Below are 72089 nucleotides of genomic sequence, written 5' to 3'. Positions count from 1 at the left end.
ATAGAGATGCATGCAACCGACCTGCTCCTTTGAGGAGAGTGTGATTCTGGGCTGGGTGATGCAACGCGAGACTCACGCGAGATACACGTGAAGAATAGAGATGAGCGAACCGGTCCCGGTTCGGCTCGAGGCGGTTCGCCGAACGGGGGGTCTGGCTCGAGTTCGGCTCGTCGAACGTTCGACGAACCGAACTCGAGCCCATAGGAAACAATGGCAGGCAATCACAAACACAGTAAAACACCTAGAAAACACCCTGAAAGGTGTCCAAAAGGTGACAAACAACTCACAACATAACACAAACACATGGGAAAGTGACAAGGACATATACTCATGTGAAAACAAAACAGCTGGACAAGGAAAAAGAGGGAGACACACAGATATATGAGTATATGCAAAGAAACATCGATTCCATTATTGTGCAACTTGAGCCCTGCTCATTTTAGGCTTCCAATCTGGATAAATTGCCTGAGCTCGCCACGTACGCCTTGAGGATCTTGTCGTGTCCTGCAGCCAGCGTTCTCTCGGAACCTGTCTTCAGTGCTGCTGGGGGTCTGCTGGCAGATAAGCACACGTGTCTGTCCACTGACAATGTGGACCTGGCTCTCAGAGGACTTTTCTTCCCCTGGGTCAGCCAGGGGAGGCGAAAGGCACGCGTATTTTTGAGAGTGCTTCATGCAAAGCATCTTTTTCTTTGTCAAAAGGGGGGCTCAACCGATGCCAGTCAAGTGGGGTGTGTGTGGCCCAGTTAGTGGCAACGAGGGAGACTGTGGTTGGAGTCCCCTCGCTGTGTCTCTAAAAGAACCAAGATGAACAAGTCATGGCTCTCAGAGGACTTTTCTTCCCCTGGGTCAGCCAGGGGACGGGAAAGGCACGCGTATTTTTGAGAGTGCTTCATGCAAAGCATCTTTTTCTTTTTCAAAAGGGGGCTCAACCGATGCCAGTCAAGTGGGGTGTGTGTGGCCCAGTTAGTGGCAACGAGGGAGACTGTGGTTGGAGTCCCCTCGCTGTGTCTCTAAAAGAACCAAGATGAACAAGTCATGGCTCTCAGAGGACTTTTCTTCCCCTGGGTCAGCCAGGGGACGGGAAAGGCACGCGTATTTTTGAGAGTGCTTCATGCAAAGCATCTTTTTCTTTGTCAAAAGGGGGGGTCAACCGATGCCAGTCAAGTGGGGTGTGTGTGGCCCAGTTAGTGGCAACGAGGGAGACTGTGGTTGGAGTCCCCTCGCTGTGTCTCTAAAAGAACCAAGATGAACAAGTCATGGCTCTCAGAGGACTTTTCTTCCCCTGGGTCAGCCAGGGGACGGGAAAGGCACGCGTATTTTTGAGAGTGCTTCATGCAAAGCATCTTTTTCTTTGTCAAAAGGGGGGGTCAACCGATGCCAGTCAAGTGGGGTGTGTGTGGCCCAGTTAGTGGCAACGAGGGAGACTGTGGTTGGAGTCCCCTCGCTGTGTCTCTAAAAGAACCAAGATGAACAAGTCATGGCTCTCAGAGGACTTTTCTTCCCCTGGGTCAGCCAGGGGACGGGAAAGGCACGCGTATTTTTGAGAGTGCTTCATGCAAAGCATCTTTTTCTTTTTCAAAAGGGGGCTCAACCGATGCCAGTCAAGTGGGGTGTGTGTGGCCCAGTTAGTGGCAACGAGGGAGACTGTGGTTGGAGTCCCCTCGCTGTGTCTCTAAAAGAACCAAGATGAACAAGTCATGGCTCTCAGAGGACTTTTCTTCCCCTGGGTCAGCCAGGGGACGGGAAAGGCACGCGTATTTTTGAGAGTGCTTCATGAAAAGCATCTTTTTCTTTGTCAAAAGGGGGGGTCAACCGATGCCAGTCAAGTGGGGTGTGTGTGGCCCAGTTAGTGGCAACGAGGGAGACTGTGGTTGGAGTCCCCTCGCTGTGTCTCTAAAAGAACCAAGATGAACAAGTCATGGCTCTCAGAGGACTTTTCTTCCCCTGGGTCAGCCAGGGGACGGGAAAGGCACGCGTATTTTTGAGAGTGCTTCATGCAAAGCATCTTTTTCTTTGTCAAAAGGGGGGCTCAACCGATGCCAGTCAAGTGGGGTGTGTGTGGCCCAGTTAGTGGCAACGAGGGAGACTGTGGTTGGAGTCCCCTCGCTGTGTCTCTAAAAGAACCAAGATGAACAAGTCATGGCTCTCAGAGGACTTTTCTTCCCCTGGGTCAGCCAGGGGACGGGAAAGGCACGCGTATTTTTGAGAGTGCTTCATGCAAAGCATCTTTTTCTTTTTCAAAAGGGGGCTCAACCGATGCCAGTCAAGTGGGGTGTGTGTGGCCCAGTTAGTGGCAACGAGGGAGACTGTGGTTGGAGTCCCCTCGCTGTGTCTCTAAAAGAACCAAGATGAACAAGTCATGGCTCTCAGAGGACTTTTCTTCCCCTGGGTCAGCCAGGGGACGGGAAAGGCACGCGTATTTTTGAGAGTGCTTCATGCAAAGCATCTTTTTCTTTGTCAAAAGGGGGGGTCAACCGATGCCAGTCAAGTGGGGTGTGTGTGGCCCAGTTAGTGGCAACGAGGGAGACTGTGGTTGGAGTCCCCTCGCTGTGTCTCTAAAAGAACCAAGATGAACAAGTCATGGCTCTCAGAGGACTTTTCTTCCCCTGGGTCAGCCAGGGGACGGGAAAGGCACGCGTATTTTTGAGAGTGCTTCATGCAAAGCATCTTTTTCTTTGTCAATAGGGGGGGTCAACCGATGCCAGTCAAGTGGGGTGTGTGTGGCCCAGTTAGTGGCAACGAGGGAGACTGTGGTTGGAGTCCCCTCGCTGTGTCTCTAAAAGAACCAAGATGAACAAGTCATGGCTCTCAGAGGACTTTTCTTCCCCTGGGTCAGCCAGGGGACGGGAAAGGCACGCGTATTTTTGAGAGTGCTTCATGCAAAGCATCTTTTTCTTTTTCAAAAGGGGGCTCAACCGATGCCAGTCAAGTGGGGTGTGTGTGGCCCAGTTAGTGGCAACGAGGGAGACTGTGGTTGGAGTCCCCTCGCTGTGTCTCTAAAAGAACCAAGATGAACAAGTCATGGCTCTCAGAGGACTTTTCTTCCCCTGGGTCAGCCAGGGGACGGGAAAGGCACGCGTATTTTTGAGAGTGCTTCATGAAAAGCATCTTTTTCTTTGTCAAAAGGGGGGGTCAACCGATGCCAGTCAAGTGGGGTGTGTGTGGCCCAGTTAGTGGCAACGAGGGAGACTGTGGTTGGAGTCCCCTCGCTGTGTCTCTAAAAGAACCAAGATGAACAAGTCATGGCTCTCAGAGGACTTTTCTTCCCCTGGGTCAGCCAGGGGACGGGAAAGGCACGCGTATTTTTGAGAGTGCTTCATGCAAAGCATCTTTTTCTTTTTCAAAAGGGGGCTCAACCGATGCCAGTCAAGTGGGGTGTGTGTGGCCCAGTTAGTGGCAACGAGGGAGACTGTGGTTGGAGTCCCCTCGCTGTGTCTCTAAAAGAACCAAGATGAACAAGTCATGGCTCTCAGAGGACTTTTCTTCCCCTGGGTCAGCCAGGGGACGGGAAAGGCACGCGTATTTTTGAGAGTGCTTCATGCAAAGCATCTTTTTCTTTGTCAAAAGGGGGGGTCAACCGATGCCAGTCAAGTGGGGTGTGTGTGGCCCAGTTAGTGGCAACGAGGGAGACTGTGGTTGGAGTCCCCTCGCTGTGTCTCTAAAAGAACCAAGATGAACAAGTCATGGCTCTCAGAGGACTTTTCTTCCCCTGGGTCAGCCAGGGGACGGGAAAGGCACGCGTATTTTTGAGAGTGCTTCATGCAAAGCATCTTTTTCTTTTTCAAAAGGGGGCTCAACCGATGCCAGTCAAGTGGGGTGTGTGTGGCCCAGTTAGTGGCAACGAGGGAGACTGTGGTTGGAGTCCCCTCGCTGTGTTTTACATGCTTTTAGAAGGGCATGAAATGGCTTGGAGGTTGACTTTCATCATATGCAAACTGTTGGCTACCAAAATGCTGCCTTTCCAACAACTGTGGTTATAGGCAATGAGGAACATACTGATGAAGATGAGACGCAGATACCCGATTGGGATGACAACTTAAATATTCGGTCAGGGCAAGAAGAAACTCGGTCTGAGGGGTAGGGGAGTGCAAACACAACAATTGATGATTAAGTTCTAGATCACACCTACTGTCAACCCACAGTCAGACACTCGAGGAGGTCAACAGAGGCGGTGGAGGAGGATGCAACCGACGTCGAAGTAACCTGGCGCCTTCCTGGACACAGTCGGAGCACTGGTAGCACGTCTACAACTGCATCCTCAGCCACCACTCTGCCTCTGAGCATTATTCGGGGTGGATCAACAGGTCGCATGGCCTCTAAGCCTTGCCTAGCCAGGTCCTTTTTTGACATAGAAAAAGATCGCCCAAATTATGTGATCTGTAAAATTTGTCATGGTTCTCTTAGTAGAGGTCAAAACCTCAGCAGTTTGACAACTTCTTCCATGAATCGTCACATGAATAAATATCATATGGCCCGATGGGAAGCTCACCGTGCTGCAATGCGGCCTAGCGGAGCGAACCATCCACCGCCTGCCCCTTCCAGTGCATCCGCGTGCTCGTCATCTTCTAGGACTGTGGGGACAGCTGTCACACCTGTTTTTCCACCCACAACTTCCACCACTGTAACCGCAACAGGCAGTTTGCTTGGTAGGTCGTCAGTTGGTTTGGAAGGGGAAACAAGTGAGTGTGTACAGCTCTCTCAGACATCGATAGCACCAACTTTGGATGAAGGCAACATCATGTCTCCGCCTGCACTTTCCTCACAAAGCTGCATTTTTCCAGGGACACCCGACTCAACACCGTCTACACACAGCAGCCAGATCTCTGTCCCTCAGATGTGGTCAAATAAAAGGCCACTTCCTGCGACCCATGACAAAGCGAAGAGGTTGACTCTATCCCTCTGTAAGCTGTTGACTACAGAAATGCTGCCTTTCCGCCTAGTGGACACACAGGATTTTAGAGACCTTATGTCTGTCGCTGTGCCCCAGTACCAGATGCCTAGTCGCCACTACTTCTCTAAGAAAGGTGTGCCCGCGCTACACCAGCATGTCGCACACAACATCACCGCTTCCTTGAGAAACTCTGTGTGTGAACGGGTGCATTTCACCACCGATACTTGGACCAGTAAGCATGGACAGGGACGTTACATGTCGCTGACTGGCCACTGGGTAACTATGGTGATAGATGGTGAAGGGTCTGCTGCACAAGTCTTGCCGTCCCCACGACTTGTGTGTCAATCCTCTGTCTGTCCAAGTTCCGCCACTGCTTCTGCATCCTCCACCTCATCTGGGTCCTCCACCTCCGCCCCAAGCCTGCCTGGTCAGGCCACCAGCGTTCTCACTGCGCAGAAGGAATCACGCACCCCTCATTACTATGCTGGTAGCAGAGCGCAACGGCATCAGGCGGTCTTTAGCTTGACATGTCTTTGAAATAGGAGTCACACAGCGACTGAGTTGTGGGCAGCTCTGGAGACTGATTTTGATAAATGGTTGTCTCCACTCAACCTGCAGCCTGGTAAGGCCGTGTGCGACAATGCTGCAAACCTGGGTGCGGCCCTTCGCCTGGGCAAGGTGACACACGTGCCTTGTATGGCTCACGTGTTTAACCTTGTTGTCCAGCAATTTTTAACACACTATCCCGGCCTAGATGGCCTTCTGACCAGGGCACGGAAACTGTCTGCAGTGCTCACTTCCGCCGTTCAACCGCCGCACCTGAGCGACTTGCATCGCTCCAGAAGTCTTTCGGCCTGCCGGTTCATCGCCTGAAATGCGATGTGGCGACACGCTGGAATTCAACTCTCCACATGTTACAGCGACTGTGGCAGCAGCGGCGAGCCCTGGTGCAATACGTCATGATGTATAGCCTGGGCCAACGAGATGCAGAAGTGGGGCAGATCACCCTGATGGAGTGATCTCAGATCAAGGACCTATGCACCCTTCTGCACAGTTTCGACATGGCGACGAATATGTTTAGCGCTGACAATGCCATTATCAGCATGACGATTACAGTCATTTACATGCTGGAGCACACGCTAAACACTATTCGTAGTCAGGGGGTGGGACAACAGGAAGGGGAGGAACTACAGGAGGATTCATATGCGCAAGACACAACAACATCACCAAGGTCCAGACGTTCATCATCACCAACGCGGCAGGCATGGGACCATGGGGGACAGGGATCAACAAGGGCGCATGGTAGCAGGTGAGATGTTGAGGAAGGTGCAGGAGGACATGAAGATATGGAGGACGAACTGTCCATGGACATGGAAGACTCAGCAGATGAGGGGGACCTTGGTCAAATTTCAGTTGAAAGAGGTTGGGGGGAGATGACAGAGGAAGAAAGAACGGTTAGCACCTCTATGCCACAAACACAGCGTGGACTTGGTGCGCATGGCTGCGCAAGACACATGAGTGCCTTCTTGTTGCACTACCTCCAACATGACCCTCGTATTGTCAAAATTAGAAGTGATGATGACTACTGGCTTGCCACACTATTAGATCCCCGGGACAAGTCCAAATTTTGTGACATAATTCCACCCATAGAAAGGGACGCACGTATGCAGGAGTATCAGCAGAAGCTGTTACTCGATCTTAGCTCGGCTTTTCCACCAAACAACCGTGCAGGTGAAGGGAGTGATTCTCCCAGTTGTAACTTGACAAACATGGGACGGCCTCGTCATCTTCAACAGTCTACCCGTACCAGTAGGACCGTATCTGGTGCTGGTAACAGCAATTTTATGGAATCTTTTCATAATTTTTTTAGACCCTCCTTTGCAAGGCCACCAGAGACAACAAGTCTGACACATAGTCAACGGATGGAGAGGATGATACAGGAGTATCTCCAAATGAACATCGATGCAATGACTTTGCAAATGGAGCCTTGCTCCTTTTGTGCTTCAAATCTAGAAAAATGTCAAGAGCTCTCCAGTTACGCCTCGAAGATTTTGTCGTGTCCAGCTGCCAGCGTTGTCTCTGAACGTGTCTTCAGTGCTGCTGGGTGTGTGCTGACAGATAAGCGCACGCGTCTGTCCAGTGACAATGTGGACAGACTGACGTTCATCAAAATGAACAAGTCATGGATCCAGAAGGAATTTACTACCCCTGTGTCATCCTGGGGAGAGTAAATGCTTGTGGATTTGGAATGTGCTTGATGCAAATCAAAACATCCTGTTTGCAACTAGGGCACAAGTGCTGCCACTGATAAGGTGTCTGTGTGGGGCCCAATTTTTGGAAAAAAAGGGAGACTCCGCTTGGAGTAACCCTTGCTTGCTGTGTTTTTTAAAAATGATACAAGATGAACAGATCTGAAGGCAAGATGAAGCCAACATCATGTCTCCGCCTGCACTTTTCTCACAAACCTGCATTTTTCCAGGGACACCCTACTCAACACCGTCTACAGACAGCAGCCAGATCTCTGTCCCTCAGATGTGGTCAAATAAAAGGCCACTTACTGCGACCCATGACAAAGCTAAGTGGTTGACTCTATCCCTCTGTAAGCTGTTGGCTACCGAAATGCTGCCTTTACGCGTAGTGGACACACAGGATTTTACAGACCTTATGTCTGTCGCTGTGCCCCAGTACCAGATGCCCAATCACCACTGCTTCTCCAAGAAAAGCATGCCCGCGCTACACCGGCATGTCGCACACAACATCACCACTTCCTTGAGAAAATCTGTGTGCGACAGGGTGCATTTCAACACAGATACTTGGACCAGTAAGCATAGACAGGGTCATTACATGTCACTGACTGGGCACTGGCAAACTATGGTGAGAGATGGAGAAGGGTCTGCTGTACAAGTCTTGCCGTCCCCACGAGTTGTTTCAATCCTTGTTCTGTATGTAGAAGTTAATACACTGCTTCTGCCTCTTCAACCTCGTGTGGGTCCTCTACCTTTGCGCAAACCCTGTGTGGTCAGGCCACCCTTCCTTGCAACTGCGCACAAGGACTACCACACACCTCCTTACTATGCTGGCAGCAGAGCTCAATGCCATCAGGCGGTCAAAGTTTTACTTTGAAATGTATGGGAAATGTGAGTCACACCGCTATTACAGAGAATAGTAGTCAGGCAGGGTCAAAACATTAATTGAGGAACAGGAACAGAATGGGACGGCCAGGACTTAATCAGAAAACAAGCAGAGGTGAAATGCGTATCGGCCAACAAGGTACATAAACAGCAAGCAGGAAAAGTAGTCAGGTAACAAGCACACAAAATCATAAAACTGAACTGGGGGTAAAATTAACCAGAGGTTCATAGCTATGTCTGGCAGTGGTCTGCAGACAGGATGGGCATAAAAAAGGGTGTGGTGTCTTCCCATTGGTTGTAGCTGAATGATGGTATTTCATCTGTGAGATACCCACCAGCTACATTCAGCCAGAGATTCTGCATCTGTCAAGGTAATGCAGCCCAGTGGGTGAGCATAACCTGCGTCCACCTGCGCCGCTGGCATCGACTACTCTCCCATCATCAGCACTATTCATGAAAGGAACACGTTGTCACCTGGCGACCGGAGTACAAATTGACGGAGCGGACTCCGTTGGTGACTTAACAGCCGTGTGCGGCAATGATGCAAACCTGGCTGCGGGCCATCCTCAGGGCAATGTGACACACGTGCCTTTTATGGCTCACGTGTTGATCCGAATTCTCCAGCAATTTTTAAAACACCATCACGGCCTACATGGCCTTGTGCAGCGGGCACGCTCGCTATGTGCTCACTTCCATCGTGCGCACACAGCAGCTCAACAACTTTCATCACTCCGGAAGTCTTAGGGTCTGGCAGTTAAACGCCGGAAATGCGATGTTCCGACACGCAGGAATTGGAATCTGCACATGTTGCAGCGTGTGTGGCAGCACCGCAGAGCCCTGCTGAAATACGGTAAGACATATAGCCTGGGATAAGTTGATCCAGAGGTGGTGCAGATCACGCTGCTGGAGTGGTGTCAGATCAAGGACCTATGCACCCTGCTACACAGTTTTGAAATGTCGACGAAGATGTTTAGCACTGGCAATGTCATTCTCAGCGTGACAATTCTGGTCATCTACATGATGGAGCACACTGTAATTATTATTCGGAGTCAGGTGTTGGGACAAGAGGAAGGGGAGGAAGTACAGGAGGAGTCATATGCGGAAGGGATAACAAGATCTACGAGGTCCAGATGGTCAGCGGCACCTATGCGGCAGTCATGGTGAGGGAGAGGGATTAACAAGGGCGCATAGTATCAGCAAAAAGTGTTGATGAAAGTGCAGGAGCCCATGAAGAAATGGAGGACGAACTGGCGATGGGCATGGAAGACTCAGCAGATGAGTGAGAGCTTGCTCACATTTCGGTTGTGCGAGGTTGTGGGTAGAGGGCAGAGGAAGGATGCACGATTCTCACCTCTCTGCCACCAACACACCAAGGACTTGGTCCTCCTGGATGCACAAGACACATGAGCGCCTTCTTGCTGCACTACCTACATGACCCTCGGATTGTATGAATTTGAAGTAATCCTGAATACTGGGTTGCCACACTGTTAGATCCCCGGTACAAGACAAAATTTGGCGAACTAATTCCTGCCATAGAAATAGACGCACGTATACAGGAGTATCTGCAGAATGTGGTACGCAATCTTAGATCTACTTTTCCACTAAACACCAGTGCTGCACAGAGTGAATCTCAACACTTTGTCATGGATAGGAGGAAATGGTCTTTTACTTGTCCACATCGGAGGGACCGAGGGATGGCTGCTGTGCTGAGATGGCGTTGAGTACGGTGTCCCTGCACAGTTGCACTTTTGGTCATATCCCAAAATGAGTTGAAAAAGGACAGATGCTGTTGGAAAGGGGAACAGGTGTGTTGGAAAGGGGAAAAAAATTTTGGTCCGTGGATTTGGTGGTTAAACAACTGTAACATTTGCTGAAGAAACAACATCTGTTACAGTGGGACTGGCAGATTTGGATAAAGTGGTATATAATCTGTGACCGCTATATAACAAAAATTAATAAGAAAAGAAAGAGAAAGGTATATATCACCTTCAGCAGTCAGTGTCCACCGTGCTCCCAGTTGGAAAAGGAGAGGTTGGCAACTTGAAGGTTTGGTGGAGGATACAGAGCTGTGTGGCTATGAAACTAATAGTAGCCTGAACCGAGTTAGACGCCATTCGGATCTGGAGACTGTGAGCCCTGTTAGCGTCACAGGGTCCACATGCCCACCCAGCCCAGGAACTCCCTGTTAACAACACAGGGGCCATTGAGTACGCTGACCGTGTGCGTAGGGGCCACACCTGTGGACAGCAGGCGCATCAGCAGCAGCAGGCCTGTTAATGCCACTGGGCTGCACAAGCAGGACTGTTAGGACAGGAGCTGGTCTTAACCGTTCTGCGTTACCAACTGTGGTGGTGGCCTGCATCCACCACCCTATCCCTGCCTACCTCTGGCCTAAAGCCGCAATGGGTTCAACACATGGAGGTGTGCTCTTTCGGAGCATAATAGAAGACTGCGCACCTCCTTGTTGGCTCCAGCCCCTTTTATAACCTGGGTCCGCCCCAAACCAGGGTGAACCACAATGCACCTCCTGGAGACAAAAGCAGAGTGACACGTCATGAGTGGCATAACTAGCGTCCTATTTGGAAACGCAACTTCAATGATGACCTCATGGCTGCCATGACCCAAACACCTCACCAGTCATCGTCTGACCATCAATAATGCGGTGACAAGTCATAGGTGTGGGCCTCTGCAAGCCATTTGGGAGGACACCTGATGCCCTGTGGTCTATATGGGACCCCCACATCAGGGCCAGGGCCAAAGAGTTCATTACCGGACCTAGTCTCTGATGCAGGAAGTGCCTGAGCATGCTCAGTAGCATGAAATACAGTCTCTGAAAAAAGACTATCAGCTTTAGCATGGTGTCTAGGCACAAAACAGGACTTAGACCCGGCACAGAATGCAAGCACCTGTGCAAAGAGGCTTTTCACACTTAGTGTGGGAGCATGCGCTGTATCCCGAAATGAAGACTTAGCGTCAGGAATGGCACAGTCAGGCTGAGCATACTCACTAGGCGAAACACTGTAATTATGCTGCAGCTGGGGTACATCGGCACACGCATGCGCACTAGCTGCCTCTCCACACTTAGACGTGGAGGGGAAATTTGTCTTGGAGATGCTGTCTATGAACAGAAGGAAAAGCTAAAGGAAGCCTGACTTTCTATCCCTCCGAATTATGAAATGCAGCAATGAATTCCATGAGTTTGCTATAACATTAGCGTAGCTAAATGTGCATGAGGGTGTGATGTAGAGGTGCTAGAAATAGCTTGTCACCAGTGGGGCACTAATGGAATACAACAGCCAGTTCTATGATGCCACAAAATGGCAGTATTTTGTGCTATCATTATAGCTTATTAAAAACAGAGCACGAGGTTGTCATGCAGAGGTGCTGCACATAGATTTGCAGTAGTGTGAATAGACAAAAGTACAATAGCCACGTTTAGGATACAACTAGGTACAGTGAGTGTTTGCTAGTATAATGGCTGAGTTTAAAAAAGTTTGAGTGTGCAATGCAGGCAGATGTCCTGCAAATATCGTTCCAATACTGTGAATTGACAAAAGTACAATAGCCACGTTTAGGATACAACTAGGTACAGTGAGTGTTTGCTAGTATAATGGCTGAGTTTAAAAAAGTTTGAGTGTGCAATGCAGGCAGACGTGCTGCAAATAACGTTCCAATACTGTGAATAGACAAAAGTACAATAGCCACGTTTAGGATACAACTAGGTACACTGAGTGTTTGCTACTATAAATGGCTGAGTTTAAAAAAGTTTGAGTGTGCAATGCAGGCAGACGTGCTGCAAATAACGTTCCAATACTGTGAATTGACAAAAGTACAATAGCCACGTTTAGGATACAACTAGGTACAGTGAGTGTTTGCTAGTATAATGGCTGAGTTTAAAAAAGTTTGAGTGTGCAATGCAGGCAGACGTGCTGCAAATAACGTTCCAATACTGTGAATTGACAAAAGTACAATAGCCACGTTTAGGATACAACTAGGTACAGTGAGTGTTTGCTAGTATAATGGCTGAGTTTAAAAAAGTTTGAGTGTGCAATGCAGGCAGACGTGCTGCAAATAACGTTCCAATACTGTGAATTGACAAAAGTACAATAGCCACGTTTAGGATACAACTAGGTACAGTGAGTGTTTGCTAGTATAATGGCTGAGTTTAAAAAAGTTTGAGTGTGCAATGCAGGCAGACGTGCTGCAAATAACGTTCCAATACTGTGAATTGACAAAAGTACAATAGCCACGTTTAGGATACAACTAGGTACAGTGAGTGTTTGCTAGTATAATGGCTGAGTTTAAAAAAGTTAGAGTGTGCAATGCAGGCAGACGTGCTGCAAATAACGTTCCAATACTGTGAATAGACAAAAGTACAATAGCCACGTTTAGGATACAACTAGGTACACTGAGTGTTTGCTACTATAAATGGCTGAGTTTAAAAAAGTTTGAGTGTGCAATGCAGGCAGACGTGCTGCAAATAACGTTCCAATACTGTGAATTGACAAAAGTACAATAGCCACGTTTAGGATACAACTAGGTACACTGAGTGTTTGCTACTATAAATGGCTGAGTTTAAAAAAGTTTGAGTGTGCAATGCAGGCAGACGTGCTGCAAATAACGTTCCAATACTGTGAATTGACAAAAGTACAATAGCCACGTTTAGGATACAACTAGGTACAGTGAGTGTTTGCTAGTATAATGGCTGAGTTTAAAAAAGTTAGAGTGTGCAATGCAGGCAGACGTGCTGCAAATATCGTTCCAATACTGTGAATAGACAAAAGTAAAATAGCCACGTTTAGGATACAACTAGGTACACTGAGTGTTTGCTAGTATAATGGCTGAGTTTAAAAAAGTTAGAGTGTGCAATGCAGGCAGACGTGCTGCAAATAACGTTCCAATACTGTGAATAGACAAAAGTACAATAGCCACGTTTAGGATACAACTAGGTACACTGAGTGTTTGCTACTATAAATGGCTGAGTTTAAAAAAGTTTGAGTGTGCAATGCAGGCAGACGTGCTGCAAATAACGTTCCAATACTGTGAATTGACAAAAGTACAATAGCCACGTTTAGGATACAACTAGGTACAGTGAGTGTTTGCTAGTATAATGGCTGAGTTTAAAAAAGTTTGAGTGTGCAATGCAGGCAGACGTGCTGCAAATAACGTTCCAATACTGTGAATTGACAAAAGTACAATAGCCACGTTTAGGATACAACTAGGTACAGTGAGTGTTTGCTAGTATAATGGCTGAGTTTAAAAAAGTTTGAGTGTGCAATGCAGGCAGACGTGCTGCAAATAACGTTCCAATACTGTGAATTGACAAAAGTACAATAGCCACGTTTAGGATACAACTAGGTACAGTGAGTGTTTGCTAGTATAATGGCTGAGTTTAAAAAAGTTAGAGTGTGCAATGCAGGCAGACGTGCTGCAAATATCGTTCCAATACTGTGAATAGACAAAAGTAAAATAGCCACGTTTAGGATACAACTAGGTACACTGAGTGTTTGCTAGTATAATGGCTGAGTTTAAAAAAGTTAGAGTGTGCAATGCAGGCAGACGTGCTGCAAATAACGTTCCAATACTGTGAATAGACAAAAGTACAATAGCCACGTTTAGGATACAACTAGGTACACTGAGTGTTTGCTACTATAAATGGCTGAGTTTAAAAAAGTTTGAGTGTGCAATGCAGGCAGACGTGCTGCAAATAACGTTCCAATACTGTGAATTGACAAAAGTACAATAGCCACGTTTAGGATACAACTAGGTACACTGAGTGTTTGCTACTATAAATGGCTGAGTTTAAAAAAGTTTGAGTGTGCAATGCAGGCAGACGTGCTGCAAATAACGTTCCAATACTGTGAATTGACAAAAGTACAATAGCCACGTTTAGGATACAACTAGGTACACTGAGTGTTTGCTAGTATAATGGCTGAGTTTAAAAAAGTTAGAGTGTGCAATGCAGGCAGACGTGCTGCAAATATCGTTCCAATACTGTGAATAGACAAAAGTACAATAGCCACGTTTAGGATACAACTAGGTACACTGAGTGTTTGCTACTATAAATGGCTGAGTTTAAAAAAGTTAGAGTGTGCAATGCAGGCAGACGTGCTGCAAATATCGTTCCAATACTGTGAATAGACAAAAGTACAATAGCCACGTTTAGGATACAACTAGGTACACTGAGTGTTTGCTAGTATAATGGCTTAGTAACAATGAGTTGTAGTGTGCAATGCAGGCAGACGTGCTCTGCAAATGTCTTTGCACTAGTGGGACTATAGCAAAGTCCAATAGCCACGTTTAGGATGCCACTAGGTACACTGAGTGTTTGCTAGTAAAATTGCTTAGTTTAAAAAAGTTGGAGTGTGCAATGCAGGCAGATGTGCTCTGCTAATATCTTTGCACTAGTGGGACTATAGCAAAGTCCAATAGCCACGTATAGGATGCCACTAGGTACACTGAGTGTTTGCTAGTATAATGGCTTAGTTAAAATGAGTTTGAGTGTGCAATGCAGGCAGACGCGCTATGCAAATGTCTTTGCACTAGTGGGACTATAGCAAAGTCCAATAGCCACGTATAGGATGCCACTAGGTACACTGAGTGTTTGCTAGTATAATGGCTTGGTTTTAATGAGTTGGAGTGTGCAATGCAGGCAGACGCGCTCTGCAAATGTCTTTGCACTAGTGGGACTATAGCAAAGTCCAATAGCCACGTATAGGATGCCACTAGGTACACTGAGTGTTTGCTAGTATAATGGCTTGGTTAGAATGAGTTGTAGTGTGCAATGCAGGCAGATGTGCTCTGCTAATGTCTTTGCACTAGTGGGACTATAGCAAAGTCCAATAGCCACGTATAGGATGCCACTAGGTACACTGAGTGTTTGCTAGTATAATGGCTGAGTTAAAATGAGTTTGAGTGTGCAATGCAGGCAGACGCGCTATGCAAATGTCTTTGCACTAGTGGGACTATAGCAAAGTCCAATAGCCACGTATAGGATGCCACTAGGTACACTGAGTGTTTGCTAGTATAATGGCTTGGTTAGAATGAGTTGTAGTGTGCAATGCAGGCAGATGTGCTCTGCTAATGTCTTTGCACTAGTGGGACTATAGCAAAGTCCAATAGCCACGTATAGGATGCCACTAGGTACACTGAGTGTTTGCTAGTATAATGGCTTAGTTAAAATGAGTTTGAGTGTGCAATGCCGGCAGACGCGCTATGCAAATGTCTTTGCACTAGTGGGACTATAGCAAAGTCCAATAGCCACGTATAGGATGCCACTAGGTACACTGAGTGTTTGCTAGTATAATGGCTTGGTTTTAATGAGTTGGAGTGTGCAATGCAGGCAGACGCGCTCTGCAAATGTCTTTGCACTAGTGGGACTATAGCAAAGTCCAATAGCCACGTATAGGATGCCACTAGGTACACTGAGTGTTTGCTAGTATAATGGCTTGGTTAGAATGAGTTGTAGTGTGCAATGCAGGCAGACGCGCTCTGCAAATGTCTTTGCACTAGTGGGACTATAGCAAAGTCCAATAGCCACGTATAGGATGCCACTAGGTACACTGAGTGTTTGCTAGTATAATGGCTTGGTTAGAATGAGTTGTAGTGTGCAATGCAGGCAGACGCGCTCTGCAAATGTCTTTGCACTAGTGGGACTATAGCAAAGTCCAATAGCCACGTATAGGATGCCACTAGGTACACTGAGTGTTTGCTAGTATAATGGCTTAGTTATCAGTTGGAGTGTGCAGAGGACAAGAGGGTACAGTGGCAGGATTGTGGTGCTCTGGGTAGAGGAATGGAAGCCTGCCTTTCTATTCCCTCCTAATGGTGAAATGCAGGTAGGAAATCCCTGACCTGGGCTACACAGACGCTGTTGCTGTTTGCAGGACCTGTCACCTATGGCTCTCTGACCCTGCCGGTTGGAGCCCTTAAAAGGACTGCTATAAAGTGCTCTCCCTAAGCTGTCTAACGCTGTGTATGCAGCGCATACAGCTGTATCGGCTATAGGACTCAGGAAGACGGAGCTGCGACAGTGATGTCTGACACCAAAGACGCAGAAGGCAGATAATGGCGTCCGTGAAGAAAATGTCCGGTTTTATAATGCAGGGACATGTGACATGCAGATCCTATCACACATGCCGTTGCTTCTCTGGCTCAAAGTCCACTTAGCTGTGTGTGTGTCTGGGATTGGCTGACATGCTGGCCCGCCCCACAAGACGCGCGCGCTTAGGGAAGGAAGACAAGAAAAAAAAAAAAAAAAAATGGCGATCGCCATTATAGAAACAGCAGTGATCTGAAGGCGCTGTTCACGCACACTATACACTGAAATGTGATAATAGTTTGATTCACAGAGTGACTTACACTATTACAGCAGAAACCAAGCTATGATTTAGCTGTTTTTTGGCTGCTAGAACCGTTCTCGAACGTTTCTAGAACTACCGAGCTTTTGCAAAAAGCTCGAGTTCTAGTTCGATCTAGAACATGCCCCAAAATCACTCGAGCCGCGAACTGGAGAACCACGAACCACGAACCGCGCTCAACTCTAGTGAAGAACTCTCAAGTGTTATACCGGCCTTAGGCCAGTTTCAGGCGTCCTTGTTTAATCAGGTACAAGTCACATGCATGGTTATGGTCATACATATGTCATACGTGTGTCACAAGTGTGTCACGTGTATGTCACATGTGTGACATCTGTGTTTTCATATGTGTGACAGGTACCGGAGTAAACACGGGTCTGTGAAATTAAAATATTTTACATATTCACCTGTTTCCAGTGCTGTTTGCTCTGCTGCCTCCCGCTTCTGATTGCCGCTCATTATATTCATTGATTATTCACTGCACTGAGAATCTGGAAGCCAGAGCATCGCGAGGACAGTGCTGGGTACAGCACCGCCAACGACAACATTGCGGGGACAGGTGAGTATTCACAAAGCAGTGAGTGTGCAGTGATGTCTATGAGGTCACTGCAGTTCCTAATGAACTCTGATGACATCCTGATGACACCCCCGCGACACCCGTGCTACAGCTTCACGGGTTCATCAGAGTTCATTGGGAGCTCTGATGAGTCCTCACTGCTGTCTCTTTGATGTTCTGGCTTCCAGGTCCTCACCACACACACACACACTCTCTCTCTCTCTCTGCCGAATACTCACCTGTCACCGGCGATGGTGATGCTGTCCTCTGGGATTCTGTCCCTAGCAATGCTCCGGCTTCCAGGTTCTCACCACACATACGCACACAACACACACATGTATACACTGAGAACATATACACACATATGTATGCACAAGTAGCAGACACACATGGATACACCGAGCACATACACACACAGCGCATATGCATGTATACACTGAACACAGACACACACATATGTCTTCACACACATCACACATACACTGTTATATACTCACCTGTGCCCAGCAATGCTGTCCCCGGCACTGAAGTCTCCGCAATGCTCCGGCTTACAGCTCCAAGGTGCAGTGACAATTCAATGAATATAATGAGCGTGGGTCAGAGCAGGAGGCAGAAGAGCAGGAAAACAGCACTGGATACAGGTGAATATAGAAAATCTTTTTATTTAAAAGACCCGTGTTTTCTCCGGTACATGTCACACTGATGTCACATCAGTGTGTGATCCGTGCGACACCCGTGCTGCCGGATAAAAAAAATGGATATCTCTTCATGTGTGCGTGCGGGGCCACGAGGGGTCACACTGTCTGTGTGAAAACACGACCATATAAAGTAAGAGTATGGAATAAAATGAGTATGTGTGGCATCCGTGTTAAAAACGGATGTCACACGTACCTGAAAACACGGAGATCTGAAACCAGCCTTAGACTGTACAGAAAGAAAACACATATTAAATAGCACTTGTGATAGGACACACAGTGAATAAGGGAGGATGAAATATAGTTAGGAAAAAAATGATAAATTGTGGAAGTTTCTCAGTATAAACCTGATTAGACTCTCAAATGAGAAATGAAAAAAATTCCCATCCTGGCCAGAAGGTCCGAAAAGATTGCATGCTCAAAACAATAAAAGTATAATTGCATATGTTTCCCATGCCCAATGAGATTACGACTAGAGATGAGCGAACCGGTCGCGGTTCGGCTCGAGGTTGGTTCGCCGAACGGACCTCCCGTTCGAGTTCGGTTCGTCGAACGTTCGACGAACCGAACTCGAACTGCATAGGAAACAATGGCAGGCAATCACAAACACAGAAAAACACCTAGAAAACACCCTCAAAGGTGTCCTAAAGGTGACAAACAACTCAAACACATTGGAAAGTGACAAGGACATATACTCATGCGAAAACAAAACAGCTGGACAAGGAAAAAGAGGAGGACACACAGATATAGGCATGGCACGCCCTTCTAAAATCATGTAAAACACCGCAAGGTGACTCCAAGCGGAGTCTCCCTTTTTTCCAAAAATTGGGCCACACACACACCCACCCCTTCAGTGGCAGCACTTGTGCCCTAGTTGCAAACAGGATGTTTTGATTTGCATCAAGCACATTCAAAAATACGCCATTCTTATCCGTCCCCAGGATGACACCGGGGTAGGTAGCAAAGTCTTTCCTGATCCCAGCTCTGTTCATCTTGGCTTCTTTTAAAAACACAGCAAGCAAGGGTTACTCCAAGCGGAGTCTCCCTTTTTTCCAAAAATTGGGCCCACACACACCCACCCCTTCAGTGGCAGCAGTTGTGCCCCAGTTGTACACTTCACAGCTAGATTTGCATCAAGCACATTCAAAAATACGCCATTCTTATCCGTCCCCAGGATGACACCGGGGTAGGTAGCAAAGTCTTTCCTGATCCCAGCTCTGTTCATCTTGGCTTCTTTTAAAAACACAGCAAGCAAGGGTTACTCAAAGCGGAGTCTCCCTTTTTTCCAAAAATTGGGCCACACAGACACCCACCCCATCAGTGGCAGCACTTGGGCCCTAGTTGCAAACAGGATGTTTTGATTTGCATCAAGCACATTCAAAAATACGCCATTCTTATCCGTCCCCAGGATGACACCGGGGTACGTAGATAAAGTCTTTGCTGATCCATGACTTGTTCATCTTGGCTTCTTTTAAAAACAATGTAAGCAAGGGTTACTCCAAGCGGAGTCTCCCTTTTTTTCCAAAAATTGGGCCACACAGACACCCACCCCATCAGTGGCAGCACTTGGGCCCTAGTTGCAAACAGGATGTTTTGATTTGCATCAAGCACATTCAAAAATACGCCATTCTTATCCGTCCCCAGGATGACACCGGGGTAGGTAGCAAAGTCTTTCCTGATCCCAGCTCTGTTCATCTTGGCTTCTTTTAAAAACACAGCAAGCAAGGGTTACTCCAAGCGGAGTCTCCCTTTTTTCCTAAAATTGGGCCACACAGACACCCACCCCATCAGTGGCAGCACTTGGGCCCTAGTTGCAAACAGGATGTTTTGATTTGCATCAAGCACATTCAAAAATACGCCATTCTTATCCGTCCCCAGGATGACACCGGGGTACGTAGATAAAGTCTTTGCTGATCCATGACTTGTTCATCTTGGCTTCTTTTAAAAACAATGTAAGCAAGGGTTACTCCAAGCGGAGTCTCCCTTTTTTTCCAAAAATTGGGCCACACAGACACCCACCCCATCAGTGGCAGCACTTGGGCCCTAGTTGCAAACAGGATGTTTTGATTTGCATCAAGCACATTCAAAAATACGCCATTCTTATCCGTCCCCAGGATGACACCGGGGTAGGTAGCAAAGTCTTTCCTGATCCCAGGTCTGTTCATCTTGGCTTCTTTTAAAAACACAGCAAGCAAGGGTTACTCCAAGCGGAGTCTCCCTTTTTTCCAAAAATTGGGCCCACACACACCCACCCCTTCAGTGGCAGCAGTTGTGCCCCAGTTGTACACTTCACAGCTAGATTTGCATCAAGCACATTCAAAAATACGCCATTCTTATCCGTCCCCAGGATGACACCGGGGTAGGTAGCAAAGTCTTTCCTGATCCCAGCTCTGTTCATCTTGGCTTCTTTTAAAAACACAGCAAGCAAGGGTTACTCAAAGCGGAGTCTCCCTTTTTTCCAAAAATTGGGCCACACAGACACCCACCCCATCAGTGGCAGCACTTGGGCCCTAGTTGCAAACAGGATGTTTTGATTTGCATCAAGCACATTCAAAAATATGCCATTCTTATCCGTCCCCAGGATGACACCGGGGTACGTAGATAAAGTCTTTGCTGATCCATGACTTGTTCATCTTGGCTTCTTTTAAAAACAATGTAAGCAAGGGTTACTCCAAGCGGAGTCTCCCTTTTTTTCCAAAAATTGGGCCACACAGACACCCACCCCATCAGTGGCAGCACTTGGGCCCTAGTTGCAAACAGGATGTTTTGATTTGCATCAAGCACATTCAAAAATACGCCATTCTTATCCGTCCCCAGGATGACACCGGGGTAGGTAGCAAAGTCTTTCCTGATCCCAGCTCTGTTCATCTTGGCTTCTTTTAAAAACACAGCAAGCAAGGGTTACTCCAAGCGGAGTCTCCCTTTTTTCCAAAAATTGGGCCACACAGACACCCACCCCATCAGTGGCAGCACTTGGGCCCTAGTTGCAAACAGGATGTTTTGATTTGCATCAAGCACATTCAAAAATACGCCATTCTTATCCGTCCCCAGGATGACACCGGGGTACGTAGATAAAGTCTTTGCTGATCCATGACTTGTTCATCTTGGCTTCTTTTAAAAACAATGTAAGCAAGGGTTACTCCAAGCGGAGTCTCCCTTTTTTTCCAAAAATTGGGCCACACAGACACCCACCCCATCAGTGGCAGCACTTGGGCCCTAGTTGCAAACAGGATGTTTTGATTTGCATCAAGCACATTCAAAAATACGCCATTCTTATCCGTCCCCAGGATGACACCGGGGTAGGTAGCAAAGTCTTTCCTGATCCCAGCTCTGTTCATCTTGGCTTCTTTTAAAAACACAGCAAGCAAGGGTTACTCCAAGCGGAGTCTCCCTTTTTTCCAAAAATTGGGCCCACACACACCCACCCCTTCAGTGGCAGCAGTTGTGCCCCAGTTGTACACTTCACAGCTAGATTTGCATCAAGCACATTCAAAAATACGCCATTCTTATCCGTCCCCAGGATGACACCGGGGTAGGTAGCAAAGTCTTTCCTGATCCCAGCTCTGTTCATCTTGGCTTCTTTTAAAAACACAGCAAGCAAGGGTTACTCCAAGCGGAGTCTCCCTTTTTTCCAAAAATTGGGCCCACACACACCCTCCCCTTCAGTGGCAGCAGTTGTGCCCCAGTTGTACACTTCACAGCTAGATTTGCATCAAGCACATTCAAAAATACGCCATTCTTATCCGTCCCCAGGATGACACCGGGGTAGGTAGCAAAGTCTTTCCTGATCCCAGCTCTGTTCATCTTGGCTTCTTTTAAAAACACAGCAAGCAAGGGTTACTCCAAGCGGAGTCTCCCTTTTTTCCAAAAATTGGGCCACACAGACACCCACCCCATCAGTGGCAGCACTTGGGCCCTAGTTGCAAACAGGATGTTTTGATTTGCATCAAGCACATTCCAAATCCACAAGCATTTACTCTCCCCAGGATGACACAGGGGTAGTAAATTCCTTCTGGATCCATGACTTGTTCATTTTGATGAACGTCAGTCTGTCCACATTGTCACTGGACAGACGCGTGCGCTTATCTGTCAGCACACACCCAGCAGCACTGAATACACGTTCAGAGACAACGCTGGCAGCTGGACACGACAAAATCTCCAAGGCGTAACTGGAGAGCTCTGGCCATTTTTCTATGTTTGAAGCCCAAAAGGAGCAAGGCTCCAGTTGCACAGTCATGGCATCGATGTTCATTTGGAGATACTCCTGTATCATCCTCTCCAGCCGTTGAGTATGTGTCAGACTTGTTGTCTCTGGTGGCCTTGCAAAAGAGGGTTAAAAAAAATTATGAAAAGATTCCATAAAATTGCTGTTACCGGCACCAGATACGGTCCTACTGGTACGGGTAGACTGGTGAAGATGACGAGACCGTCCCATGTTTGTCAAGTTACAACTGGGAGATTCCCTCCCTGCACCTGCACGGTTGTTTAGTGGAAAAGCCGAGCTAAGATCGAGTAACAGCTTCTGCTGATACTCCTGCATACGTGCGTCCCTTTCTATGGCTGGAATTATGTCACAAAATTTGGACTTGTACCGGGGATCTAATAGTGTGGCAATCCAGTAGTCATCATCACTTCTAATTTTGACAATACGACTGTCATGTTGGAGGTAGTGCAACAAGAAGGCACTCATGTGTCTTGCGCAGCCATGCGGACCAAGTCCACGCTGTGTTTGTGGCATAGAGGTGCTAACCGTTCTTTCTTCCTCTGACATCTCCCCCCAACCTCTTTCAACTGAAATTTGACCAAGGTCTCCCTCATCCGCTGAGTCTTCCATGTCCATGGACAGTTCGTCCTCCATTTCTTCATGTTCTCCTGCACCTTGCTCAACATTTCGCCTGCTACTATGCGCCCTTGTCGATCCCTGTTCCCCATGGTCCCATGCCTGCTGCGTTGGTGATGATGAACGTCTGGATCTTGGTGATGTTGTTGTCCCTTGCACATATGAATCCTCCTGTAGTTCCTCCCCTTCATGTTGTCCCACCCCCTGACTCCGAATAGTGTTTAGCGTGTGCTCCAGCATGTAAATGACTGGAATCGTCATGCTGATAATGGCATTGTCAGAGCTAAACATATTCGTCGCCATGTCGAAACTGTGCAGAAGGGTGCATAGGTCCTTGATCTGAGACCACTCCATCAGGGTGATCTGCCCCACCTCTGCATCTCGTTGGCCCAGGCTATACGTCATGACGTATTGCACCAGGGCTCTGCGGTGCTGCCACAGTCGCTGTAACATGTGTAGAGTTGAATTCCAGCGTGTCGCCACATCGCATTTCAGGCGATGAACCGGCAGGCCGAAAGACTTCTGGAGCGATGCAAGTCGCTCAGCTGCGGCGCTTGAACGCCGGAAGTGAGCAGACAGTTTTCGTGCCCTGTTCAGAAGGCCATCTAGGCCGGGATAGTGTGTTAAAAATTGCTGCACGACAAGGTTCAACACGTGAGCCATACAAGGTACGTGTGTCACCTTGCCCAGGCGAAGGGCCGCACCCAGGTTTGCAGCATTGTCGCACACGGCCTTACCAGGCTGCAGGTTGAGTGGAGACAACCATTTATTAAACTCGGACCGCAGAGCTGACCACAACTCCTCAGCTGTGTGACTCTTATTACCAAGACATGTCAAGCTAAAGACCGCCTGATGCCGTTGCGCTCGGCTGCCAGCATAGTAATGAGGCGTGCGTGATTCCTTCTGCGCAGTGAGAACGCTGGTGGCCTGACCAGGCAGGCTTGGGGCGGAGGTGGAGGACCCAGATGAGGTGGAGGATGCAGAAGCTGTGGCGGAACTTGGACAGACAGAGGATTGACACACAAGTCGTGGGGACGGCAAGACTTGTGCAGCAGACCCTTCACCATCTATCACCATAGTTACCCAGTGCCCAGTCAGCGACATGTAACGTCCCTGTCCATGCTTACTGGTCCAAGTATCGGTGGTGAAATGCACCCGTTCACACACAGAGTTTCTCAAGGAAGCGGTGATGTTGTGTGCGACATGCTGGTGTAGCGCGGGCACACCTTTCTTAGAGAAGTAGTGGCGACTAGGCATCTGGTACTGGGGCACAGCGACAGACATAAGGTCTCTAAAATCCTGTGTGTCCACTAGGCGGAAAGGCAGCATTTCGGTAGCCAACAGCTTACAGAGGGATAGAGTCAACCTCTTAGCTTTGTCATGGGTCGGAGGAAGTGGCCTTTTATTTGACCACATCTGAGGGACAGAGATCTGGCTGCTGTGTGTAGACGGTGTTGAGTAGGGTGTCCCTGGAAAAATGCAGGTTTGTGAGGAAAGTGCAGGCGGAGACATGATGTTGCCTTCATCCAACGTTGGTGCTATCGATGTCTGAGAGAGCTGTACACACTCACTTGTTTCCCCTTCCAAACCAACTGACGACCTTACAAGCAAACTGCCTGTTGCGGTTACAGTGGTGGAAGTTTTGCGTGGAAAAACAGGTGTGACAGCTGTCCCCACAGTCCTAGAAGATGAAGAGCGCGCGGATGCACTGGAAGGGGCGGGCGGTGGATGGTTCGCTCCGCTAGCCGGCATTGCAGCACGGTGAGCTTCCCACCGGGACTTATGATATTTATTCATGTGACGATTCATGGAAGAAGTTGTCAAACTGTTGAGGTTTTGACCTCTACTAACAGAATCATGACAAATGTTACATATCACATGAGTTGGGCGATCTTTTTCGATGTGAAAAAAGGCCCAGGCTAGGCAAGGCTTAGAGGCCATGCGACCTGTTGATCCACCCCGAATAATGCTCATAGGCAGAGTGGTGGCTGAGGATGCAGTTGTAGACGTGCTACCAGTGCTCCGACTCTGTCCAGGAAGGCGCAAGGTAACTTCGTCGTCGGTTGCATCCTCCTCCACCGCCTCTGTTGACCTCCTCGAGTGCCTGACTGGGGGTTGACAGTAGGTGGGATCTAGAACGTCATCATCAATTGTTGTGTTTGCACTCCCCTCCCCCTCAGACCGAGCCTCTTCTTGCCCTGACCGAATATTTAAGTTGTCATCCCAATCGGGTATCTGCGTCTCATCTTCATCAGTATGTTCCTCATTGTCTATAACCACAGGTGTTACAGTTTGTGACAAAGGGTCAACATTATGCTCAGAAACTTGGTCCTCACGGCCTGAATCTGAGTCACAAAGGTTCTGGGCATCACTGCAGACCATTTCCTGTTCTGTACTCACTGTAGCTTGGGAGCAGACCTCTGATTCCCAGGCTATAGTGTGACTGAACAGCTCTGCAGACTCAGCCATCTCAGTTCCACCATACTGTGCAGGGCTGATGGAGACTTCAGAGCTGGGAGAAATCAAGTGTGATTGGGATGACAACTCAGAGGAATGGTGTTTTTTGGATGCGGTACTTGAAGTGGCTGAGAGGGCACTTGTTGGACCACTTGAGATCCATTCAAGCATTTTCCTTTTTTGCCCATCATCTACCTTTGTTCCTCTTGTTCGTGTCCGTAAAAAAGGGAGCACATCGGATTGTCCACAATAAGTAGTAGACATCTTACTTTTGCTAGTAGATGGTCTATCTTCAGCAGATGATAATGGAGCTTTGCCACCTTCCCCACTGACAAAACATTTTTTGCCTTTTCCACCACGCCTCTTTCCCTTTCCACCAGCATCTGTCATTTTGCCACTCATGTTGATTGCGACAAGATTGTGGACTGAAAATGTGGTAGTAAAAATTGAGAGGTGGTGAAGATTGCAGTGGTGGTCTAGCTTTATTAACAGCAGAATAATAAAGAATAAATATCCCTGACAATGTAACTTAGTTATAATTCGTTGGAGTGTGCAACGCAGGCAGACGTGCTGCAAATGTCTTGGCACTAGTGGGACTATAGCAAAGTCCAATAGCCACGTATAGGATGCCACTAGGTACACTGAGTGTTTGCTAGTATAATGGCTTCGTTATAATTTGTTGTAGTGTGCAACGCAGGCAGATGCGCTCTGCAAATGTCTTGGCACTAGTGGGACTATAGCAAAGTCCAATAGCCACGTATAGGATGCCACTAGGTACACTGAGTGTGTGCTAGTATAATGGCTTCGTTATAATTAGTTGGAGTGTGCAACGCAGGCAGATGCGCTCTGCAAATGTCTTGGCACTAGTGGGACTATAGCAAAGTCCAATAGCCACGTATAGGATGCCACTAGGTACACTGAGTGTTTGCTAGTATAATGGCTGAGTTTAAAAAACTTGGAGTGTGCAATGCAGGCAGATGTGCTCTGCTAATGTCTTTGCACTAGTGGGACTATAGCAAAGTCCAATAGCCACGTATAGGATGCCACTAGGTACACTGAGTGTTTGCTAGTAAAATTGCTTAGTTTAAAAAACTTGGAGTGTGCAATGCAGGCAGATGTGCTCTGCAAATGTCTTGGCCCTAGTGGGACTATAGCAAAGTCCAATAGCCACGTATAGGATGCCACTAGGTACACTGAGTGTGTGCTAGTATAATGGCTTCGTTATAATTAGTTGGAGTGTGCAACGCAGGCAGATGCGCTCTGCAAATGTCTTGGCACTAGTGGGACTATAGCAAAGTCCAATAGCCACGTATAGGATGCCACTAGGTACACTGAGTGTGTGCTAGTATAATGGCTTCGTTATAATTAGTTGGAGTGTGCAACGCAGGCAGATGCGCTCTGCAAATGTCTTGGCACTAGTGGGACTATAGCAAAGTCCAATAGCCACGTATAGGATGCCACTAGGTACACTGAGTGTTTGCTAGTATAATGGCTTCGTTATAATTAGTTGGAGTGTGCAACGCAGGCAGATGCGCTCTGCAAATGTCTTGGCACTAGTGGGACTATAGCAAAGTCCAATAGCCACGTATAGGATGCCACTAGGTACACTGAGTGTTTGCTAGTATAATGGCTTCGTTATAATTTGTTGGAGTGTGCAACGCAGGCAGATGCGCTCTGCAAATGTCTTGGCACTAGTGGGACTATAGCAAAGTCCAATAGCCACGTATAGGATGCCACTAGGTACACTGAGTGTTTGCTAGTATAATGGCTGAGTTTAAAAAACTTGGAGTGTGCAATGCAGGCAGATGTGCTCTGCTAATGTCTTTGCACTAGTGGGACTATAGCAAAGTCCAATAGCCACGTATAGGATGCCACTAGGTACACTGAGTGTTTGCTAGTAAAATTGCTTAGTTTAAAAAACTTGGAGTGTGCAATGCAGGCAGATGTGCTCTGCAAATGTCTTGGCCCTAGTGGGACTATAGCAAAGTCCAATAGCCACGTATAGGATGCCACTAGGTACACTGAGTGTGTGCTAGTATAATGGCTTCGTTATAATTAGTTGGAGTGTGCAACGCAGGCAGATGCGCTCTGCAAATGTCTTGGCACTAGTGGGACTATAGCAAAGTCCAATAGCCACGTATAGGATGCCACTAGGTACACTGAGTGTGTGCTAGTATAATGGCTTCGTTATAATTAGTTGGAGTGTGCAACGCAGGCAGATGCGCTCTGCAAATGTCTTGGCACTAGTGGGACTATAGCAAAGTCCAATAGCCACGTATAGGATGCCACTAGGTACACTGAGTGTTTGCTAGTATAATGGCTTCGTTATAATTAGTTGGAGTGTGCAACGCAGGCAGATGCGCTCTGCAAATGTCTTGGCACTAGTGGGACTATAGCAAAGTCCAATAGCCACGTATAGGATGCCACTAGGTACACTGAGTGTTTGCTAGTATAATGGCTTCGTTATAATTTGTTGGAGTGTGCAACGCAGGCAGATGCGCTCTGCAAATGTCTTGGCACTAGTGGGACTATAGCAAAGTCCAATAGCCACGTATAGGATGCCACTAGGTACACTGAGTGTTTGCTAGTATAATGGCTGAGTTTAAAAAACTTGGAGTGTGCAATGCAGGCAGATGTGCTCTGCTAATGTCTTTGCACTAGTGGGACTATAGCAAAGTCCAATAGCCACGTATAGGATGCCACTAGGTACACTGAGTGTTTGCTAGTAAAATTGCTTAGTTTAAAAAACTTGGAGTGTGCAATGCAGGCAGATGTGCTCTGCAAATGTCTTGGCCCTAGTGGGACTATAGCAAAGTCCAATAGCCACGTATAGGATGCCACTAGGTACACTGAGTGTGTGCTAGTATAATGGCTTCGTTATAATTAGTTGGAGTGTGCAACGCAGGCAGATGCGCTCTGCAAATGTCTTGGCACTAGTGGGACTATAGCAAAGTCCAATAGCCACGTATAGGATGCCACTAGGTACACTGAGTGTTTGCTAGTATAATGGCTTCGTTATAATTTGTTGTAGTGTGCAACGCAGGCAGATGCGCTCTGCAAATGTCTTGGCACTAGTGGGACTATAGCAAAGTCCAATAGCCACGTATAGGATGCCACTAGGTACACTGAGTGTGTGCTAGTATAATGGCTTCGTTATAATTAGTTGGAGTGTGCAACGCAGGCAGATGCGCTCTGCAAATGTCTTGGCACTAGTGGGACTATAGCAAAGTCCAATAGCCACGTATAAGATGCCACTAGGTACACTGAGTGTTTGCTAGTATAATGGCTTCGTTATAATTAGTTGGAGTGTGCAACGCAGGCAGATGCGCTCTGCAAATGTCTTGGCACTAGTGGGACTATAGCAAAGTCCAATAGCCACGTATAGGATGCCACTAGGTACACTGTGTGTTTGCTAGTATAATGGCTGAGTTTAAAAAACTTGGAGTGTGCAATGCAGGCAGATGTGCTCTGCTAATGTCTTTGCACTAGTGGGACTATAGCAAAGTCCAATAGCCACGTATAGGATGCCACTAGGTACACTGAGTGTTTGCTAGTAAAATTGCTTAGTTTAAAAAACTTGGAGTGTGCAATGCAGGCAGATGTGCTCTGCAAATGTCTTGGCCCTAGTGGGACTATAGCAAAGTCCAATAGCCACGTATAGGATGCCACTAGGTACACTGAGTGTGTGCTAGTATAATGGCTTCGTTATAATTAGTTGGAGTGTGCAACGCAGGCAGATGCGCTCTGCAAATGTCTTGGCACTAGTGGGACTATAGCAAAGTCCAATAGCCACGTATAGGATGCCACTAGGTACACTGAGTGTTTGCTAGTATAATGGCTTCGTTATAATTTGTTGTAGTGTGCAACGCAGGCAGATGCGCTCTGCAAATGTCTTGGCACTAGTGGGACTATAGCAAAGTCCAATAGCCACGTATAGGATGCCACTAGGTACACTGAGTGTTTGCTAGTATAATGGCTTCGTTATAATTAGTTGGAGTGTGCAACGCAGGCAGATGCGCTCTGCAAATGTCTTGGCACTAGTGGGACTATAGCAAAGTCCAATAGCCACGTATAGGATGCCACTAGGTACACTGTGTGTTTGCTAGTATAATGGCTGAGTTTAAAAAACTTGGAGTGTGCAATGCAGGCAGATGTGCTCTGCTAATGTCTTTGCACTAGTGGGACTATAGCAAAGTCCAATAGCCACGTATAGGATGCCACTAGGTACACTGAGTGTTTGCTAGTAAAATTGCTTAGTTTAAAAAACTTGCAGTGTGCAATGCAGGCAGATGTGCTCTGCAAATGTCTTGGCACTAGTGGGACTATAGCAAAGTCCAATAGCCACGTATAGGATGCCACTAGGTACACTGAGTGTTTGCTAGTATAATGGCTTCGTTATAATTTGTTGGAGTGTGCAACGCAGGCAGATGCGCTCTGCAAATGTCTTGGCCCTAGTGGGACTACAGCAAAGTCCAATAGCCACGTATAGGATGCCACTAGGTACACTGAGTGTTTGCTAGTATAATGGCTTCGTTATAATTAGTTGGAGTGTGCAACGCAGGCAGATGCGCTCTGCAAATGTCTTGGCACTAGTGGGACTATAGCAAAGTCCAATAGCCACGTATAGGATGCCACTAGGTACACTGTGTGTTTGCTAGTATAATGGCTGAGTTTAAAAAACTTGGAGTGTGCAATGCAGGCAGATGTGCTCTGCTAATGTCTTTGCACTAGTGGGACTATAGCAAAGTCCAATAGCCACGTATAGGATGCCACTAGGTACACTGAGTGTTTGCTAGTAAAATTGCTTAGTTTAAAAAACTTGGAGTGTGCAATGCAGGCAGATGTGCTCTGCAAATGTCTTGGCCCTAGTGGGACTATAGCAAAGTCCAATAGCCACGTATAGGATGCCACTAGGTACACTGAGTGTGTGCTAGTATAATGGCTTCGTTATAATTAGTTGGAGTGTGCAACGCAGGCAGATGCGCTCTGCAAATGTCTTGGCACTAGTGGGACTATAGCAAAGTCCAATAGCCACGTATAGGATGCCACTAGGTACACTGAGTGTTTGCTAGTATAATGGCTTAGTTAGAATGAGTTGGAGTGTGCAGAGGACAAGAGGGTACAGTGGCAGGATTGTGGTGCTCTGGGTAGAGGAATGGAAGCCTGCCTTTCTATTCTCTCCTAATGGTGAAATGCAGGGAGGAAATCCCTGACCTGGGCTACACAGACGCTGTTGCTGTTTGCAGGACCTGTCACCTATGGCTCTCTGACCCTGCCGGTACGAGCCCTTAAAAGGACTGCTAGAATGTGCTCTCCCTAAGCTGTCTAACGCTGTGTATGCAGCGCATACAGCTGTATCGGCGATAGGACAAAGGACGGAACTGCGACAGTGATGTCTGACACCAAAGACGCAGAAGGCAGATAATGGCGATCGTGAAGAAAATGTCCGGTTTTATAATGCAGGGACATGTGACATGCAGATCCTATCACACATGCCGTTGCTTCTCTGCCTCAAAGTCCACTTAGGTGTGTGTGTGTCTGTGATTGGCTGACATGCTGGCCAGCCCCACAAGACGCGCGCGCTTAGGGAAGGAAGACAAGAAAAAAAAAAAAAAAATGGCGATCGCCATTATAGAAACAGCAGTGATCTGAAGGCGCTGTTCACGCACACTATACACTGAAATGTGATAATAGTTTGATTCACAGAGTGACTTACACTATTACAGCAGAAACCAAGCTAAGATTTAGCTGTTTTTTGGCTGCTAGAACCGTTCTCGAACGTTTCTAGAACTATCGAGCTTTTGCAAAAAGCTCGAGTTCTAGTTCGATCTAGAACATGTCCCAAAATCACTCGAGCCTAGAACTGGAGAACCACGAACCACGAACCGCGCTCAACTCTAATTACGACACCTCAGAGTTACCTCTTCTTTGGCACATATGCACCTTGGGCTCTGAAACTACTCCGGCCCATGGCATTGATTACTGGGCAGCCACAGTCTCCAATTGGATAATTATGTAAGCAACCCGGCATACTGCCCAGTACACAAGCGTGATTTCAGCCAAAAGGCAGAGAAGTTAAAAAGTCTATGGAATGACCTAGACATATCAATCACTAAAGATAAGCGGATCGATTGATACAGGATTGATTTTGAGTAAAATTTCATGAAATTCAACACTCCTCGTGAATTCAAACAATTCGTAATATAATTTGCAAGGATAACAAAAAAACAAAGAATAAACTTGAATGGCCCCAATTTATACACTGTAGATATTTTCTACAGCTGCGTGTGCTTCCCTATAATGCCTTTCAGTTTTGACATCACATGGTCCATTCCATTCAATCCAGTGCATTGTCATACAGTACTTGTGAAACCTTGTGATTAGGGCTGAGCGGATCTGGACTGTAAAAGTCCAGATCCGCGCAGTTACAAAGATGCCTGGGTGCCAGACCCGGGTCCAGGATTCCGGGTGCACGATCCGGTTCCAGCAATGGGGAAAATAAGTGAAAAATAAAGAAAAACAGAATTAAAACAGCGTTTCATACTTACCGAGACTCGGTGTCATGGCAGCACACTGGTTCTGGGTCGCGCATTCACTTCCTGTGCTGCGCTAAAGGCTCATCGCATACACACAGCTCTCCGTGCTTTCCCAGCCCACCAGCCATCCTGTCATCTGTGATTAGTTGCAGGAATACGCGCTCCCAGCCTATGACAGTGTCTGCCTGAAGTCAACGCTCATCACGGCTCAGTCATAGGCTACACTCACAGCTGGCAGTTGTTCTCTATGGCTGCTAGCTGTGAGATGTATATGTGTCATTGTGGATGTGGATGTGTCATTGTGGGACCTCGTATGGATTACGCTGGAACTGCAGGGTGTTAGGGGTTAATAAATTGGTGAAGGAGGATGCGTTTTAGCATTTTATTCCAAATAAAGGATTTTTTTTCTCTGTGTTTGTACTTATTTACTTTCATGTACAGATTAATGATGGAGGTATCTCATATATGCCTGTGCCATCATTAACCTAGGACTTAGTAGCAGCTGTGCGCTGTTATTAACCCCTTATTACTCCAATTGCCACCGCATCAGGGCCCCGGGAAGAGCCGGTATAGCACTGGGATTGTCCAATCTAATAGATGCGGCCATGCTGTGCAGCTCCGGGCTGAGAATACCAGCCCCCAGCCAGCTTTATCATGGCTGGAGATGAAAATTGGGGGGACCGCACATCAGTTTTTTTTTAAGTAACAAAAAAATGCGAATTTGGTGCTGAAATCTAGGGCAGATGATTTCAGTACCAAATGTGCACCTCCTAGCATAAAACCACATTAAAAATAGCAGCAAAAATCTGGAACAGAAACCGCAGCAATAAAATGCTTAAAAAAACGCGTTTTTTGCTAGGAGGTGTAGATCGGGTGCAGGAATATGGTGTAAACATTTCAACATCAAGTCTGCATCTCTTGGCCAAAAAAAATGTGATTTTCTGCTAGGGGATGCAGGTCTGTGAACTCAGTGACCTCCACCTGAGGTCACGCTACCTGCGATCACAGGTGAAGAACCGTGGTAGGCTCCAGCTGTGACCGCAAATGACTTGAGTGACATCACTGCTCTTTGCGCAGCTCATTCATTCTCTGGAGCTCCCAGCGAGCGTTCATGCTCTATGGCCAGTTGCTGTGATATTCAGCTGTAGCAGAGAGGAATATCCGTGAAACCTCTTGTGGATTACGTCAGACCTGCAGGGTGTTGGTGGCTAATAAAGTGGTGAAGGAGTGTGCGTTTTTGTATTTTTTTTTTTAAATAAAGGATTTTTCTCTGTCTGTGCTTATTTACCTTCATTTGCAGGTTGTGTAATGCAGGTATCTCATAGACGCCTGTGCCATCACTGACCTAGGGCTTAGTAGCAGCTGTGCGCTGTTATTACCCCCTCATTACCACAATTGCCACCGCCCGAGGGCAATGGGAAGAGTCGGTATAGCATTGGGATTGCCTCATCTAATAGATGCGGCAATACCAGGCGGCTGCGGCCTGAGAATACCAGCCCCCAGCTGGCTGTATCTTGGCTGGGGATGAAAATTAGGGAGGACAGCACATCGTTTTATTTTAATTATTTATTTAAATTTTAAAAAAAGCCGCATGCGGTTTCTCTTAGGCCGGAATCACACTTGCGAGTGACTCGCACGAGTCTGACATCGCATTACCAGCATAGCCATGCACACTTCTGACAAGAACGTGCATGTGTTTCTAGGTATATGCACGCTCATGTTCAGAGAGCGAAAGGCTGTGCCGGCTGATTTCATTCTAGACTTGTACGAGTCTGACAGCGTATCACCGACACAGCCGCGCACACTTCTGACAGGAGCATGCATGTGTTTCTGACTTCATACATTCTCACCATACTGACCTGCAGACACTTGCAATGCTTTCCCCGTCCATCAACCGTCCTAGCGTGTCAGCTGACTGCAACCAACACTCAGGGTGGGAGCGCGTCTAACTGCAACCAATTACACACGCCGGTGGGAGGGTAAAATAATGAATATCGAATTGTCGGCTCCAGAAGGGAAAAGTGTGACCAGGAAGGAGTTTTCTGCCATGACACTGGGTCTGGGTGAGTATACCGCATGCGCTCCTACCCCCACTATGCCTTCCACCAACGTTTTTAATCTCTGGATTCTGGTCCCCATTGACTTATATGGGCACTGGATTCCGGAGTGGATGGACTTTTTTTTAATTGAGCAGTGATCTGCCAGTCCTGGTTTTTGGCCAATTCGATCAGTTCTACTTGTGATATTTCTCATTGCAAGAATGAGAAAGCCTTCATTGTGTTCTATCACATTATTTTTCCTCTACACATCCCACCTTTTACAGCAGTGTTTTGAGATCCAAGTGTCCCCATCTCTCTGTCTCTATCAAAAGAAGACAGATGTCTTACCAAACTGGGGAAGTGTCCAGGGCCCCAATTCCTTAAGGACCCTTAGGGTCTACAGCAGTAGCTACACTGATAATAGTATTAAAACGATTAAAAAAATGTGCACATATTTGGTATTGCTGCTTTCAGAAAAGTCTGATCTATCAAAATCTAAAGTAAATTAATCCAATTAGTAAAAGGCATAAATAATAAAAAAAATCACAATGCCAGAATTACCTTTTTTTGGCAACTGCAACATTGCAATAAAATACAAAAAGAGGCAAGCAAAACATTGTATCTGCCCCAAAGTGGTATCAGTATAAACGGCAGCTAAGAGTTTAAAAGAATGAATGAAAAAGTTGCAGCTCTCAGAAAATAGAGACAAAATCAACATTTTTTGTTATTTACAAATTTCAATATTTTTCATTAATTAATTTAAAAAATTATATATGTTTGGAATCTGCATACTCATACTGACCAGGATAATCATCTTGCCTTATAGATAACACGATAAATAAAAAACTCAAAAAATCATTGTGGATTTTGACGCATTTGGATTTTTGCCCATTTTTCAGTAAACTGTGTGGTTTTATTCAAAAGTATAATTTGTCCTGCAAAAACAACTCACCACACGGCTATGTGGAAGAAAAATAAAATGTATAGCTTTTGAAAAAAAACAGAGGAAAGCACAAAAATCACACAGGGGAGAAAGGGTTAAAATCCTTAAAATAGCCTTATAATAGTAGCACAAGGGTTTCCTGCAGGCTTCATTCTTCAGATCTTCATGATGGGTTTACTAACAAACTAAAAATGTAATCATATCTATAAAATGCAATTAGGGTTAGGGTACAGCCTTAATTTTTAAATTTGTAGACAGTTATCAGGCAGGCCAAACTTACAAGGCATTAAATTCAACAATTCCACTAGCTATCACCTGAGCATCCTCATAACAACAAAGACAGAAAGTGTTGTCATAGGGATTTTGGAACACCAGGATGTTGCTTAATTATTTAAATGTAACTTTTCTTGTGTAAAAATAGACTTTAGTATGAAGTACAGTCATATGAAAAAGTTTGGGCACCCCTATTAATGTTAACATTTTTTCTTTATAACAATTTGGGTTTTCGCAACAGCTATTTCAGTTTCATATATCTAATAACTGATGGACTGAGTAATATTTCTGGATTGAAATGAGGTTGTCACAAACCACCGGGGGGGTCACTCAGAAATCCCCCGCGCTGGCTACCAGTACGTCACAATCGGGGGGTAACAAGCAGGAGTCAACCCTCCTTTATACCTCCCGACCGACAGACAGAGCACGTGACGCGCTCTCTAGCGCCCCTCTTATAGTCAGGCCAATTATGGAATTGCCCGACAATAAGCAAGGAGGCCGCTATACTACTTATGCCGATTATTGAAGGGTCCCCGGTGAGAGTAAGGTATATATTCCCCCGACCTCCACGGGCGGAATATATAATATCTTCCCGAATCTCACTGGCCTCCCCACAATAATCCTTGGCACAACTCGCTGCCACCAACCGATTTACGGTAACTATTAGCCGAACACACAGACGTGGGATTCAAGATCGAGATAACAGAACAGCCCAAGATTAATTATATAATTTAATCACCTAAAGCACACTAGAAACTACAATATATACAATAGGGCATCTACAGAATATACAGTTATGTCAGAGTACAGTTACAGATAAAGCATGGGTTACAAACAGGTATACAATTACATCAGTTACCTTGTGTGTCTGGCCACAGGGGGGCGCTGTAGACCAGGTTTCCAGGAACTCTCTCACAGGTCTTTCCCAACCAGGCCCCCGAGCAGAAGAACGCTGGAAAATGGCCGAAGTAGGGTTATCAACCTGGGCAGATCCAGGTCCCCTCCTACCTTAGTGACCTCACAGGGAAGCACTGCCCCACCCCTGGCTGGAGTTATGGACAAAATCCACAACATGGAATATGGCCATAACTTGGCCTGGGAGCGTCGTAGGCGGACGCCAATGCTCTCATTGTGACAGTTATGAATTTAGCTACAGAACGAGGGGACTCATGACCTGTCTGCCACTTCCCCATTGGCTGATATCACGCCTGGGGCATTTCCCAATGTCCTGCTCCCATAAAAAGGGGGTGCCAGCATCGTCCTCATGCGGAGACACCATTTTTATGGTTGCCATATTTATCGGAAATATGGCTTGCGAGATATGAACCATTTTTTACTGGAGTCGTTCTGTCTGGCTACTTCCATAGCCTTGCTAACTAGCTAGCAGCCCCCACTACAGGGTGACGGCAGGGAGTCATCCTGTGTCCATTGTCCTCAAGCCACCTAATTTCCATATCACAGGACATGGCCATGGATTTGTTGCTAAACCAGTTGTGTGAAGGGAAGGGGGGGGGGTGACACCAGGAGAGGGCTTCCTGACATGACTTGAATGTCATGATTTATCGTCATATCTCCGGATTTACCTCACACCTCCCCCCTTTTGAGGGCGCTAGGGGGCAGCACACTCCGGTGTTCCCCCGTGCGCCCGTCCGCGACCTCTCCTTGTCGGGACAGCCCGTCTGCGTTACCGTGGTCACGGCCCCTTTTGTGGCGAATGGTGAAGTTGTATTGCTGGAGCGCAAGGCTCCATCGCAACAATCGCCCATTCGTCCCAGAGACGGTGTGCAACCAGCTGAGGGGATTGTGGTCCGTCTCCACGATGAAGTGGCGCCCGTATAGATAGGGTTGCAGACGCTGCAGGGCCCACACTATGGCCAGGCACTCCTTCTCCATCGTGGAATAGGCAACTTCCCTTGGTAACAGCTTCCTGCTCAGGTACAAGACTGGGTGCTCTTGGCTCGCAGAGTCCACCTGGCTGAGCACCGCACCGAGGCCGAAGTCACTGGCGTCGGTCTGTACTACAAACGGCCGCGTGAAGTCGGCTGCCTGTAGCACGGGCGGGCTGGACAGGGCGTCCTTTAGGGCCCGGAAGGCTGTCTCGCAGTCCATTGTCCAATCGACTGCAGAGGGCAGCTTCTTCTTGGTGAGGTCCGTCAAGGGCTTTGCCAGGCTACTATAGCATGGAACAAACCTCCTATAGTACCCAGCGGTCCCCAAGAAGGACATCACCTGCTTCTTGGTCCTGGGGGTGGGCCAGGATGCGATGGCCTCCACTTTCTCAGGCTCGGGCTTCAGTGTTCTCCCACCTACCCGGTGACCGAGGTACTGGACCTCGCTCATGGCCAGCTGACACTTTCCCGGCTTGATGGTCAAACCTGCCCGGTGGATCCGCCCGAGCACCTGTGCTAGATGCTCTAGGTGGTCCTCCCAGGTGGGACTGAAGACGGCAATGTCATCCAGGTACGCGGCCGCGTACCCTTCAAGTCCCTTGAGCAGGGTGTTGACCATCCGCTGGAAAGTGGCAGGGGCATTCCTCATCCCGAATGGCATCACCGTGGACTCGTACAGTCCAAATGGGGTAATAAAGGCAGAGCGTTCCCTGGCCTTGCGAGTCAGGGGGATCTGCCAATATCCCCGGCTCAGATCCATGATGGTCAGGTACTGAGCCCCGGCCAACTGATCGAGCAGGTCATCGATGTGTGACGCCCCTGGACTAGTCCAGGGTGTCACAGGGAACTGCACTATTCTCTATCCTTGGTGCAGGGCCCACCCTCCTTGGTTCCGGGGTCCGCAACAGTGATTCTGTACTAACAGCACAAATCCTAGTCACCCAAACACTACACTTGTCAGGCACACCAGGGGCGTGGTTCCAGCTGGGAAAGGAACCGCCCACCTATGAGTCAGACAGGCTGGTGGGAGGAGTCAGTTAGACAGTTGGTAGTAACTGAAAAAGAGAGAGGACCTGGGGATTAAGAGCTCCCTGAGGAGAGCCTGGCTGGGTCGCAGACAGTGGCCTGTACTTGACGGCTCAGAGATTAGCGGCGTCAGCACAGCGGAGGGATAGGACTTCCCACACAGAGCAGTCACAGAAAATCCCACGTGCCAGCTGCTAAGAGCAGGTCCCAATTAAAAAGAGGGACGGGACCCGAAGGTTTCAAGCCAACGGGGCCAGGGACACACACAGTATTCAGTGTATGGAGGAAGGCTCCAGTCCACCACAGAATCACTGAAAGGGACCACCGCACGTGCAGTCACCGAGTGCAGCAGTACCAAGAGACTTTGTTTACCTCAGAGTCTGTGTCCACTGAATGCGTCATCACACCTGAGTGAGTACCCTGGCTCCCCAGCGCCCTGCCGGCCCTATATCAATATAGGCTGTTCCTACCTATTCCCTACCCTGAGTCCCGGGGCCCCTACCTGCGGAGGGAATCACCACCAGGCTGCCCCAACACCATCAGCCCCGGCACTCCCATACAGCAGCGGCGGTATTCCTTATTACCGCACACCGCAGGTGGCGTCACAAATATTCTCCCCCGTAAAAAACCTTTTTGTTTTTCATCAAAGTGTCTGCCGAGCAGTCCGACTGCTGCTAGGGCGTCACAGATGCGTGGCATTGGGTACGCATCGGCGACCGTGACAGCATTGAGCCCCCTGTAGTCCACGCAGAACCGAGTGGTTCGGTCCTTCTTAGGGACGAGGACTACAGGCGAGGCCCAAGCGCTGTTGGATGCCTGGATCACCCCCAGCTTCAGCATCTCGTCAATCTCCTGGCGCATGTGTTGCTGCACCTCCAGGGAGACCCGATATGCTGAACGCCGGATCGGGGGATGATCCCCAGTGTCCACGTGATGGACAGCCAAGTCAGTCCTTCCGGGCTGGTTGGTAAACAACCCCCGGAAGGGGTGTAGGGTGGCCCACAGCTGGGACCGTTGGTCCTCCAAGAGCTGGTGGCCAACCTCCACATCCTCAATGGATCCGCCTGCCCTAACCTGGGCTAGCATATCCAAGAGGGTTTCCGCTTCTCCCTCCTCGGGCAGGTTGCACACAGGGAGTGCACACGCCTCCCGCTCATGATGTGCCTTCATCATGTTCACATGGAAGGGCTTCCGCCTTCCACGGGCAGGGTCCAGGGTGACCAGGTACGTCACAGGGTTGAGCTGCTGGTACACGAGGTATGGGCCTTCCCAGGCTGCCTGAAGCTTGTCCTGTGGTACGGGGACCAGTACCCACACCTCTTGACCCACTTGGTAGGTCCTCTCACAAGCGTTCTGGTCGTACCAACGCTTCTGATCGGCCTGGGCTTGAGCCATATTGTCGTGTACCAGTTGCGTCAAGGCCTGCATTTTGTCCCGGAAGCGCATGACATACTCGATAACCGACACTCCAGGGGCGGCCAAATCCCCTTCCCAAGCCTCTTTCACCAGAGCCAGGGGGCCCCGCACACGTCGCCCGTACAGGAGCTCAAACGGTGAGAATCCTGTTGAGGCCTGTGGAACCTCCCGGTAAGCAAATAACAGGTGTGGGAGATACCGCTCCCAGTCACGCCCGTGGGAGTCGACCAACATCTTAAGCATCTGCTTTAAGGTGCCATTGAACCGCTCGCACAGGCCATTAGTCTGTGGATGGTACGGGCTGGCCACCAGATGTCGCACCTGGACTTGCTTACAGAGGGTCTCCATCAGCTGGGACATGAATTGGGTCCCCCGGTCGGTGAGCATTTCCTGGGGAAAACCCACTCGGGAGAAAATCTCCAGCAATGCGGTGGCCACCTTGTCAGCCCGAATGGACGACAAGGCCACTGCTTCTGGGTACCGGGTGGCATAGTCCACTACCGTCAGTATGAAGCGTTTCCCGGAGCTGCTGGGGATGGCCAGCGGGCCGACCAGATCCACAGCCACCCTCCTGAAAGGCTCATCGATGATTGGCAGAGATACCAGTGGGGCTTTGGGGCGTGGCCCCGCCTTCCCCACTCTCTGACAGGTTTCACACGAACGGCAGTAGGCAGCCACATCGGCCCCCATTTTTGGCCAGTAGAAATGCTGGTTTAACCTGGCCTTGGTCTTAGCGATCCCTAGGTGTCCGGCCATCGGAATCTCATGTGCGATCCGCAACAACTCCGTCCGGAACGGATAGGGTACCACCAACTGTCGGTCCCTGGGCCACGCCTCCGGTGAACCCTGCTGGACCGTGGCCCGGTACAGCCGTCCTTGGTCCCAGACCACTCGCTCCGGGTCCGAGTCCGAGGGAGGCTGTGCCGCCTGCTCCTTTAGAGCTTTCAGGCTGTCGTCAGCTTCTAACGCTGCCTGAAACTCCTGACTAGATGTGGCCAGAATCGACGAGACTGTCACATCTTCAGTCAGTACCCCGGGACCTGTGTCCTGGCCTCCACCTGACTCGGCTGCCACTTGGTCAGAAGGGGAAGAGCTATCGGACCTCCGGGAGGCCCCTTGGCTTCCAGCACTCCCACTGCGGGTGACAGCGGCCACAGCCGCTGCGACCGTGGGTCGTGCCTGCTCCTCCTCCGTTCCTGACCAAGTCGCCGGTTCAGGCAGACCTACCTGGCTTCCTGACACCCCGGTTGTGGGGGAACCATGCACCGAGATCTTACCTGGGAGCACTTCCGCTCCTGGACCGGCCCCAATCTCACCTGCCTGTTCCCCTCCTGCAGCAACAGAACCCCGCTGTGAAATCTCTGGGGACCCCACATTTGCTGTGGTAGCCCCCACCCCACACACTGGTCCTCCCCCTGCAGCACCCTGCTCTCTGCTTATCCCTGCAGAGGGCAACAGATCCCAGCTCACAGGCTGGTTACTTGTAGAGGCATTGTCACACCTTTCTCTGACCCCCTCCCCTGTCACAGCTGCAGCTGTGTGTGTGTCTATGGTGTCTGTGCAAGCAGAAATATCAGAGTTCACTCCCTCCTCCCTTACATCATTCATAGATAACACATTAACATTGTCAGGAGTCATGTCCGTACTGGCTGAAGGGTCAGCCCTTGGTTGGGGCCCAAACTGGGAGGTTATCTGCCCCAAATCTGTCCCAAGTAGCACGTTTGCGGGGATCCGATCAGTTACCCCCACCTCCCTCACCCCTCGCCCTGCGCCCCAGTCCACATAAATGTCAGCAACAGGCAGCGCCGGGTCAATGCCTCCAATCCCGGAGACAGCGAGGGTTTTTCCAGGGATCAAGTCTTGGGGGGACACCATCTCAGGCCGCACCAGAGTCACCTCCGAGGCGCTGTCTCGCAGTCCTATGGTCACAGACCGGCCGACGGTGACAGGTTGGAAGCTGTCCAGGGACCTACCACCACCCCCACCCACACAATACACCTTGGGCGGCCCTTGGGACGGGGACGGAGCCGGGGCCTTGGGACGCTGAGGGCACATGGCCTTGAAGTGTCCAGGTAGGTTGCACTGGTGGCACCGTCTTGGTTCTGCCACGGGCCTGGAGAGGGGAGTTGAGGGGGACACCCCCTGCAGTCTAGGGGCAGGTGGGGCAGTCGCAGAGTTCATCTTACCCCCCTCTCCAGGTGCTGCTGGTGGCTGCTCTCCTGGCTTCAGGAGCCCGATTGTTGGTGTAGTCATCTGCCAGGGCAGCTGTAGCCGTGGATCCCTTTGGCTTCTGGTCTCGGATGAACTGGCGGAGATCCTCAGGGCAGTTCCACAAGAGTTGCTCCGTGATGAACAAGTCCAGGATCTCCGGTCCGGTGGAAAGCTGCAGGCCTTGGGTCCAGTGGTCGGCAGCTCGGGCAAGTGCCCGCCGGTGGTCAGCCCAGGAGTCCTTTGGTCCCTTCTGTAGCGTCCGGAACTTCTTGCGGTAGGACTCCGGGGTGAGGTTGTACTGTTGGATCAGGGCCCGCTTGATGGTGTCGTAGCCCTGATCCGCCTCAGCAGGCAAGTCCCCAAGGATATCCAGGGCCTTACCCCTTAAACGGGGGGTCAGGTATTTGGCCCACTGGTCCTTGTTCAGATGATGCTGCAAGCAAGTCCGTTCAAAAGCAGTCAAGAAAGAGTCCAAGTCTCCATCCTTCTCCAGCACTGGGAAGTCCTCAACACGGACCTTTGGAAGTTTGGTGTCTGGAAGGTCACGGGTGGCTGATGAGGGCCGGAGCTGAGCTAGCTGCAGCTGGTAGTTACGCTCTGCCTGGCGCTCTTCACGCGCTGCTTGCCGCTCCGCAGCCTCAGCCTCACGCGCTGCTTGCCGCTCTGCCTGCCGCTCCGCAGCCTCACACGCTGCCCTGCGCTCTGCCAGGAGTGCCTGGTAGCCCTCCCGGTCTCCAGCCTGGAGTAGGGCCATAGCCATTTGAAGAAGGCTATCAGAGCCTCCCAGGCTCGGTGGAATGGCACGTGGTGATCTGCGGCCCGCTGCGGAGCCTGGTGCTTCACTGTCCATTGCAGAGCGGAGGGCTGGCATCTGCATCGTTGAGGAACCTTGGGCGAGCTCCTCCTCATCTTGTCCATAATTGCCAGCTTGTGCGCTGTCCTCTGCAGAACGGTTTTCTGGCGTCGAGCTCCTGGAGGACTCGTGGGCAACCTCCTCATCGTCTCTGGCCTGAGCATCGGCCATTCCTTTGGCTTTGCTCCTGGTGCTATCAGCCATTGTTGCAGACTTTGGTCACTGACACAGAACTGACACCTGATGCCTCCACACACCTTACAGTATCTGCACTCTGACACTCTAGTGTTGAGCTGGTCTGAAGACCCCAGCAGCCACAGCTGCTGCAGGCAGTCTTTAGTGTCTGGGAGTATGGGTCTCACACTCACACACACTATTATCTCGATCCCACCGCTGCCACCAATATGTCACAAACCACCGGGGGGGTCACTCAGAAATCCCCCGCGCTGGCTACCAGTACGTCACAATCGGGGGGTAACAAGCAGGAGTCAACCCTCCTTTATACCTCCCGACCGACAGACAGAGCACGTGACGCGCTCTCTAGCGCCCCTCTTATAGTCAGGCCAATTATGGAATTGCCCGACAATAAGCAAGGAGGCCGCTATACTACTTATGCCGATTATTGAAGGGTCCCCGGTGAGAGTAAGGTATATATTCCCCCGACCTCCACGGGCGGAATATATAATATCTTCCCGAATCTCACTGGCCTCCCCACAATAATCCTTGGCACAACTCGCTGCCACCAACCGATTTACGGTAACTATTAGCCGAACACACAGACGTGGGATTCAAGATCGAGATAACAGAACAGCCCAAGATTAATTATATAATTTAATCACCTAAAGCACACTAGAAACTACAATATATACAATAGGGCATCTACAGAATATACAGTTATGTCAGAGTACAGTTACAGATAAAGCATGGGTTACAAACAGGTATACAATTACATCAGTTACCTTGTGTGTCTGGCCACAGGGGGGCGCTGTAGACCAGGTTTCCAGGAACTCTCTCACAGGTCTTTCCCAACCAGGCCCCCGAGCAGAAGAACGCTGGAAAATGGCCGAAGTAGGGTTATCAACCTGGGCAGATCCAGGTCCCCTCCTACCTTAGTGACCTCACAGGGAAGCACTGCCCCACCCCTGGCTGGAGTTATGGACAAAATCCACAACATGGAATATGGCCATAACTTGGCCTGGGAGCGTCGTAGGCGGACGCCAATGCTCTCATTGTGACAGTTATGAATTTAGCTACAGAACGAGGGGACTCATGACCTGTCTGCCACTTCCCCATTGGCTGATATCACGCCTGGGGCATTTCCCAATGTCCTGCTCCCATAAAAAGGGGGTGCCAGCATCGTCCTCATGCGGAGACACCATTTTTATGGTTGCCATATTTATCGGAAATATGGCTTGCGAGATATGAACCATTTTTTACTGGAGTCGTTCTGTCTGGCTACTTCCATAGCCTTGCTAACTAGCTAGCAGCCCCCACTACAGGGTGACGGCAGGGAGTCATCCTGTGTCCATTGTCCTCAAGCCGCCTAATTTCCATATCACAGGACATGGCCATGGATTTGTTGCTAAACCAGTTGTGTGAAGGGAAGGGGGGGGGGGGGGTGACACCAGGAGAGGGCTTCCTGACATGACTTGAATGTCATGATTTATCGTCATATCTCCGGATTTACCTCACAGAGGTTTATTGTACTAACAAAAAATGTGCAATCCACATTTCAACTAAATTTGACAGGTGCATAAGTATGGGCACCTCAACATAAAAGTGACATTAATATTTTGTAGATCCTCCTTTTCCAAAAATAACAGCCTCTAGTCGCTTCCTGTAGCTTTTAATGAGTTCCTGAATCCTGGATGAAGGTATATTTGACCATTCCTGTTTACAAAACAATTCCAGTTCAGTTAAGTTAAGCCCGTTTCACATGTCAGTGAAAAACACAGACGTTTTTCACTGGCGTGTAAAACACGCACATGTCCCTGCGTGTGCCGAAAATCACGGCACACGTGGGTTGTCTAAGTGCAATCCGGGCTCCGTTCTCCGTGGCCCGTGATTGCACTTAGAGATTCACTCACCTGCACCCGCTCCCGCTGTCCATGGTGCTGATCGCTCCCGCGACGCAGCATCCGGCTGGCGGTGACCCCTGCAGCAGCTGCTTCCGGGTCGGCTGTGTCGCGCATAACGAATATGCGCGACAGTAATCAGCCGGCTTAGAAGGAGCAGGGAGAACGGGCTGCAGAGGACATCGCTGGACGCCGGGTGAGTTAAAATGTTTTTTATTTTAAAAACACTTTTTTTCTGGCACGTGTTTCACGGACCACACCACTGCGTGGTCCGTGGAACATCAGTGATGCCAGAAAAAAATGGACATGTCTCCGTGCGGCAATCACGCACACACGGGTACGCCGCACGGAGACACGTGCAGTGACAAATCACTGACGTGTGAGCAGACCCATTGATTATAATGGGTCTGCGTATGTCAGTGATTCTGGGACGTTTAAAAAAAAGCACAAACGTCCCAGAATCACTGACGTGTGAAAGGGGCCTTCGATGGTCGCTGAGCATGGAAAGCCGCTTCAAATCATCCCACAGATTTTCAATGATATTCAGGTCTGAGGACTGGGATGGCCATTCCAGAACATTGTAATTGTTCCTCTGCATGAATGCCTGAGTAGATTTGGAGCGGTGTTTTGGATCATTGTCTTGCTGAAATATCCATCCCCTGCGTAACTTCAACTTCGTCACTGATTCTTGCACATTATTGTCAAGAATCTGCTGATACTGAGTTGAATCCATGCCACCCTCAACTTTAACAAGATTCCTGGTGCCGGCATTGGCCACACAGCCCCAAAGCATGATGGATCCTCCACCAAATTTTACTGTGGGTAGCAAGTGCTTTTCTTGGAATGCCGTGGTTTTTTTGCCTCCATGCATAACGTCTTTTTGTATGACCAAACAACTCAATCTTTGTTTCATCAGTCCACAGGACCTTGTTCCAAAATGTAACTGGCTTGTCCAAATGTGCTTTTGCATACCTCAGGCGACTCTGTTTGTGGCATGCTTGCAGAAACGGCTTCTTTCGCATCACTCTCCCATACAGCTTCTCCTTGTGCAACGTGCGCTGTATTGTTGACCGATGCACATTGACACCATCTGCAGCAAGATGATGCTGCATGTCTTTGGAGGTGGTCTGTGAATTGTCCTTGACTGTTCTCACCATTCTTCTTCTCTGCCTTTCTGATATTTTTCTTGGCCTGCCACTTCTGGGCTTAACAAGAACTGTACCTGTGTTCTTCCATTTTCTTACTATGTTCCTCACAGTGGAAACTGACAGTTTAAATCTCTGAGACAACTTTTTGTATCCTTCCCCTGAACAACTATGTTGAATAATCTTTGTTTTCAGATCATTTGAGAGTTGTTTTGAGGAGCCCATGATGCTACTCTTCATAGGAGATTCAAATAGGAGAACAACTTGCAAGTGGCCACCTTAAATACCTTTTCTCATGATTGGATACACCTGCCTATGAAGTTCAAAGCTCAATGAGGTTACAAAACCAATTTAGTGCTTTAGTAAGTCAGTAAAAAGTAGTTAGGAGTGTTCAAATCAAGAAATTGATAAGGGTGCCCATACTTTTGCACCGATCAAATTTTGATTAAATGTGGATTGCATATTTTCTGTTAGTACAATAAACCTCATTTCAATCCAGAAATATTACTCCGTCCATCAGTTATTAGATATATGAAACTGAAATAGCTGTTGCAAAAAACCAAATTGTTATAAAGAAAAAAGGTTAACATTATTAGGGGTGCCCAAACTTTTTCATATGACAGTATATAGGAGCTCTTTGATAAAATTACGTTTAAGTAGATGATCTCATGAAAATCTTCTGACTCTCTAGTCTGTAAAACTGTTTTTTTTTAAATATTGTTAGGTAATTTTTAATTAGTATAAGAGGTCTTGTATTTAGAATCCCCATCTTTAAGTCAGGAGCCGTCCTGTGTGACAAAGACAGCCCTATGACATGAACTGTCGTGTGTGACTGTCTGTGTCACTGTATTTGTGGTTGAGCTTAGAATGTATGGACTCTTGGTGATATATATGTATATATATATATATATATATATATATATATATATATATATAAAAATGTGTGTGTGTAGACAGACATACAGTGATGAGCAAAAGGGTAACAATGTTTTGAACTTTTGACTTTCTAGTTCAATATCTCACCATCCACTACAGCTTTGAATGTAAGACTGCTTTAATATTATACACAATCAACTTTGCTTGTGACACATTTTTATCACAAATCATGTATGGAGTACATGCCGTGGGCTTAAGAGCTGTTCCCAACTCTTAGAAGGTAGATACTATCTGGCAGAAAGATAGGGCTTTAAAATTCAATGTGTCCAACCTTTCTTTTCCTATGCTTATGAAATACGCACATTTGTGCAAATGTTCTCCAATGTGTGTAGCCAGGGCCAGTTTTGGTAAAAGTGGGACCCTTGGGAAAATTTTAAAGAGAGGAGACCATACATGCTTACATATTGCAGCATCACACTCAAATATTTAGGTTGCATTTACATTTGCTAAGTTCTGACTGGTAAATGAGCGTGATTCACAATATTCAAGTCCTTTCCTCCACCCTGAATATACTAAAATGCTAGGGCATGCCCTTATTATCTCCAGCATTGACTGCTGCAATATACTCCACGGCCCCCCGAGGAAACTAACGAAACATGCGCGACGGGGCACGTTCTCCACCCTAGCATCCACCCCAGCATGAGTAAGTGTATTACCAGCAATATGCTCTAGATTAGATCTTGGGACTTAACTGTGGATGTAATGCAGCTGGCATTAAACAGCCCTACAGCCCCAACTTTGTGGTAATAAAGAAGTCTATCCCTGTATTTCTACATCTTTGTATACCCCTATGGAAGCCCACAGAGTGCAGTTATTATTTTGTATATAGCAAAAATGGATATTGATGGCTGATATTACTGCTGAGTAACACCCTGTGGTCTATCCTATTTAATAACTCGGGATTTTTCTGGACCTGAAATTCACCCCCATGCTGGATACTGGACCCTAGTAATATTTTTGTCAGGATTCCTCCTGTATACCTGTACTTGTATGATATTTGCACAATATTTTTGAACTAACTTATATCTTGTTATAATGTAAATTTGAAATAATTTTTTTTATATACTTTTGCAAGATACTTGTTTATATTGAATGTTAATTCTGGACCATGATTCCCAACCCCCTCCTTTTGTTTAATGCAATATACTCCTCTGTGGCCTCCCTGCTAGCACGTTCATGCCTTTGCTCTCCGTCATTAACTCTACTGCTTGACTAATCCACCGCTCTCCTCTCTTCTCCTCTGCTTCTCTTGTCTGCAAATCTCTTCATTGACACCCAATTCCCCAACATATTCAATCAAGCCACTAACATTAACCTACAAAACCATCCAAAATTAGGCCACCCATTTACGGGGACAAGCAAAAGGGTAACAATGTTTTGATCTTTAACTTTCAGGCCTCATATTTCACCATCCAATAACAATAAACAGAGATTTAGACTGGCAGCATTTTCTTTTTTTTACATTTGTTAACTTTTTTCTTACTTTGTAATTCATATATTTTTTCATTTATTTTATAGACTTTGTTCCCCATAAGATCATAAAATATTTTGGGGTGAATTTGAACATAAATAAGACATTATTTTTAATACTGGTTTCCCTTGTAACAGGATAACAATGGTATATTAGCCACAGTTACAGTATAAATGTAAGTTCCAAGCTACATAGTAGAGTTACTGTAACTGAGTTTCCTATTACCCAGCAGCCCCTGCAACTTCTTACACCAGGTTACTACATGACCACTGTGTCTGGGGACAGAAGAACTGTCAATGTTTCCTACACAGTGTACATAACACTTGTTCAGCATTATTATACAGCAAGGAGGAAGACAATCAGATAGTAAATCATGTTAACCCTCTCTGTAGGGAGTTAGGCTGTGTCTGACAGCCAACTCCCAAACTGCACAATCTCCTGAAAGCTGCTAACGATGCAGTAATATTGTAGAAAGCCACAGCAGAATAAGTGTGGACTGTCTGGATGTTTATACTTTAGACAGTCCAGAAGTAGTTGAGAAATATTGTAAGATTGCAGGATTCAGTTTAACTGTAGCAAATAGTTACTTGCTGTTTACAACTTCTTCACTTTTTCTGTGCTATTATAAACTAAACTATTATGTTCCAGTAAATCTATATATCATTACATTTCCTGGACTAGATAAATAAAGCTTCAGCAATTTAACACAGCAGACATAAAGCAATTTAGCAATTAATACAAAGAACACATGCCAATTACAAGCTCAGGTCTGCTACATGTATTCTTCCTCCATAAATATAAGACTAACAATTGAACAAGCTTGTGTTTTGCTCTGTTAACCATTTTATTACACCTATAGAGAACTTTTAAAGTTGTTTAGAACAGAAAACAATACATATCTTCTTTCAGTTGTTTCCATATTTTGTGTTAGCAATGTAACTTTTCCCATCTTTTCATTGTATACTGTAATTTAGGGAACAAAATATTCAGAATAATAACAATATCTTTAGAGGCATCAGCAAATGCAACAGAAAGAACAGCCTGTACATGTTCATTCTTCTGGCTGAGTGCTGAGTACCAAAACAGTTGAGCCATCTTGTTTAAATTTGCATATCCATCAACCTTCCAAGCCCGAATCAGTATAAAAGAACTGTGACTGCTCATCACTGCAGCTGCTATGTCTGCTTAAAAAAACTGGTGTGGAAAAGCCAACTACTGATATGCTGGGGACAGTTGACTCATATGAGTGTGAAAAAAATCAAAAGGCTTTAACATAATAATAATAATAATAATAATTTTATTCATTTATATAGCGCTGTTAATTCCACAGTGCTTTACATACATTGGTTAACATCAAAGCAAATGCAAATCTATTACATTTACCACTTCACTTTTATATATCTGGTGAAAGGTCAACTTTCAACAGTTTAATACAGTAAACCAAAAATATTTTGAAGGATATCTTTAAATACTTAAGGGGGCTTTACACGCTACGACATCGCTAATGTGAACTCGTTGGGGTTACAGAATCGGTGACGCACATCCGGCCGCATTAGCGATGCCGTTGCGTGTGACACCTATGAGCGATTTTGCATCATCACAAAAACGTGCAAAATCGCTCATCGGTGACATGGGGGTCCATTCTCAAAAATCGTTACTGCAGCAGTAACGAAGTTATTCCTCGTTCCTGCGGCAGCACACATCGCTCCGTGTGACACCGCAGGAACGACGAACCTCTCCTTACCTGCCTCCCGGCCGCTATGCGGAAGGAAGGAGGTGGGCGGGATGTTACGTCCCGCTCATCTCCGCCCCTCCGCTTCTATTTGACGGTGGTTCAGTGACGCAGCTGTGACGTCGCTGTGACGCTGAACGAACCACCCCCTTAGAAAGGAGGTGGTTCGCCGGTCACAGCAACGTCGCCGGGCAGGTAAGTTGTGTGACGGGTCTGGGCGATGTCGTGCAGCATGGGCAGCGATTTGCCCGTGTCACACAACAGATGGGGGCGGGTACCCACGCTAGCAATATTGGTACCGATATCACAGCGTATAAAGCGGCCTTTACAGTGCTGGCAGTCCAGTGATTGTTGACACGTCGTCCATTTCAAAAATATCATTGCTGCTTTTGGACGCAGGTTGTTCGTCGTTCCTGAGGCAGCACACATCGCTACGTGTGACACCCCAGGAATGACGAACAACACCGTACCTGCGTCCTCCAGCAATGAGGTGGGCTTGTCTTTCATGCGGTTGCTCTCCGCCCCGCCGCTTCTATTGGACGCCTGCCGTGTAACGTCGCTGTGACGCTGCACAAACCGTCCCTTTAGAAAAGAGGCTGTTCGCCGGCTACAGCGACGTCGCTAGGAAGGTAAGTATGTGTGACGGGTACTAGCAATGTTGTGCGCAATGGGAAGCGATTTGCCCGTGACGCACAAACGACGGGGGCAGGTCCTTTCACGAGCGACATTGCTAGAAACAAGAAAGGTGGACAACTCAATTGAAAACATTTACAAAATAAAAAGCTATAGTTAACACACATGGTCCAACTGTCCTCGTACAAAGAAAGTTGTGCAATATAAACCCCCACTCTAAGGCTAGGTTCACACATTGCATTTTTTTGACGCTGCATTTTTGTGCGTTTTTTGCAGTAAAAACCGCACAAAAACGCACCCGCGTCAAATAATCGCGGCAAAAACCGCAAGCGTTTTTGCCGCGATTTGGTGCGTTTTTTGCTGCGTTTTGCTGCGTTTTTGCTCACTGTGTCTTTATGCGTTTTTTATTAGTGAACAAAAAAAAAAAGGTCTGATGTCATTTCCTTCTTCAATATGTTCTTCATTCTCCACTAGTGTATGCAGGAGAGCCGACAGCTGCAGAACTACAAGGCTCAGCATACTCCATCCAATAGTGTATGCAGGAGAGCAGACAGCAGCTGTCGAACTACAAGGCTCAGCATCCTCCTTCCAGGACTGTATGCAGGATTTCTTTCCCCCCACAAACAAAACAAATGACGTGGGCTTCGCCATATTTTTGTATGCTAGCCAGGTACAGCAGGCAGGTACGGGTTGCCCCCAACCCCCAGCTGCCTATTTGTACCCGACTGGGAACCAAAAATATAGAGAAGCCCTTTTTTTTTTAATAATTTCATGAATTTCATGAAGTATTAAAAAAAAAAAAAATGACGTGAGCGTCGCCTAAATTTTGTGTCCAGCCGGGTACAACTAGGCAGCCGGGGATTGGAATCCACAGTGCAGGGTGCCCATGCTTTCTGGGCACCCCCGCTGCAAATTGCAGTCCACAGCCACCCCAGAAAATGGCGCTTTCAGACCTTGTAAGTCGCTGTTATGATCGCTGCTTAGCTGTCAAACACAGCGACGCAGCAGCGATCATAACGTCGCTACATGTGCAGAGAGCAGGGAGCCGCGCACACTGCTTAGCGCTGGCTCCCTGCTCTCCTAGCTACAGTACACATCGGGTTAATTACCCGATGTGTACTGCAGCTACATATGCAGAGAGCAGGGAGCAGCGCACACTGCTTAGCGCTGGCTCCCTGCACTCCTAGCTACAGTACACATCGGGTTAATTAACCCGATGTGTACTGCAGCTACATGTGCAGAGAGCAGGGAGCCGACACTGGTAGCATGAGAGCGGCGGACGCTGGTAACGAAGGTAAATATCGGGTTACCACCTTGGTTACCCGATGTTTACCCAGGTTACAGCTTACCGCAGCTGCCAGATGCTGGCTCCTGCTCTCTGCTCGCTTCATTTTGTCGCTCTCTCGCTGTCACACACAGTGATCTGTGCGTCCCAGCGGGAGAGCAACAATAAAAAAAATGAACCAGGGCTGTATGTAATGAGCAGCGATCTCACAGCAGGGGCCAGATCGCTGCTCAGTGTCACACACAGCGAGATCGCTAATGAGGTCACTGCGGCGTCACAAAAACCGTGACTCAGCAGCGATCTCAGCAGTGATCTCGATGTGTGTGAAGCACCCCTAAAACAACCAAGGTGTGACAGTAGTAAGCAGGAGGTCACAGATTGAAAAGAAATGATTGTCTTAAAGGAATTACCTTGAGATAACACCAATGGACAAGATAACACCACAATTAACATCTGTTAAATAAATAAAGTCAAATAATTTGGAATTTGAAGGAAAAAAAAAAAAAAAAAAAGAACCTGCTCAGACAATGAGACCTCCTGAAGCTGAAAGTGAGACTCAGACAACCTATATGGGAGACTGCATAGATAAAGTAAGAAAACCTGCAAGCAGGGGGGAGGGAAGGAATCAGCCCCACGCGTATAGTCACCTCATGGATGACTTCATCAAGGGCACAGAAGAAGTGGAGTCCACCATCTCACAGTGAAGTATAAATAGGAAAAATAAAGAGCAAACACTCACCACCTGTGTGTGTGCGCTGTGTAGGAGGTTCCCTAAATCATTGTCTGGCTGCAGTTGAGGCGGCGCATATGCAATAAGCACAGCTCTAACCAGCATGTGTCAATTAACCCAGTACATACAGAACTTGCTAATCCATGCATACTCACTCCATATAAAGAAATTTTAACTTGCGCAATGTGAGTCAATGGCACTGGAACACTTAAACATTGTTATGTGTGTCAAAAAGTATGCAAACGCAGAGTAACTACAGCACTACTTTAATGTGAATGAAAGTTTTCCTTTTTTTTTTTTTTCTCTCCCCTTTTTCTTCTCCTTTCCTCTTTCCCTTTTATATAATATGCGCATGCACACGGTAGCGATAAGCAACAGGTGATAAAAACCACTATATAGCTGCCAGAACACACATTGCTAAATGTAGAAGGAACAGTGCACATAATTAAATGCTTAAAAATCAGTGGACCGCATAGTTAGAAAAATTATTATACATGACATATGTATAAATATGAAACAATGCGCAAGCGCAAATAAACACTATTAGAAGAATCAATGCAAATCAGTCACTTAAAATTATTGGGAAGCAGTGTTGGACTTGGAGGCCAAGGGACCACTAGTAACACTGATTCTGGGGTCTTCTGTTTAGCTATTTGCAATATTACATAACCCTTGGTAATAAGTTTGCCTAAGCTTCTATAGACTAATACATTAAGTAGTATGTTAACTAAAAGATGACATTATTCCCATGTCTGTAAATTCTGTAATACGTTTACTGTGCCAACCACTGCTCCTGCAGAAAATTTCCAGTCCTATACAGGGTCCCACAGAGGATTCACTGATTCCCCAACGAGCCAATCATAACCTGATAGGAAAGATATATAAGCTAAAAATGATTGAGCATCTTTTGCACTTTTTTTATCTTCTTTGGGATATTCTGAATCCTGTGTTATCTAGTGATAATACTAAATCCCAATCTCATCAATTTCCAATATTCTAAATACAATTACATTCTGTTTAAAATTCCAACTATATTTAATGGTAAATGTGTTCATTATATATAATCACATACCATAGAACATGAGGTAAATGTTTCATATATTTTGCACCAGAAGTTAGGTTTATTTTGCTTTTCGTTTTAGATTTTGGACACATTTTTTAAAGTTTCATGACATTTAAAGCATTTTGTAGTTAAGTTCATTATTTTTATTTTGTGCTTGTCAAACAGGGATATCCCCAGCATTTTCATAGTTTTATATTTTATAACATGAAACTTTTTTAATAGAGACACAAAATGTCAAAAAATTATTCAAGTAGAGAGATGGAGCAAAAGATGGATATTCAGTTCTAGAGAGGTCTTACATTTAAAGATGAGACGAATTTATCAAACATTATGAAATATTTTGATAAATTTGCTGAAAATAACGACGAGATAGCTAAAATTAATAAAAAAATCTCATGATAATATTCTGATGTATGTTTATTTTTTCTCTTCATGTAAAATTATAATCCTTAATGTCTTATGGACAAAGTGATATTTCATTTTTGCACTTTTGTTTTTTCATCCACTTATTCCATAACATTTTTATTTTTCTGGTGATATAGCTGTCACGCTCCCCGGGTCCCCTGCTCTGCTCCCCGGCTCACCTGCCACGCTCCCCGGCTTCCCTGCGTCGCTTCCCGGTTCCTCTGTCCGGCGTCCACCGCTCCCCGGTCTCCAGCCTCCATTGCCTGCGGTCCCCAGGCGTCCTGGTCCCCGCTCCCGGCGCCCGTCGGCTACTCAGCCCCAGCCCGGCTCTCCTGCTTCCTGCTCACCGCTCCCTGCCCTGGCTTCTGGCACCCGGGCCTCGCGCATGCGCATTAGGGCGCGCGCGCGGTCATTGACCCTCTCTTAAAGGGCCAGCGTCCACTGACAGGAAATTGAACACACAGGTACAGGGTATAAAGGGGTTTAGTGTCCAAGTGGGCGGGGCCTGTTCTTCGTGTTTCCTATGCTAGGAGTCAGGTCTCCTTGTGTCTCTGTGATATACTCACCTATCTCTCTTCTAGAGCCGCTCCTGCCTCGCCATCCGGTCCTGCCGACTCCCGAACCCCGAACGCTGACTATCTGCCATCCCGTCAGCCCGTTCCATCTCTGATCCCTGTGGTGACCTGTCCTCTCGCTCCATCGGTTCCGGACTCTGCCTGACAACACCTCGGCCTCCGAACCTGAGCTCCGTCACCCGGACTACCATCAGTGACTCCGTGGTCCCAGGGACTTCACCATTCTACTCTGTTGCACGGACTGTCCTGCTACCTGTAGTGCTCCGGCTACCGGACTCCTTGCCTTCAGGAAGGTGTTCGGCCCAGTGGATCCACCTCCTGGGTCTGCCCGTCCATCTGGCCCTAACAATAGCCCTATGAAGGTTAGTTTATTCAGGATAAGTTGTACTTTTGAATGACGACATGCATTTTATCACTTGATGTGATAGCAAGCAGGAAAAAATTACAAGTTTGGCAAAATAGCAAAAAATGTGAAATTCTGCAATTTTTCTTGCGTTTTTTATTTACAGTGTTCATTTTACATAAATCTACCTGTCAGTATTATTCTCCAGTTTAGTGTAATTGTGTAGATGCCAAAAATTTTAAATTTCTACTCTGTTTACCAAGTTGATTCATTTTAGTTTATATTTTGATAGAGTGAACATTTATGAATGCGGCAATAACAAATATGTGTAAGTTTTTTTAATGTAAAAAAAATACATATTTTTTAAGATATTGTTTCTTCTTTTAACTGTATTTAATAGTTCCCTTAGGGGACTTGAACCTGCAATGGTATGATTATTTGTTCTGTATACCACAATGTCACATCATTGTGGTATATAGAAGAAACAACAGTCTTATATAAATGCCGATCGCGGGTTGGCTTTCATAGGAGTACTGTGATGACAGACAGGGGTCTTGAGTAGACTCCTGTTTGTCATGACAACCCATCCGCATCTCGTGATATCAATGCAGGTCCGCCCATGAGGGTTCAGAACAGCACACCACTGCCAGCACATGTTAAATGTCATTGTCAGAGATTTACAGTGGTATTTAGCAGGTTACCACTCGCTGGCGGAACAAAGCTCCTTCTGCGACTGTTGGAGGCAATTGAAGGCTGAATAATTAATCTTTCTGCGGGAAAAGATGGGCATGTGATCTCGCATCAATTGCAGGGAGACAAATAATGTAGTATGTCATAAGTGATTAAGAATAATCCAGTGTTCATGAGAAGTTGCTTTAATCTACTGATGATGATTAGACAACTGACTGTTTTTCCCACTGTAAAAAGTTTCAAAAAAAGATCCTTTCTGTAGTATCTTTCTTTTATTCAATCCACATAATATATTTCAAAACTGTAAAAACTACTTAAAGACTTACTTTAATGTGTATATCAGGTACTTCCACCCTCTTTCTCACAATGCTCAAATCAGATGTTTTATTGGCAATAATACCATGAGTGGACATACTGTGTGCGTAGCCTTAGCAAAATGGCACTTTATTACTTTCCATTTTATGGATTGACTACCAGGATGGTCAATGAGCATATATATTAAAACAGTATAATTTTTTATTTTAAGTTTCATTGAAAAACTATTGCCTCTCTGTTGACTCATTATTAGACATTTATTTTATACTAGAAGGTGGCCCGATTCTACGCATCGGGTATTCTAGAATTTGCGTATTGTGTAGTTCATGTATGATTTTTGTTATATATATATATAGATGTTGTTGTGTGTAGTTACCAAGTGTTTGTGTAGGGGCTGTACATGTTGTGGGTGTTGTCTGGGTGTGGCGGGGGGTGAGAGCGGTGTTGTATGTGTGTTGCGTGTGTTGCGTTGTTTGTGGAGCGCTGTGTGTCTGTAGCGTTGTGTGTGTGTTGCGCGGTTTGTGTGTGTGTGGTGTGTTTTGGGGAGGTATGTTTTGTGCAATGTGTGTGTTGTGCGGTATGTGCGTATATTTGTGTGTGCCGCGGTGTTTGTGTGTTGGGTGCTGTGTGTGCGCAGCGTTGTCTGTGTGTGTGGGTGTCTGTGTAGGGCAGTTGTTTGTGGTTCCCAGTGTGTCTGTGTGTGTTGTGTGTGGTGTGTGGTGTGTTGTGTTGTGCAGTGCGCGCGCGTGTGTGTGTGTGTGTTTTGGGGGGAGGTGCGCACTCCCAAACGTGCTCCATCCCCCATGCAGCGCACTCCCCATCGTGCTCCATCCCCCATGCAGCGCACTCCTCATCGTGCTCCATCCCCTATGCTGTGCACCCCCCATCGTGCTCCATCTCCCATGCTGCGCACTCCCAAACGTGCTCCATCCGCCATGCTGCGCACTCCCAAACGTGCTCCATCCGCCATGCTGCGCACTCCCAAACGTGCTCCATCCGCCATACTCCGCACTCCCCATCGTGCTCCATCCCCCATGCAGCGCACTCCCTATCGTGCTCCATCCCCTATGCTGCGCACCCCCCATCGTGCTCCATCTCCCATGCTGCGCAGTCCCAAACGTGCTCCACCCGCCATGCTGCGCACTCCCAAACGTGCTCCATCCCCCATGCTGTGAACTCCCCATCGTGCTCCATCCCCGATGCTGCGCACCCCCCCCATCATGCTCCATCCCCGATGCTGCGCACCCCCCCATCGTGCTCCATCCCCCATGCTGCACCAGCATCAGCCTCTCTGCCCCCAGCATCAGCTTCTCTGCCCCCAGCATCAGCCTCTCTCCTCCCAGCATCAGCCTCTCTCCTCCCAGCATCAGCCTCTCTCCTCCCAGCATCAGCCTCTCTCATCCTAGCATCAGCCTCTCTCATCCTAGCATCAGCCTCTCTCATCCTAGCATCAGCCTCTCTCCTCTCAGCATCAGCCTCTCCTCTCTGTCCCCAGCATCAGCCTCTCTCCTCCCAGCCTTCCCCAGCATCAGCCTCTCTCCTCCCAGCCTCCCTCCTCCCACCCTCCCCCAGCATCAGCCTCCCTCTCCCAGCCTCCCCCAGCATCAGCCTCCCCCAGCATCAGCCTCTCTTCTCTCAGCCTACCTCTCCCAGCCTCCCTCCTCCCAGCCTCCCTCAGCATCAGCCTCCCTCTCCCAGCCTCCCAAAGCATCAGCCTCCACCAGCATCAGACTCTCTCCTTCCAGCCTCCCCCAGCATCAGCCTCCGCCAGCATTAGCCTCTCTCCTTCCAGCCTCCTCCAGCATCAGCCTCCCTCTCTCAGCCTTCCCCAGGATCAGCCTCTCTCCTCCCAGCCTCCGTTCTCCCAGCCTTCCCCAGCATCAGCTTTCCCCTCCCAGCCTCCCTCAGCATCAGCCTTCCCCAGCATCAGCCTCTCTCCTCCCAGCCTCAGCCTCTCTCCTTCCAGCCTCCCCCAGCATCAGCCTCTCTCCTTCCAGCCTCCCTCAGCATCAGCCTCCCTTTCCCAGCCTTCCCCAGGATCAGCCTCTCTCCTCCCAGCCTCCTTCCTCCCAGCCTCCCCCTCCCAGCCTCCCTCAGCATCAGCCTTCCGCTCCCAGTCTCCTCCAGCATCAGCCTCCCCAAGCATCAGCCTCCACCAGCATCAGCCTCTGTCCTTCCAGCCTCCCCCAGCATCAGCCTCTCTCCTTCCAGCCTCCCTCAGCATCAGCCTCCCGTTCCTAGCCTTCCCCATGATCAGCCTCTCTGCTCCCAGCCTCCTCCAGCACGCCGTGCTCCTCTGTCGACACTCACACACCCGATCGCATCCACTCACACACACCCGATCGCATCCACTCACACACACCCGATCGCATCCACTCACACACACCCGATCGCATCCACTCACACACACCCGATCGCATCCACTCACACACACCCGACCGATCGCATACACTCACACACAACCGATCGCATACACTGACACACACAGACACTGACGATATCGCACATACGCGCTCACAGTCACAACATCCGGACATACCACATGCTTCTGGCCATGTGATCCTCCGGCAGGTCCTGGAAGCTCACAGCACAGTATCGAGGCCGAGAAGCAAGCGATATCGCCGGATGCTGTGAGTGTGTGGATGCGATGTGTGTGTGAGGTGTGTGTGAGGTGTGTGTGAGGTGTGTGTGAGGTGTTTGTGAGAGTGAGTGCGATCTGATGTGTGTGTGTATGCGTGTGTGTGTGCTGTTATGTTTGTGCATGTGGAAGTCCCGCCGCTGCAGGACCTTGATTTACTGGTAACTATGCAAGCATGGTTACCAGCGCAACACGTCCCCTGCTCGCACGGGAGCCAACACCAGCATACGGCGGCGGCGTACGCTGATGTGGGCTCCCGTTGGTGAGGGGGGAAAGGGGGGGGGAGTACAGTACTCACGTGGGATTCGTGGCTCCGTGACCGTGTCAGTTCGGGCAATGCGGGGGGGGCGAGAGCTAACGTCTATTGCGTGAGGGGGGCGGGGCGTGGCGTGGGCGAGTTGCCAATGCCTGCAGGGTGCCGGGGCGAGAGGCCAATCTGTGGGGGGGGGCAGAGCCTGGGCGAGCGGCTGGCCAATCCGTGTGGGGGCGCAGCCGGGGCGAGAGGCCAATCCGTGTGGGGGGGCGGGGCCATGGCGAACCCAGCGGCCAATCAGCTTTGTGTCACCGTAAGGACATGTCACGGTGACACAATTTTGGAGCATGACAGACAGACAGACAGAATAAGGCAATTATATATATAGATATGATGTGATATGGCGGTGTTTCCTCTGCTCTTATGTGTGTATATGATGTGATATGGCGGTGTTTCCTCTGCTCTTATGTGTGTATATGATGTGATATGGCGGTGTTTCCTCTGCTCTTATGTGTGTACTAGAAGGTGGCCCGATTCTACGCATCGGGTATTCTAGAATTTACGTATTGTGTAGTTCATGTATGATTTTTGTTATATATATATATATATATATATATATGTTGTGTGTAGTTACCAAGTGTTTGTGTAGGCGCTGTACATGTTCTGGGTGTTGTCTCGGTGTGGCGGGGGGTGAGAGCGGTGTTGTATGTGTGTTGCATTGTTTGTGGAGCGCTGTGTGTCTGTAGCGTTGTGTGTTGCGCGGTTTGTGTGTGTGTGGTGTGTTTTGGGGGGAGGTATGTTTTGTGCAATGTGTGTGTTGTGCGGTATGTGCGTATATTTGTGTGTGCCGCGGTGTTTGTGTGTTGGGTGTTGTGTGTGTGCAGCGTTGTCTGTGTGTGTAGGTGTCTGTGTAGGGCAGTTGTTTGTGGTTCCCAGTGTGTGTGTGTGTGTGTGTGTGGTGTGTTGTGCAGTGCAGTGCGCGCGTGTGTGTTGGGGGGGAGGTGTGCACTTCCCATTGTGCTCCATCCCCCATGCAGCGCACTCCCCATCGTGCTCCATCTCCCATGCTGCGCACTTCCCATCGTGCTCCATCCGCCATGCTGCGCACTCCCAAACGTGCACCATCCGCCATGCTGCGCACTCCCAAACGTGCACCATCCGCCATGCTGCGCACTCCCAAACGTGCACCATCCGCCATGCTGCGCACTCCCAAACGTGCTCCATCCACCATGCTGCGCACTCCCAAACGTGCTCCATCCGCCATGCTGCGCACTCCCAAACGTGCTCCATCCGCCATGCTGCGCACTCCCAAACGTGCTCCATCCGCCATGCTGCGCACTCCCAAACGTGCTCCATCCGCCATGCTGCGCACTCCCAAACGTGCTCCATCCGCCATGCTGCGCACTCCCAAACGTGCTCCATCCGCCATGCTGCGCACTCCCAAACGTGCTCCATCCGCTATGCGGCGCACTCCCAAACGTGCTCCATCCGCCATGCTGCGCACTCCCAAACGTGCTCCATCCGCCATGCTGCACACTCCCAAACGTGCTCCATCCGCCATGCTGCGCACTCCCAAACGTGCTCCATCCGCCATGCTGCGCACTCCCAAACGTGCTCCATCCGCCATGCTGCGCACTCCCAAACGTCCTCCATCCGCCATGCTGCGCACTCCCAAACGTGCTCCATCCGCCATGCTGCGCACTCCCAAACGTCCTCCATCCGCCATGCTGCGCACTCCCAAACGTCCTCCATCCGCCATGCTGCGCACTCCCAAACGTGCTCCATCCCCCATGCTGCGCACCCCCCATTATGCTCCATCCCCCATGCTGCACCAGCATCAGCCTCTCTACCCGCAGCATCAGCCTCTCTGTCCCCAGCATCAGCCCCTCTCTGTCCCCAGCCTCAGCCCCTCTCTGTCCCCAGCCTCAGCCCCTCTCTGTCCCCAGCCTCAGCCCCTCTCTGTCCCCAGCCTCAGCCCCTCTCTGTCCCCAGCCTCAGCCCCTCTCTGTCCCTAGCCTCAGCCCCTCTCTGTCCCCAGCCTCAGCCCCTCTCTGTCCCCAGCCTCAGCCCCTCTCTGTCCCCAGCCTCAGCCCCTCTCTGTCCCCAGCCTCAGCCCCTCGCATCCACTCACACACACCCGATCGCATCCACTCACACACACCCGATCGCATCCACTCACACACACCCGATCGCATCCACTCACACACACCCGATCGCATCCACGCACACACACCCGATCGCATCCACTCACACACACCCGATCGCATCCACTCACACACACCCGATCGCATCCACTCACAGACACTGACGATATCGCACATACGCGCTGATACTCACAACATCCGGACATACCACATGCCTCTGGCCATGTGATCCTCCGTCAGGTCCTGGAAGATCACAACAGCACAGTATCGAGGCCGAGAAGCAAGCGATATCTCCAGATGCTGTGAGTGTGTGGATGCGATGTGTGTGTGAGGTGTGTGTGTGAGGTGTGTGTGAGGTGTGTGTGAGGTGTGTGTGAGGTGTGTGTGAGGTGTGTGTGAGGTGTTTGTGAGGTGTTTGTGAGAGTGAGTGCGATCTGATGTGTGTGTGTATGCGTGTGTGTGTGCTGTTATGTTTGTGCGTGTGGAAGTCGCGCCGCTGCAGGACCTTGATTTACTGGTAACTATGCAAGCATGGTTACCAGCGCAACACGTCCCCCGCTCACACGGGAGCCAACACCAGCATACGGCGGCGGCGTACGCTGATGTGGGCTCCCGTTGGTGAGGGGGGAAAAGGGGGAGGAGTACAGTACTCACCTGGGATTCGTGGCTCCGTGACCGTGTCAGTTCGGGCAATGCGGGGGGGGGGGGGGCGAGAGCTAACGTCTATTGCGTGAGGGGGGCGGGGCGTGGCGTGGGCGAGTTGCCAATGCCTGCAGGGTGCCGGGGCGAGAGGCCAATCTGTGGGGGGGGGCAGAGCCTGGGCGAGCGGCTGGCCAATCCGTGTGGGGGCGCAGCCGGGGCGAGAGGCCAATCCATGTGGGGGGGCGGGGCCATGGCGAACCCAGCGGCCAATCAGCTTTGTGTCACCATAAGGACATGTCACGGTGACACAATGTCACCGTGACACAATTTTGGAGCATGACAGACAGACAGACAGAATAAGGCAATTATATATATAGATTCATTATCATTTGGTATGTAATTCACAAGCCCTGCTGCATTATTGTATTTATTCTGACTTATCGTGCACCTTTTTATGTTTTTAATAATCTTGATAAAACATTGATTTAAGAAAAAAAAAAAAAGATCTTCGTTTTTTGTTTGGTTATTCAAATGCACCATGTTTCTCAGTCAGATTGCTGTTGTCTTCATTCTGTTTTCTTCTCTTACTCAAGACATAAGGGAGAGGGGCCCTGAAATCTGTCAGTATGCATTAAATTAAATGTCTTCACATTTAGTTAATTAATTTTTTACTTTTTTTGAAGTGTGGTCTTCCTTGAGTTTCAAACTCACAAACTGTAGCCTGGCATATAGAGACCTTAGCATTGAGCCTCAAGCTGCAATACTAAGTAAGGGCAAGATCACACGAGCGTATGAATTGAACCGTGACCAATGTTATTCAATGAGGTAGAAAAGATTTGCGATTTTTTTTCTCATGCTAAATACAAGTCTAAAGCGGGCTTTACACGCTGTGATCTCGTTAGCGAGATCGCAAGCGATCCTACTCCCCCCTGGTGGTTGTGCGACACGGACAAATCGCTGCCCGTGCTGCACAACCTCGCTTAACCCCGTCAAATGGATGTCGCTCTGGCCGGCAAACCGGCTCCTTTTTAAGGGGGCTGTTTGTGCGGCGTCACAGCGACGTCACATGGCAGGCGACCAATAGAAGTGGAGGGGCGGAGATGACCGGGACGTAAAATCCCGCCCACCTCCTTCCTTCCGCATTGCTGGTGGAGGCAGTTAAGGAGATGTTCGTCACTCCTGCGGTGTCACACACAGCGATGTGTGGTGCCTCAGAAATGAGGAACAACATCGCTAATAAGCAGAAAACGATTTTTTGTTTCAGGACGACCGCTCCACGGCAAATGATTTTGCTTGCTTTTGCGATCGTTTAAGGTTGCTCAAAAGTGTCACACACTGCAATATCGTTAATGATGCTGGATGTGAGCCACAAACACAGTGACCCCGACGATAATTCATTAACGATGTCGTAGCGTGTAAAGCCCGCTTATAGGTGTGTGTGAAACATCGGGCTGCATTCGGGTGACATCCAATATACGCAGAGACAGGCAATGGAGAAGATGGAGAGATTAATCTCCCCTCTTTTTCTACACCTACACTCCAATTCTCGCATGTGAGAGAATCGGATCACAGTGATTGACACTCGGCTCACCCTCGCAGCAGTTTAATCTGAGTGTCATTAACATATTCCATCCAACTCTCTTGTATCAGATGTTATACAAGTATAAAAGAATTTTCCCTGCATAAAGATTTAGGTTGTGTTCTTTGCATGCACACATGTTGTACGGTTAACTATAAATATAACTTTACATGCCACTACATCTCTATATATCTGTTTATTAGGGGTGAAATAAAAGTCAAAGTTTACTTCCTATAAACATTTTTTTAAAAAAACATAGTAATCATTATTGCATGCACTTTTTAAAAATAAATGTCACAGATCAGTAAATAAAATGGACATATTCTATATCCTTGAAATACTAACAATCTATACATTGGGAGCAGAAGCAAGTCCTGCAAAAGAACCTTATACTATCACTGTGCACTTCTGAATGGGGCAACAATCTGCGCAGGAGATCCCTTCCACTGCACTAACAAAATCAAAGGAAACCTAAAATGTAAAGGGGGCTTTGCACGCTACGACATCGCTAATGCGAACTCGTTGGGGTCACGGAATTGGTGCCGCACATCCGGCCGCATTAGCGATGCCGTTGCGTGTGACACCGATGAGCGATTTTGCATCGTTGCAAAAACGTGCAAAATCGCTCATCGGTGATATGGGGGTCCATTCTCAAATATCGTTACTGCAGCAGTAACAAGGTTGTTCCTCGTTCCTGCGGCAGCACACATTGCTCCGTGTGACACCGCAGGAACGAGGAAGCTCTCCTTATCTGCCTCCCGGCCACAATGCGGAAGGAAGGCGGTGGGCGGCATGTTACGTTCCGCTCATCTCCGCCCCTCCGCTTCTATTGGGCGGCCGCTCAGTGACGTCGCTGTGACGCCGCACGGACCGCCCCCTTAGAAAGGAGGCGGTTTGCCGGTCACAGCGACGTCGCCGGGCAGGTAAGTATGTGTGACGGGTCTGGGCGATGTTGTGCGGCACGGGAAGTGATTTGCCTGTGTCGCGCAACAGATGGGGGCGGATACCCACACTAGCGATATCGGGACCGATATTGCAGTGTGTAAAGCCCACTTAAGCAGTCAATAGAAACGTAAGATCAGTGAAATTGGTGAGATTTCCAAACAAATATTTTAGGAGCATTCACAGAATCCCACAGATAAGCAATCATTGTAAGCAAAATGTTCTTTCTTTTATTGTCATATTCACTTATAGGTTTAGTGGTCCTTTAATACAATAAAAAATGTCAATGGCATCTCTTGCAACGAGCTGATAAACGTCATGGAAATTTCTGCAAGCTTTTGTATAGCCTAGCATTGATTACCAACGTCCCATAATGGAAAATACAATGATAATGCAGAACATTTTAAAAATGTATACAGTTAGTAAAAAGAAATAGCTGGTGTTCCCAGTGTATCATATACGCTGACCATTTCAATGAAATGTATGCAGCCATAGCATTCAGAACTCATATGCTGATAAAACCCAGGATGCCGATTACAAGTTGTAAATCTCAACAGTCATATTAAAAAATATGATATAAAACCCAAATAATTTTACAATCATCGATAAACAGCAGCTTTGCGCATTATTGAGAGGCGTTAGGTGGCAAAGTATTGATTGCTGTGCATTTTATGCCTAAATCAATGTACTGTCTTGAAGTTGTACCACCTAATGTGTTTTTAAGTCATCCACTACAAAGATCAATGTGATTCTTATTTCATATTCAGTGTTAAGTTCAGCTTCATAAATTTAGAATTGCACTCTCTTATTTTGATGGTTATATATTAGGCACGTAATGAAAGTTTGATGATTGTAAACGGTTGCAAATCACACTATTTTGCATTGTATGTAACTCACACCTTTCAATTTTATTTCTATTGCCATATGATAGAATTGTCAGTGGCTTAAAGTTTCAGAGAGCAATCAATTTAGTATTTAAATTGTAGACTACACTTGTAAAAATGTATGCAATATATAAAAGAGTTAAATGAGTAAATATGAAATATTTTTCTTTCAAGAATTATAATTAATGAATTTGTCGTGATGTATTTAGTATATTGTACAATTATTTCATGCCTCATTAATATTTATGTCAATGAGTAAAAAGCTGTGGAGAAGAAGCGCAATAGGGTTTTACCCCAATAACACACGGGGTAGAGACAGGGAGCAGTAATACTCACCAAGTGAAGTTGTGAAAGTCGCAACTACTATGCAGGCATGGAAAGTTTTGATCAAGGCAGCAGCAACCCAGACGGCAGATAACAGAGAACAATAGAGGAAAATAGGGTTTATTTGAGCCGCGCCAATGATCACTTCTCAGGTATTCAGATTAATGGATCTTTATTTTGCACAGGTCTACGCGTTTCTGGAGTCTCAGCTCCCTTCCTCAAGACCATCAGGCATAAGAACACATCAAATCTACCATAATGGAGACTAACACAGTATAAATACGTTTGATGACATCACAAGACCGCCCGTGACAAAAAAAAAAAAAAAAAGGCGGGAAAGGGTGCATTGCAGTGAAGCATGATGCAATACAAGTAACTTCATGAAGGATGTGAAACATAAAATCAATTATAGTGGCGATAACACATATCTCAGATCGTGAAATAATGAAATTACTCAAAACATAAAAACACCAAAAATAATAGATCTATGTGTGATCATGATTATCTCTCAAAAAATATACATATGTATGTGCAGGGAGGACATATGAAATGAGCCTAGAACTCACTTAGACATGTCAGTGCTGGAAAACACAGGAATGTAGGATAGATCAGTGAGAGCATGAGACCACGCATCCAACAAGGCAATTACTGTTTCTGGGTGATGGAAGAAAAGAAACAGTCAAAATGCCCTGAATCCGTGAAAAAAATATATAAGAGAAAAAAATCCATAGCCTAGGTTCCAGATGGAAAAAAGTCCAAGGATCAAGGAACCGCTTAGGAACATGATGTAGTGAGTGAGTTCAAGAAAGTTCAGGAGCGTGGGGAAAAAAAAAAAAAAAAAAAAAACCTTCCACATGCGCAAAAAGCAAGTGCCAGAACCAGAAGGTGAAATGAGTGCAGGACCGTGAGAAGAAAAATTACGGCACTAGAGCTGAGAGCCAGTGGATAGCATTTGAATTAGAGTGAATGGAGTAAGACATGTAGCAAAACAACAATAAATGTGCACTAATCAGATCTGAATAGACTAGATCATGTATAATAGCCGGAGGAAATAAATGTGTATATATATATAGAGAGGACACCTAAAGAAAGAGCAAGGAAGCTCCTGCAGAGCGTCAGATCAAATAATGTATATTAAATATAGGATCAGTGTGGATAGAAAAGCAGAGACTAGGAACCAGAAAAACCATATGTCCCAAGTGCAAGACTGCAAACCATCGTCGTGTGCTACCAGTGATGCCAGGGATCAAAGAGATGTACCACCACTACAAAAAATTGTAGGAGAGAAAACAACGGAGTGTAAAAAATGTGATAAGGGTGGGTGATGCAATCACCGTATAGGATGTCTGCTAATGATGCAATCAAAGTGAAAATATATAAATATATACATACATATTAAATTTTAGAAGAGCGCCCCCAAGTAGGAAGGGGAAGGAAAAAAAAAAAAACAAAAACCTAAATAAATAAATAATAAAATATATATATATATATATATATATATATTGTGTGTTCGAGGCAATTATTGCTAATAAAAAACCGGATATGAATCTTTGTCCCAAAAAAACCTTATAGATATGATGCATGATGATAATGAAAGCATAAAATAGACCTGGCATAAAACATAGCTAAAAACCTATAAAGGATACACAAAATGAAACGATACACCATGTTACAAGAATTAATAAAAACATAAAAATTAAAAAATATAATGTAAAAAGCACTTAGGCAACTAAAAACATATATGAATATAAATATAAAATAAATATATAAACAAACAACCCGATGGTATTTAATAAAATAGATCCGTGACCTCATTGAGGCCACGAGGTTTTAACGTATTGAGTTTATAAATCCAATATGTTTCTTTCTTATTAAGAACCTCTATCTGATTAAATATGTATGGGGGTATATATTCTATAGGGGTGACCTTTAGTTTGATTTTTTTGTCATGATATAGAGTAGTATGTCGGGATAGTCCATGAAGCATAAAACCCACTTTAATGTTGTGTCTGTGAGAGTTAATTCTATTATGTAGTGCCTGAGTAGTTCTCCCAATATAACGCTTATCACAATCACACTCTATCAGGTAAATGACAAAATCGGATTGACAAGTGAGATGTCCTTTTATAAGAAAATCCCCCCCACCTGGGGCCAAACCGAAACTGACCCTCTCATGCTGAATAGTTTTACAACATAGGCAATTTTTTAGCAAAGCATTTATAGGAACCCATAGGTTTATTCATAATGGAGGGAATAGAAAAGTCCCTAAGCCTGCTGGCGGCCAATTGGTTTTTTAGGCTAGAGGCCCTTCGGTACGTGATCCCTGGGTGGGTAGGTAGAACCTCTTTCAAATATGGATCATTGTGGAGTATGTTCCAATGTTTCCTTAAGAAGCTTTTGATAGTGTCCCCATCACAGCTGAAGGTAGTCAAAAAGTGGGCAGAGAACTTATTCTTGGAGTCAACCTCATCAGTAGGGGTGTCAACGGTTTTTTCAGTGGTAAGATCAATTTGTTTCAAACCTCTAGTAGCCTGATATGCCCTCTTGATAGTAGTAAGGGGATAATTTTTATCCAAAAATCTCTCTTTTAGGATTGAGGCCTGATCCTCAAAATCCTTGTCTAATGTGCAGTTTTTCCTGATCCTCTGAAACTGGTTTCTTGGTACATTCAACAACCATTTGTCATAGTGGTTACTAGAGAAATCAATGTACCCATTGCTGTCCACTTTCTTAAAAAAGGTTTTAGTGTGGATGACACCATTCGAGTGCGTGATGGTTAGGTCCAGGAAGTCAATAGATAAATCAGCCACAGTGGGTGAAAAATTTAAGCCCCAATTGTTCTTTTCTATACCCCCCAAAAAGGAGGAATAGTTGCTTTCAACATCATCCCAAATAATGAATAAGTCATCGATGTATCTCTTATACACAATGACATGCTTGAATAATTCAGAGGAATAAATGAATTGTAATTCAAACAACCCCATCACCAAATTTGCAAAAGTAGGTGCTACCTTCGAGCCCATGGCAACACCACAGCATTGACGATATAAAACTTCCTGGACAGTGAAGAAATTATTGTTTAAAATAAACCCCATACCCTCAAGAATGAAGTTTTTTTGTAATATAGGTAGCCGATCATCCATCTCCAGATATTGTTTAAAACATTCCAGACCTAACACATGTGAGATATTCTTATATAGTGAGGCAATATCTAAAGTGATAAAAATAAAGGAATCTCTCCATACAATGTCTTTCAGGATATTAATGAGATGCGTGGAGTCCCTTAAATAGCTCTTGAGGTTGGTAACGTGTACCCTCATGATATGATCGACATATCGACATAGGCTGACAAATTTTCAGTTAGAGACCCAATCCCAGAGATGATGGGTCTTCCGGGGGGGTTTGAGAGACTCTTATGTATTTTGGGAAGGTGGTAGTAAAAAGCTAATTTGGGATTCTTGATGTCGAGAAATTTCCTCTCATCCTTATTGAGGACCCCTGACTCAGCAGCCCCCTGGATCAGAATACGATATTCTGAGATGGCAAGATGGTATAGTGTGGTATCTACTATCTCATAGTGTAGATTATTAGAGAGCATCCTCCAGGCTTCCTGAATATAGGTATCTTTGTCTTGCAGAACAATACCCCCCCCTTGTCAGAATTTCTGATGATCAAGTTGGGGTTGTTTTTTAGAGATTTTTTTTTTCTCTTATATATTTTTTTTCACGGATTCAGGGCATTTTGACTGTTTCTTTTCTTCCATCACCCAGAAACAGTAATTGCCTTGCTGGATGCGTGGTCTCATGCTCTCACTGATCTATCCTACATTCCCGGGTTTTCCAGCACTGACATGTCTAAGTGAGTTCTAGGCTCATTTCATATGTCCTCCCTGCACATACATACATATGTATATTTTTTGAGAGATAATCATACACATAGATCTATTATTTTTGGTGTTTTTATGTTTTGAGTAATTTCATTATTTCACGATCTGAGATATGTGTTATCGCCACTATAATTGATTTTATTTTTCACATCCTTCATGAAGTTACTTGTATTGCATCATGCTTCACTGCAATGCACCCTTTCCCGCCTTTTGTTTTTTTTTTTTTGTCAGGGGCGGTCTTGTGATGTCATCAAATGTATTTATACTGTGTTAGTCTCCATTATGGTAGATTTGATGTGTTCTTATGCCTGATGGTCCTGAGGAAGGGAGCTGAGACTCCAGAAACGCGTAGACCTGTGCAAAATAAAGATCCATTAATCTGAATACCTGAGAAGTGATCATTGGCGCGACTCAAATAAACCCTATTTTCCTCTATTGTTCTCTGTAATATTTATGTCAAGGAATTCCTTTAGTAAAGGCATCATAAAGTTCCTATATGTAATGGCATACACCTAGGCCCAGAAGCTGTGATAAAACTGGAAGCCTGGCAGTAATTAATACCCTAACTAGAATGACTAAAATAAGAAAAATCTGTGATTGCAGATGTTTAAACCGCTAGAAGCCACCTGGGATTGCTGAATCTAGATGGTAAAAAATGGAACTCCCCTTTATACCGCATTGGCAAAGCGTGCTGATGGGTTGGGTCGGGTCTTTTTTCAGATACAGTGCTTAAAGGGAACCAATTATCAGGATTTTTGTATATAACTTAAAGCCAGTGCTACACTGGCACTATCAGGCTGAATCTCTACATACCTTTAATGGTCAGTTCAGATGTTTAGGTTTTTAAATCAAAAAAAGTAAAGTTTATAAAATCGGCAGCTTCTTGAGTGACAGCAGCTGGGGATCGGATAATATCTGGGGGGGGTATTCATACTTATCCTCTCACCCTGTTAGAATTAGCATAAGTATTATACAATCAATTTAAAGGGAACCTGTCAATTGCAATATGTACCCAATACCACGAGCAGTTCTGGGTGCATATTGCTATTCCCTGCCTAACTGTCCCTGTATATAGTAGCATAGATAAAGAGATCTTTAGAAAAATATTTCTAAAGATCTTTCATCTTATGCTAATGAGCGCAGGGACTAGTCCCATGGGCATTTCTCTCGCCCCTGTGGGCGTACTAACATACCAATGAATACACAGCAACGCCGCATATATCTCACTTTTCCTGGTGGCCAGCAGAAAATGGATGCGCAGTGCACATAATCCGGAGTCCTCAGCACTTCCGGTCATGCGCACTGTACCTCACTGAAGGCATCAGTTGAGTGCGTATGATCAGAAGCCTCAGGTACTGCGGATCATGCACATTTTGCAACCATACTACGCTGGCTGCCATGAACAGTGAGGTATGTGTGGCGTTGCTGCGTATTCATTAGCATGTTAGTACACCCACAGGGGCGTGCTACCATGCTATGTGGGCCGACTAGCTAAGGAGAAAAACACCCTTGGGACTAGTCCCCATGCTCATTAGCATAAGATAAAAGATCTTTTGAAATACTTTTCTAAGTGTCTCTTTATCTATGTTACTGTATACAGGGACGGTTAGGCAGGGATTAGCAATATGCACCCAGAACTGCTCGTGGTTCTGGGTGAATATTGCATCAGACAGGCTCCCTTTGACATACTACCTGTCAGTAGAATTCTAATAATCAGGTATAATACAAGCAGTGTATTAAAAAATGTGTTGAAGCTTCTATGAGGGACAAATAATGTTAAACATATATGTTATTACCAGTTATTAATATTGTAATACAATTGTGGTGAGGAATTATTTCACCATAAAGAGTGTTGTAGTTCTTGCTCAAGAAAAATGAACATTGTGTTTGAAGTGAATGCATGCCTTGTGCTACAGGAAAGCTTTTGGCCCATTTATAAGATACTGTATATCCATAAGCCTCTATTCACCCAAAGAACAGCAAAAAGAGTGCACATTGGCTTCATTTGAGGTAATATGTTTTTTGTTGTTGAGAAAAACAGATAAAATACTGTGTAAAAAGTGTTAATAGTGCTAATATTAGTGTATTACAAAGAGGATGGATACAAGAAGATAACCAATAATGGTGACTTATGTGACTGTCTCCCATGGGCCCATCACTACGTCCTACAAATGGAAATAAGCTGACCATTCAGAAACTTCTATTTGCTTAGAGATCAAATTGTTGTTTGTAAAAGTGGATGTGTAGCAAAATTTTCATTTTCAGTTTATTTTTAGGCAGGGAAGCTTTTATAAACGTTTATAACGTATTATAATGCCATTCTGATTTGCAATGTAAGTATACCAGCCACACCAAGACTAAAGGGTGCTTTAGACGCTGCATCATCGCTAGCGATTGCTAGCGATGTTGCGAGTGATAGCACCCGCCACTGTCCTTCGTGCGACATGTGGTGATCGTTGCCGTAGCAAACAATATCGCTATGGCACATACCTGTTCAGCGACGTCGCTGTGGCCACCAAACAATCCCTCCTTCAAGGGGGAGGTATGTTCGACGTCACAGCGATGTCACAGCGGCGTCACAAAACGGCCGCCATATAGAAGAGGAGGGGAGGAGATGAGCGGCTGGAACATGCCGCCCACCTCCTTCCTTCCTCCTTTCCGGTGGTCGCAGGTAGGATGATGTTCGTCGCTCCTACGGTGTTACATACAGCGATGTGTGGTGCTGCAGGAACGACGAACAACCTGCGAAATGAAACACCAATGATATTATGATTAGGAGCGACGTGTTAACGAACAACGGTTTTTGCCACTTTTGCGATCGTTGATCGTTGCTCCTAGCTATCACACGCTGCGATGTCGCTAACGACGCTGGATGTGCGACACAAATACCATGACCCCGACGATATGTCGTTAGCGATGTCGCAGCGTGTAAAGCACCCTTAAAATCTATTTAAAAATATATGCAACTCGTGTAGGACTTAAGTAGACTCATACATTGTTCAGAGCACGGTATCTTGTATGCCGTAGCGACCGCATGATAACACAGGCCTCACTATTTGGTTGTGAATTTGGTTACCATTTTATTCAGGTGTAGAAAGGGTTAACAAATTTCCAGTCAGTGGCTCTGAGGTGTTCTGGCTCTGACTGGTTTAGTCTGTTTTTTGCGCGCCCGTTTTTCTGCCAGCTGATTGGATCAGCTGGCAGAAAGTGCGGGTAATTTTAACTATAAAAGTAGCAGCTTTCCATCAGCTGGCTGTCAGAAGATTTGAAGATCAAGAAGAACA

Source organism: Anomaloglossus baeobatrachus, chromosome 4 (assembly GCF_048569485.1).
Source record: "Anomaloglossus baeobatrachus isolate aAnoBae1 chromosome 4, aAnoBae1.hap1, whole genome shotgun sequence".
NCBI lineage: Eukaryota > Metazoa > Chordata > Amphibia > Anura > Aromobatidae > Anomaloglossus > Anomaloglossus baeobatrachus.
This window is presented reverse-complemented; position numbering follows the sequence as displayed.